The sequence below is a fragment of the Pantherophis guttatus genome, chromosome 2, assembly GCF_059756535.1.
Source record: "Pantherophis guttatus breed Tessera chromosome 2, ASM5975653v1, whole genome shotgun sequence".
In the NCBI taxonomy this organism is placed as follows: Eukaryota; Metazoa; Chordata; class Lepidosauria; order Squamata; family Colubridae; genus Pantherophis; species Pantherophis guttatus.
This window is the reverse complement of record NC_142064.1, coordinates 207,523,846-207,595,934: the sequence shown is the minus strand read 5'-3', so window position 1 is coordinate 207,595,934 and position 72,089 is coordinate 207,523,846. Positions and strand designations below refer to the sequence as shown.

Below are 72,089 nucleotides of genomic sequence, written 5' to 3'. Positions count from 1 at the left end.
ATTTATATCATGTTATTATTGGTTTGATTGAGGTATCTGCCATAGGGGCAATTATCTACCTGAAAGCAGATCTCTTCGGTAGTAGCTTTCTATGGACCCCTGAAGAATGGGGCAGGGAGGGGCAAGGAATGAAATGTGTGTTGCGTTGCTATAATGCAAGCTCCATCTCCCTATCTATAAAGCCACCCTGCATCAGTGGTGAAATCTAAAATTTTTTGCTAACGGTTCTGTAGGTTTGGCTTGGAGGGCGTGGCTTGGTGATGGTCATGTGACTGGGTGGTCATGGCCAACTTTTTTTTATTTTTTAAAGCATTTGTAACTAGTAAAGGAGCAAAGACACATACAGGCTCAGAATGGCAGCGCCCGGATCCGCTCCAGGGTGGTGGGTCCACTCGGGAGAGCCACCTTGGGGGTCACATGGTGTGACGGCCGATTTCCACTGCTCTTAAAGGCCCCGGAGTGGATCCAGGCACTGCCATTCCGAGCCTATTTGTGTGTGTGTCTTTACTCCTGGTCTTTCACAGCAGCCCATGCCCCATGTCCTATCCCAGGCCACTTGTCTTAAAGGCACCTCGCCCCACCCTGTCACCCCAGGAAGGGGAGCAGGCACCTCGGCTGTTCTGGCTGCCTGGGAGACCCTCGACCGGCGCAACAGGTGAGGTGGTGGTTGCCCCTGGCAGGCTCAGAATGCAGTTCGGGCAAACTGGCCCGAACCAGTAGTATTTCACCCCTGCCCTGCATGTATGAATGAACACATGAATGGACATTGCTAGCCATGTGGTGTTGCAATGCCCATTTTGTCCCTCTGGCATTATTATAATTGGTTGTAGATGGTTATATTTACTTAGAAAAGTGTACCTGGCGTTCATTTCTTTTGTTTTAGATTCTCCAAGCCCTTTTAATAATGTCTTAATGCAGCTGTGATATTTGAGACAGCCTGTTTGATGTATTGGTGAAGATGCCGGTCTAGAAACCAGGTGATATTCTCCTTGGACATGAAAGCAGCTGGGTGACTTTGGGCCAGTCATTCTCTTTGCTGTTGGGGGGAAATAAGAGGCAGGAGAATTAGGTATGTTCACTGCCTTGACTTGACTAATACTTATTTATTTATTTATTTATTTATTTATTTATTTATTTATTTATTTATTTATTTATTTATTTTTATTTGTATACTGCCCTTCTCCGACAGGACTCAGGGCGGTGAACAGCCAAAATAAAACAGAACAAACAAAATTTAAAAACAGTTTAAAAAATAATTAAATATTTTTGGCCACAATTTAAAACAACCCAATTAAAATCAATTCAATTTAACCGAAAACAGTGGGATCAAGCCAGCCCAGCTAGGTGAAATAAATAAGTTTTCAGGGCCCGATGAAAAGTCCCGAGGTCTGATATTGTGCATATCTCTGGGGGGAGGTTGTTCCAGAGGGCGGGCGCTGCCACAGAGAAGGCTCTCCCCCTGGGGGTTGCTAGCCGACATTGTCTGGCAGACGGCACCCTGAGGAGGCCCTCTCTGTACGAGCGTACTGGCCGGTGGGAGGCTCTTGGTGGCAGAAGGCGGTCTCATCGATACCCCGGCCCTAAGCCATGGAGCGCTTTAAAGGTGGTCACCAATACCTTGAAGCGCACCCGGAAGACCACTGGGAGCCAGTGCAGCTCGCGCAGGAGAGGTGTCACATGGGAGCGCCCCGTCGCTCCCATAATCCCCCGCACGGCCGCATTCTGGACCAGCTGGAGCCTCCAGGTGCACCCCAGGGGGAGCCCCATGTAGAGAGCATTGCAGTAGTCCAGGCGGGAAGTGACGAGCGCCTGAGTGACTGTGCGTAGGGAGTCCTGATCCAGAAAGGTACGCAACGGGCATATCAGGCGAACCTGATAAAAAGCCCCCCTGGCCACGGCCATCATATGCTCTTCTAAGGACAGCCATGCATCCAGGAGGACGCCCAAGTTGCGAGCCCTCTCCGTGGGGGCCAGTGATTCACCCCCAATAACCAGTGATGGCACCAGCTGGCTATATCGGGATGCCGGAAGCCACAGCCACTCGGTCTTGGAAGTGTTGAGTCAGAGCCTGTTTCTCCCCATCCAGGTCCACATGGCCTCCAGGCACTGGGACATCACTTGGGGTGGCCTGGGGTGGAGATGTACAGCTGGGTGTCATCAGCATACTGATGGAACTCCACCCCAAAGCCATGGATGATCTCACCCAATGGCTTTACATAAATGTTGAACAGAAGGGGCGAGAGGACCGACCCTTGCAGCACCTCACAAACAAGGCGCCTTGGGGTCGACCGCTGCCCCCCTGTCAACACAGATTGTGACTGGTCAGAGAGGTAAGAGGAGGACCACTGCAAAACAGTGCCCCCCACCCCCAACCCCTCCAATTGGCACAACATGATACCATGGTCGATGGTATCAAAAGCCGCTGAGAGATCTAATAGGACCAGGATAGAGGAGCAACCCCTATCCCGAGCCCTCCAGAGATCATCCACCAACGCGACCAGTGCTGTTTCCGTGCTGTGCCCAGGCCTGAAGCCAGGACTGGAGCAGATCTAGATAGACAGCTTCATCCAGGTACTGTGGCAGCTGTATATATGTATATATGTGTGTGATTATGTGTGTAGGGTGAATAAAAATAATGATTTCAAACTTCTTTATTGCAATTTTGTACTTTCTGTTATGGTATCATATTTTTTAAAAACAATCTTGCTTTATTTTGTGCATTTTATGCAGTGCTTTACATGCTTTTATCAATTGTTTTAATCTACCAGTTTGTTTGAATTTAACTATCAAGTACTTGAACTATTTTTTTAATGGGGAGCAGTATAAAAAGACGACCTATACAGGTAGTCTCCAGCTTAGAACCACAATTAAAGTTCAAAATTTCTGTTGCTAAGTGAGTTAGTTTTTTCTCATTTTACAACCTTTCTTGCCACAGTTATTAAATGAATCACTGCAGTTGTTAAGTTAGTAACACAGTTCTTAAGTGAATCTGGTTTCCCCATTGACTTTGCTTGTCACATGGTTGCAAAAGATGATCACATGACCTTGGGACATTGCAACCATGATAAATATGAGTCAGTTGCCAATAATCTAAATTTTGATCACGTGATCTGGAGCAACAGTCATGTGAGAAATGATCATGTCACTTTTTCAGTGCATTTGTAACTTTGGTCACTAAATGAATGGTTGTAAGTCAAAGACTGCCTGCAGTTAAATGAAAAGAGTTGGCTAGTTTCATATATGTTGTTCATGCCAAGCAACTCACATCAGTGGCTCAGTGTAATGTGTAAGCCAGCCACGTTGCTGAGGATTTTGTTTTCGTCTGGGAAAAATCTTTTTTTTTTTTTACTTTGCAAAACTTTAACCTGTCTAATGATTTCTTGTTCCCTCAGCTATTCTAGCAGCAATAACTTTCCCTCCCCCAGTTTTTATTAAATCCATTTTACAAATGCCTGCAGGTTAGATGTGACTCATTCAAAATGATTTGCAAAAAAGTGCCAAGGTCACACAGTGAGCTTCAGAGCCAAGAATAGAGCGTGAATCGCTTGACTTGTCACCACATGTACGTGTTTTTCTGCAGTCCAGATTGGCCTGTGTGCATCCCCCTTTCTCTGTCAAAAGGGTGCAGGGAAGCTGTAACGGATGGGTTTAGACAAGGTCAAGGGTTCAAGACTTGGTGGCCCTCTATCAATGGTAACCTTCTAACTGACAGCTTTACAAGACAAGGTCCTTTCCCTCAGTTAATCCTGAGGGAAATGAAGGATGATGTTTGATTGGTTGCCAAAATCCAGTTTCCAACAACATTCAGGAGTTTGTGTCAGTTGTTTATATTTAGGGCTATGGAAAATCTTGTCAGGCTATTAATGAAAATTCTGGTGAGTTGTGTAAACTTGGAGAAGCAGAATGCCATATTAACACTCTTTTACTGCATGTCAGGGTAAAACAATGGAAAGTCAACCCTGTGAGCCATGTTATCCATCATCTCTCATAAACCAACAGGCAGATTTGGTCTTCCAGCTCCCACATTCACCAGCATTTGCAGCTCTGGCTAATGAAGAATTACCTGAGTTTATTACACCTATTTATATTGACCCACATAACTCTTAGGTGAATATATCATGGAAAGTTATATTTACTTCATGAGTAGCTTTTACATATTTTAAATGTAAACTATATATATAGTTAAACTATATATCCATGATTACACTATTTATAAAAATCTCCATACCTTACTTTGATGAAGGTAAACTTAGCAAAGGAGGGAAAGAACTAGGAAAAAGAAGATTTCAAAACTGGTAGCAAATACAAATCGTAATACACTTGTTAACATCAAGAGAAGACATCTACATAAAATTATTCTCTTTGCCAAATAATACCAAAAACTTCAGAAAATGTCATGTTCCATATTTAAGCAGTATAAACACATTTATATCCTTAGTTACTAATTTTTCCTATAACTATTCAATAACTTAAAACTAAAATAGAAGACTGGGCAAGACTAAATTACGTGAGTCAAAGACCCCTTAAGTTACTTGCAATATCAATGCACATGGATATACACACACACACAATCTAATATCCAACTGTTTAAAAACAAACATTTAAGAAAGCTGATTAACATGAAGCAATATTTTCTGATCAATAACATCATATTTTGCATTCCTTAAAACTTGGAACCATTAATTTTCCAACAATTGATATTTTAATTCCTCATTCCACATTTCATATATATTGCTAATTCTAACCATCCTACTTTTTTAATTCCACATAAAACCAAATGTTTGCCTTTGCTTCAAGGACAATGTTTCTTAAGGATCCTAGAATTCCAGAGGCCCCTGAAGCTGCTAAAGTATCTAGACCATATTATTTTGTCAATATGTGTTTCAGTTCCATATATTGCCAAGCAGTTGCATCTGTAACAGCTCCATAACTGTTGCCAGATTTTTCTCATCCCATTTTCCTATGCTTTTTATAGCATCATAATATAGAAATAATGGTCTGACTACAGAATCAATTACCTGTAGAAGAAGTGATTGGTTTCCCTTCCAGACAGAGCTGGACTGCCATCTGCCAGCGATGCTCTGGTTCAGATTCTGTATTGAATTAGGTCTAAAGGACTCCTTCTAATTTCATGACAAGGCTTATCTCTCTGCCTTGAAATGCCTCACATCTCCAAAACAATCCAACAAAGGGGTGACGGGTGGATTTTTTTGGTCAATTGGCAACTCTAGACATAGCCACTCCCTGAAAGCTTGGAGTGAACTTTGCACTAAATCATAGTTTACTTAACCACATTGTTGAATAAGCCATAATTGGTTGCAGTTTGCATAGCAGTAAGTCATAAACCTGGGTTTAACCATGACAGCTTCACACTGTGCTCTGAGATAAAAGCAAGTCACATTGTCACTAACTGTGAATACTGTCAGTTATTTCTGAAGACTTGCATTCATTCTTTGAGGAATGCAACCTAACCCACCGGCCAGCTAAAATTGCACCTTGTAACCAGCATTTCAAAAGAGCTTCCGTTGTTTTGTCTATTTTTCTGAAGTTTGGAGAAAGGCAAACCCCAGGATTCGTGAGAGCAGCTTCCTAACTGATGTAAGCCATTTCACCAAGGGCATCCAATGGGAGGGGTGTCAAAAAAAGTCAAGATGGCAGCCACAACCAAGCAATTGAAGCACCTACAACACATCCCTTCATAAAGGGATGAGACTTTGGTTGCATGATCAGAGCTGCCATCTTGACTTTTTTGCTTTCTGCAGATGCCCTTGCATTTCATCAGGCCTTTCTTTCCTTCTAAGGCGAAAGTTGAAATTGACAAATCAACTGCTTTCTTTACACAACAACACACTGATCTGTGGTGAATTAAAGCATACTTTAGGCAGCCCCATTTCAGAAAAATATGTTCTGCAAAACCACACCGTTTGCCAATTAATTAAAACAACCACTAAAGTAGATACTTCTCCTGTTTTTTTTTTTTTGTTTTTTTTTTGTTTTTTTTTGCTTGTGGTTTCAGAATCACAGGATCACAATTAGGGATATAATTCCTGTTTCTTCAGTGCAGGAGGTAGTGGGCATTTTTTTTCCATTGTATTGTTCTTAAAAGTTTGCAAATAGTCGGCCACTTTCAGAACATTAATTCAAAAACTTTCCTTTCGGTATGGTTTTAAAAAACCTTTAAAAGAAAAATACTCATTAAATGGGACAAATGCTGTACAATGCCCAGGCCTAATTATCCACAAGGGAATTCATTGGATGCCCTACATAGCCCTAAATAACTGTTCATGAATCTAATATGTATTCTTTTTTTATTTAACTGTGTCTTGATTAACTCCTTCCTAACTGGTGTCCACTTTAACCACTTCATTAGAGGTAGAGCTCTGAGAGGTGATTCAATGCTGCTCTGAACCACTGCTCTGAACTAGCAAAAGCAGTTTAATCACTTTCCCCCCCCCCTTCCTAAGCAAGTAATAGTCTGGAGAAACTTAACTGCTCCCTCATAACATGTGACTTGTAGGATGACTCTTTATTGCTTTGTCTTTTGGTAAGACATCCATGGTACCTGATAATCAATAGGATATCTACTTCCAGCAAATGATTTGTATTCTATCTTTCTAATGCTTTCCCACCACTTTAAGCAAATCCCAATAATTAAAAGCAAGTATAAAATACCTTCGTATTCCATAGAGATATGCACAGAGTTTTTAAAGAAGACATTTTTAGCAAATAAACAAGCATACCCAATGGGAAATTATCTGTTATGATAAAGAAGTGTATCAGGAATGAAAATTGTAATTTGGCTGAATGTAAAACTAATGTAAATCAGAGCTGTCAAACTCAATTTCATCGAGGGCCGCATCAGGGTTGTGTTTAAACTTTGGAGGCCAGGGTAGGCGTGGCCAAGGTGGGCGTGACTAGCTTGATGTCACTCATGTTGGGGGCTCCTGTGGTAGCCCAAGCGCTCTGTCAGCGAAAACAGGCTCCCGAGCTCTGTTTTCAGCAGCGACGGCTTCCTGCAACCCTCTGCCACAGTGGTGGAATTCAAATTTTTTTACTACCAGTTCTGTGGGTGTGGCTTGGTGGGCGTGGCAGGAGAAGGATACTGCAAAATCTCCATTCCCACCCAACTCCTGGGGGAAGGATATTGCAAAATCACCATTCCCAGCCCACCCAGAGGGCCACCCAGAGGTGGTATTTGCCGGTTCTCTGAACTACTCAAAATTTCCGCTACTGGTTCTTCAGAACCTGTTAGAACCTCCTGAATAGCACTGCAGCCCTCCTAAGCTCCATTTTCACTGGCAGAAGCACTGCGGGCCTGTCCTTTGCTGTTTCCAGGGCAGCCCCATGGGCCAAATCTAAGAACCCCGCAGGCTGGATCCTGTCCCTGGGTCTTGAGTTTACACCCCTGATGTAAATCATTTGCTTCAGTTATTCTGGCATAGAGATAGGGAACTCAAAGGTATTTTGGATAGGGAGGTTGCACCAAATCATTTTTCATTGGTCCCACTGACAGAAATTGATGGGATTTAAAATCCAAAACATCTAAAAGCCACCATTATTCACTTCTGCATTAATAAGTGGACAAATTCCATATTTTTAGAGAACATCATTGAGAGTGAAGGTAAAGGTTCATTCTCCAAGCTTATGGCTTGGTTTCTGAATGTTTCGTTACCAGGCTAGGTAACATCGTCAGTGGAATTTAGGGGATGTCAGTATCAGTGTTATGTTTATAAGGGCTTCAGGTATGTCTTGTGATGGGTCAGTTGTGAGCCATCAGTGAGTCTTGTGATGGGTCGGTCTACACTATGGGATGCCTGGTTGCAGGGTCTCCGACATCATTCTCTCTGGGCCCGCTGGGTGCCTCACCTGCTTCTGGCCTTCTCCTTTCACCTACCTCACAGCCTCCCTCACTGTGCACAAGATGGTGGCTCCCATTAAGAGTCTTTGTCCTGCTATTGTTAAGCCATCTTCCATCATTCCTGGGACATGGAGAACCTTTCCACCAGATCTCAAATTGTGTACAAGAGAACGATGGGATATCTCTGACACTTGGAACAATGAGCATCCCTTGATACTGGGCATTCCTTTGGAGGGATATTAAATTATCTGCTTCTCCCATCAATCATCTGGGATCAAGCCATTTTAATTGCTCAGAATCAGTTTATTATAAAATAGGACTATTATGTGTTCAATCAGAAACAGCTGAAGGTTTCTTACTTTCAGCTCCATATACCCTCTGACCTAGCAACTTAAAGGTCAGAATAGTATTGGAAGAAAAATCCGGTCCGTTTCCAAGCCAGGAGAAAGATGCAGGAGCCATGAATTTGGAGGCAAGCTGCAGGAAAGGAGGTCTCCATTTATTTAGGAATCAGACATGAATCAGCATCGGTTCTGGGGAAGCTGACCGCCTAGCATGGGGAGTGGATGATTTTTATATCTTTCTGGACCTGTGAGATTGAGATGCATGGTGGGGTTATTTGATTTGATTAGGTTCTGTATTCTAATTGTTCCTGTTTGGTTTCCTGGGTGGTGACTAGCCTTGGGGAAAGATGCGGAATGTAAATTCTGTGTGGCTTTGTGTTTTCTGACTGAATCCTTAATCCTGTCAATTCAGCCAGTCTCAGTCTTCTAACTGGGGTTACCTGAGGCCATTTTGGCTGGGAGACAGGGATTGCTTTAGCTTCTATGGATGGTTTTTCTTTGCCTTCTCTTTGGGCATGGAAATAAAGAAGGGGGCGGTCTCTTGTGATTCTTCCTACAACAGGTAATGGTGATTTCTCAAAATCAGACATTCCCTTTTATCAAGAGCCAGGCAGACTCCCTTTCATTCCAGCTTCCTCCCTCTCAGGAGTAGCAACAGCCCTTGAAAGATTCATCTGAATCTTAATGCAGGTAACTGCACTGCTTCATTCTTCCCCTACCTGTTGCCACATCCCTTTTTCCCCAGGTTTCATTTTGGGCTGGAGCAAATGCAACTGCAGAAAGTAGAACAAATGCTAACTATGTTGCCTGCTTAGTATGAAGCTTTAGCAAATCGAGTTTAGCTGAGATTGGTACAGTATTGCACGGATTCCAAGCCATATTTACTTTAGACGGTTTATTGTAGGAAACAGAATGCCATGAGCTCTGCCTTTAGGCTGCATGCAAACTCATGCTGACATTTTTATGTCAGTTATTTTTCAGCCAAGGTCAGCTTCAGATCTTTACTTTTGAGCAGAGTCTTGACGGCCTTGTCAGTCATGAAAACTCAAAAGGCTTCTTGATTTAAAGAAAAGCTGTGTGGTAGCAGGGGAATCCCATAGCTGAGAGTGTTTCCAGATGACCAGCTCATACTAATAATCAAATTTTGCAAACACAAGCTTAAATGAAATGCTTTACTGTAGTTTTGGGATATCTGTCTTACTATAATGGCTAGGTCCAAGCACACACTAAGCCATGGCTTATTGAACTAGCCAATTGGCTAAATCAAACAATCCTAAAGTAACAAACAATATTTATATAGCACGCTGAGTCATAGATTAGCTATTCACATTTTAGTATAACATCTTGTACAAAGCCTAACATTCATAATGCTGTATCCTGTCCAGTTCAGTAGCTGGGGAATGGCTAGATTTTTGTTAATCAAGCTGATCAAAGGATTACTTCGCTTGCTAGCTTTGAATTTTTAAGTGGTGACAAATAACAACCACTATTTTTGTTACTGCTACAAAATATGCCAGTGATCGTGTGGCTAAAAATAATCTGCATGCATTATAGTGATTTAAATAATCTAAATGAAGAAGAAAAAGAAACTAATAAAATAAAAAAGAAACTAATAAAAAAATTCATATACAGTAGTAACAATATAAAATTAACATGAAATTTAGTTAATGTTTATTTGAAAACATTACATCATCTTCATAGAGTATAAAACATTTCAAAATTAATAATGAACACATATTTTGAATCAATTTCTTTTTCAATAACTAAATACAAAAAATAAAACAACAATATACAACTTTTTTAAAAAGATGAAAAAAGAGACAAAAATATACAAACGTACAAAGCATATATTTACAGGGTATGCATTCATCGATGAATTGAGGCCATAATTCAGACATTCATGTTTGAACTCTATTAATCAATTCATCAAACTGCTGAAAAGATGGAACCAAATATTTGTGTTTCTCATGCTGAAAAATAAATCTTTTTATTGTCAATCCATTTCCTTTATCCAGAAGTCAAGTCCCATGTGATTGAAATAAAATATATACATTTTAAAATATTGAATCTCAAAGTTGAGTTAGTACATGCATATAACTACCTATTACTGAAATGGAATAATGTGTTTAAATAAATTATTAATTTCAATATAGTTCCAACAACTTGAAAGTAATACGGTCATTTCTAAATACTTCTTGTTTAAAAAGATGTAATCTTAAAATCTATTGAAGTTTTGGTGTTTGCCAAACCTTTTTTGCTTTTTTATTGGTTATGTAAAACATAAAAGAAGAAAGAAGAAAAAGAGTTTATAGACACACATGTATGTATATGAATTTTGAGGGAAAAATATTAAAAATATTTATTAAGGGCCTGGTGGCCCAGCAGACTGATAGCATTGTGATTAACACCAGCTGTCTGAAATTACTGTAAGTTCGAATCTCACCAGGCTCAAGGTTGACTCAGCCTTCCATCCTTTCTAAGGTAGGTAAATTGAGGACCCAGTTTGTGGGGGCAATAAGCTGACTTTGTATAAATATACAAAAGTATGAAGGCTATTGCTTAACACATTGTAAGCCGCCCTGAGTCTCCGGAGAAGGGCGGCATATAAATCAAATTTTTTAAAAAAAATGGTAAAAAGAGCATTCTGGTAACCTCCCTTTCTTTCATTCTCATTCTACCTCCCCCCACGTAGGCACTAATTGCTTCTTGAATGTTGTTATACTTTACTTCGAACATTGTTATTCAATTTAGTTTGAATTATATTTATTTTATTTATGTATGTATTAAATTTATATTACTATTGTTATTACTTTAAAACAGTTTCTCTTTTTCTTAAAAACCAAATGCTTTCTTTTCCTATATATTTTGGATATAAGGGAAACATTCCTGCTTGAATTTGGTTAGACTTCTGATATGAATATATACTGTCAGATTTTCCATTGCTGCATATTTTTCAATTTTTGTCTCCCAGTCCTGTATTGACAGCAAGGTTTCTCTTTTCCAATATTGTGCCAGCTTGATTCTTGCTGCTGTCACAATATATCTTAATAAATTTTGATGCTTTTCCTTGGTTCTCTGGGATCATACCTAATAAAAATATTTGTGGCTATAATTCAAATTTTAGTTTTATAATGTTTTGACTGTTTTAATATATTTCTTTCCAGTACTTTGGGGCTTTTGTTGTTATTTTTTTACATAATCACCACATATGATAAAAACTTGTTTCCTTTTTCATTGTGGTATCTCCAACATTTATTGCTGTATGAGTTATCCATTTTGGTAATTGTTGACAGAGTTATTTATCATCTGAAGAACATTTTGTACCAATTTTCCCTCAGATTGTGGTTTAGTATAAATTTTATTGATTTTTTTTCCCTATAAGTTTTCTCATTGATCCACTGTTATTGCTTATTGCTGAATCAGTTTTATAACCTCAGGAAGACACATCCAAGCTGACCAATCAATTACTGTACTTACTGACTGTCCACAGGTCCTTCCCCCATTGCAGTTGAGTATGGATGAGCAGATTACAGGTCGCCCTTGACTTAAGATCATTCATTTCGTGACTATTCAAAGCCACCACTCTGCTGAAAAAACAATTTATAACTTGTCCTTGCACTTATGTCCCTGAAATCACATGATCACAATCTGGGCATTGGACAACTAGCTTGCACTCACAACAATTGCAGCAATCTACAGTTATCTGATTGCGATTTGTGGCCTTCCCAACAGTTTTCAACAGAGCAAGTCAGTGGGGAAGATGGCAGGAGATTGCAAGTCACAGTCACATGATGTCTCGCTTAATGACTGCAGGTGATTCACTTAACAACCATAGCAAAAAACGGTCACAAAATTGGGTGAGGCACACGATGCCTCATTTAATGATCACACCACTTAAAAGTATCCCAGTTAGAATTAGAATAACAGAGTTGGAAGGGACTTTGGAGGCCTTCTAGGCCAACTCCCTGCTCAGGCAGGAAACCCTATACCATTTCAGACAGATGGTTGTCCAATCTCTTCTTGAAAACTTCCAGTGTTGGAGCATTCACAACTTTCTGGAGGCAAGTTGTTTCACTGATTAATTGTTCTAACTGTCGGGAAATTTCTTCTTAGTTCTAGGTTGTTTCTCTCCTTGAGTTCTAGATTGCTTCTCTCGAGTAATCATAAGTTGTAATCATAAATTCAAGACAATCCGTAATTCCTTTACTTCCATAAAAAGGCAAGAGGAGAACTTGCTAATTATCTGCTTCCTGTTCTGTTTCACTTATTCTCTTTTATGATACAGTTATTTGTCAATTGTGAATGTCTATAAGGACTTTAGAACAAGACAGGTAGTTGAATGAACCCTGGGGGTGGGGGAGGAGCAGAGGATGAATCATGCTCAATTAAAACCCATCCACTACTCAGACATTGCTTCTGTAACTTCATTTGCTAAAGGCTCTCAGAAAACCAAGGGAGTACTCTGTGGTGATCAGGTCAAAAGCCTGAGATAATGCTGCTTGCCAATGGTGCAAGGCCATTTCATCTGCCAGATCGTTGGTGGTTCATCCAGTATCTCTTGGAAACCCTATGGCCAAAGCATACCATTTGAATGAATTTAGTTCTATGGAGAGAGGGAGCAGCAATAAATCACTGACATATGACAAATGATAATGTCCTTCACATCCAGATCATGCAACAGCTCCTCAAAGTTTTTTTTAAAAAAAAAACAGGCTTAACATGTGACATCCACATCATTAGAAACAAGATGGCTTGGGATAAGCTGATGGTTGCCATGGAGTCCATGAATTCCTGAGCTGTACTGAATCAGGGCTGGCAACCAGATCCAATAGTTCAGGGAGGAATCCTAATGAGTAATAGGATAGCCATACTCCAGAGAAACTCTTATCTTATTCCTTCAGTCTAAGTACACATGTGGGCATACAACCCAGCAACCCTCAAGAAGTTATCTTGGCCACAAGACTCAGTTCTCAGTTCTCTGCCCTCTCCCATTTAATATCTATATAAAACCACTAGGTATGCAAATACTAATACTTACTTTTCTCTGCCTATGCCACCCAAGTACTGTCATTAAGGTTCTTTTCCAGGTCTTGGAGGCTGGGAGGGTCTGGATGGAGAAGAACAGGTTTCCACACAATCCCAGACAGACAGAATAACTCTAGGTTTTAGAACTCTCCTGCCTCTGGGGAGGATTTTTTTTTTACTATGGATGGAATTCAGTGGTGGGTTGCTCCCAGTTCAGACCGGTTCGCAAGAACCGGTAGTAAAACTAGCGGAAGGCTCTGCCCACCGACCCAGATGTCATCATAGGTGATCTGCACATGCTCAGAAGCACATGCGCAGAAGCACAAGCACACGCTCCCAATGCGAACGGGTAGTAAAGGTAAGTAGAACCTACCCCTGATGAGATTGTACCCCCTTCTCTCTGACAGAGTTGGTGCAATTTGGGAGCCCTTCTGGGCTCACAGTTTCTGTTCAATAAGCAGGTGGCAGCTGTACCCAGTAAGGCCTTCCTGCCATTTCATCTTGTATACCAATTGTAACTATTCCTGGAAGAAAAGGTGCTACTCTTAGTAACTCATGCCTTAAACATCCTAAGTGAATTCTTGCTATGGGCTCTGCATGAGGCCCAGCCTTGGTAGACTTCCAAAAAGCTTTGAATACCTGGCCTTTTCTTCAGGCACTGAGATGAGATAGAAGAGCCCGATATGTTTAGATTTTAGAGAGCTCAGCTTTATTGTAATGCTTTGTTCTTCTTTGTTTTTATGTTTTGTATTGTGAGCTGCCCAGAGTCACATGAATGAAATACATGGCTGTATAAATGCAGTGAATGAATGAATGAATGAATGAATGAATGAATGAATGAATGAATGAACGAGACATAGTAGCTTGAAGGCTACAATTGGCAGCTGGTGACTCTGCAGCCAATCTGAGCTAAGGCTGCTGCTGGAATGAAACAAAGTGATCGGAACCAAATGCTGTGAAGGGCTTAAGACAATGACAGTCAGAAAACATCAGTCTTTTGCAGGGTGCAGGGTGCTGGGTGCATTTGCAGAGATGTTGGAAGTAGAGGAGGATGATCCTGTATCCTGCAGGCTGTTCATCTTCATCTGTTCCTGCACTCAAGTATGGTGATGTCCTTATTGTCAATGGGCCAAACAAATATTTACCTTAAGCCCTCCTCACACAGTGAGCAATGGATTGTCACTGAATTAGGCAGGGCTCAGAAGGCCCCAATTCAATCTTCAATTTCTTTAGGAAAGCTAAGGAAGAATTTTAGGAAAATTATGGCCTGTCAGCCGAACAGGCAAATATTGAGCTAAATGCCATCGCTTCCTAACTGACGCATTTCCAATCTTTCATGCAATTAAATCTACTGGGACTGCTTGACATATTAAGATGTGCCTGCATGGAGGAAATCCGTACCCAAAAGTATAGCTATTGCTTTAATGGGAGATACTCACTTGGCACAGTATTATCATGCCATGATCCTTTGGTTCCAGCAACCTGATCAACGCTTTCACTCTAGGTTACTACTTACTGTAAAGTTGTAGTTTCCTATACTGATGTAGAGAATTAATAATGTGAAATGGACTTAAAGAAATGGCCTCTTTTAGCTACAGAATTCTGGGTAGGTTGATAAAGTGTGATGAAAAATCTTAACCTTTTGACAACTTAGAGAAGTTTTATATGCCACAAAGTTCAACCCAGTTACTTATTTCCACTGCAAAAGTCCTATGGAACAATGGAATCTTTGGCTTCTTTCCCAGGAATATCTGAAGAGTAGAAGAGCAAATACTCGTCAGTCTTTTGCTTTGAGTAGGAGAGTAATTTTTCTGCAAAGTCTGCAGTCTGAGCCTTCTGTATATGTGTCCACTTAGCAAAACGCCATTCATCTTCTTTCACAGCAAATCTGGACCTCATTACCTCAGTCATCTGAACAATAAAAGCACAGACTTGGGGCTCTCTGACAGTGGCATCAGCATTCATCATGAATGGGCTGAAGACCAGGGAAATTTAACAGACTAGCATAACAAAAGACCCCCGAGAAGAGACTTCAAATAGTGAGCCTACTGTGTCCTTGCTTTGTGAAGAAAGATGGGCGGCAGAGCTGTAGGATCCATTTTACAGGGTGCTCATTAGAGCAGACATGTTTGTTCAGATCCAGGGGCCTGTGGTTGGCAGCACGAGACAGAGAAGGTGAAGAACAAAAAGCAAGAGGGTGCTTAAGGAAAGCATCCAGAATGTCATCTAAGGTACCTGCTAGTCAGATGTGATTCTTTTGGCCCAAATGTGGCCCAAAACACATTTGCAGGCTTCATATGGTTTTAAAAGTATTTGCTGCCACACTGGGAATACTGCATCCATTTTTGGTCACCATGACATAAAATAGATGTTGGGACTCTGGAAAGAGTGCAGAGAAGAGCAACGAAGATGATTAGGGGACTAGAGGCTAAAACATATGGAGAACATATGTTGAATATGTTGGGTATGTCTAGTTTAATAAAAAGTGGGTATGTCTAGTTTAATGAAAAGAAAGACTAGGGGTGATGTGACAGTAGTATTCTGATATCTCAGGAGTTGCCACAAAGAAGAAGGAGTCATGCTATTCTCTAAAACACCTGAAGGCAGGACAAGAAGCAATGGATGGAAATTAATCAAGGAGACAAGCAACCTAGAACTAAGAAGAAATTTCCTGACAATGTGAACAATTAACCAGTTGAAGGGCTTGCCTTCAGAAGTTGTGGGTGATCCATCACTGCAGGTTTTCAAGAAGAGATTAGACAGCCATTTGTCCAGAATAGTATAGGGTCTCCTGTCTGAGCAGGAGTTGGACTAGAAAACTTTCAAAGTGTCTTTCAACTCTGTTATTTTGTTAATTCTGTTAATTATGTTGCTGCACCTTTGCATTAAAAAGCCTAAGATTAAAGAGAGAATAGGGTGGAATAAGTGGAGATATCACAAATGGGAAAGGAGCTGGGATTATCCTTTTTTTAAAAAAAAGTATTTTTGTTTTCAACTTGTTTTAGTGTTTTAGTCCACTGTAAGGGTCAAAGAAAGACTTTATTCTGTCCTTCTGATAACTGAAAACCAGACTACTGATTTTTCAGCAAGAAATTAGAGGTTTGAGGATTATATGCATTCCTGTTTAGCCAACCTGTATGTGTACTTTCTTATTCATCTATGTTTGAGTTGAGATTATCCATGTGATATTATGTTTTTAGCCAGTTGCTTAAAGTATATTACTGTTGAGGTTAGTATATTTGCACAATTTGTTGACCATAACTGAAGGAAGATGAGTTCAGAGAACAAGTTAGGCTACTAATTATAACCTCATTGGCACAACTTCTGAAGCTTGGTTACCATAATTTTAACTTCTTCTTCTTCTTCTTGTGGTTATTGTTGTTTGGAAGCTTAACATGTCCTATAAACCAGTGTTTACCAGCTACCCAACCAGTGGTGGGTAGCTACCAGTTCACCCCAGATTGGGTGAACTGGTAGCAGCGGCGGGAGGCTTCGCCCACGTACCTGGACACTTCAGCGCATGCGCAGAAGCACCGCATGTGCGTATGCCAACGAGCAAACTGTAGCGATGGGATTTGCAACCCACTACTGCTATAAACCCATACAAGTTGCTTAGTTTCTAGTCCAGCATATCTCATGAGATTGGTGCATCTTCCTGGAGACCATATGTGTTCAACTATAACCCACTTCTTGTTAACTATGTACAGAAGTAAAGTGGGATAAGTTAAGTTGGGACAACTTCAATTTCTTTACATCTAGATAAAGCAACAGAAGCATGGGAAAATATTTGACTTCAAAATCACCTACTTTGCTCATTTTCAAATATTATTCTTTAAAGGAAGAAGATCTGATCTATCAGAGGACATATTTTAATTGAACATACAGTATACTAATCAAAATGCCAAGTGATCAGTTAAGACTTTTTCCTGCATTATGTTTGTCAAATCCAGTAGTTCCCTCTCAGTGCAGCTACTCTGCTCCCGACAACAAATATTCACCTGTACAAGTTTGAATGAATATTTCTGCAGAATGTATCTGCCTTCCTTGCAAACCAAAGATCTGAACAAGAGCTTGCTCTAGGGCCTACCCGAAGATTGTTATTGAGTTCTCTTGTGTGTATACCTGTGTGTGTGTATATAAACATCCATGTGCAAAATAAAGGGTAAAACCTCTGCATAGAAAATTAGACTGAAATCACATCATCAAAATCACCCGTTTAGGAGCCAACATTTGACAGCATAATTATATGCCACTTGAAGGAGAAAAATGAAAGTAGTTTTCCTCTCATATGCCTCTTGCTTCTATTTATTCCTCCATCCACCATGAAAAACAGGCTGTAAAAACCTTCTTATAATGTTTCCAAAGTCTTCTCCAACACTTCAGAAGGCTAGGGGCAGAATTAAATCTCCTCACCCTTCAATTGTTGCTGTAGCCCATGCATCTGATGAACTGGGCTATGATCCATTAATGTTTCACTTGATAATATAGTTGTTAGTTTAAGATGCCAGAAACTCTGTTATTTTAATGCAAAAGACAGAGCCACTGTTTACCTGATGACGAAAAGTAAAGATAAAAAGAATTAGATGGAATAATATCACATTTTAAGGCAGTGCAAATTGCAGGGGTGGAGAGTGGGGTAGAGTCTGGCCATAACTTTGAGAAGGGAAAGAAAATTCCCTTTCTTATAGGGAAAAAAAAAACCCACAGGAATGTTTTTCAGACCTAACCTTCAACTAAAGGGCTGACCATGTAGGGCAGGCAGATAAATAGGCAAAACTCTGACATGGGGAGCAGTCAAACATGTAGTCCTTTATCTGCTTAAACAAGATAGTTCTAGAAGAGTTGTATCAGTATAAAGCATGTGTATCAGAATCTGCCATGATGTTATGTGGAACAAACCACTGGAGACATTCTCCCCTGCTTATTTATTTGGTTGGATTATCTGATTAAAGTTAGATCCAGAAGACTAAGTGCATCTAATCTCAACTCTTCTCTTTTTGAACCTGACTGTGCACTCACACAGTCTCTGGCTACTCCCAAATGCATTAGAAAGCTGCTTGCTTTGTGGAAAAGAGATCTATAAATGGCTATTAGACATGATGATTAGATGGAAGATTCACCTGCTGAGCTTCCATATGTGACTCTTAGCCAGGAGTTCACGAAAGAAAAGACTTCAGTCTCCCCAGTTGACAACTTGTACCAGACAAGGGACAAGCACTAGGACATGGTCGGTTATCTAATATTTGCATTATTTTTGCAGCATTATTAATGTGCCTGTGTTATATTAAATGTAATAAGAAAGGAATGTAAGGAGTAAGAAAGAAATATAAGGGATTTACAGATTAAAATTGTTTTGGAATATTAGGGGAAGACAATAGAAGGGAGGCAGTCAATAAAGAATTGTTTTTTTAAATCTTGGGCTTAATGACAATATTGTACTTTCCTCAGCTTGATACTATTTAGGATGGGATTGAAACTCTCACAACTGATTATGCCACCTGGGAACGTTTTCTCTTCTGTGCTCTTATCTTTTCTGTATAACAACTGAAGGAAAATGTACATCCTTATCTGATCATTGCTGGCACCCCAGTAAAAAGAGGGCAACATAGCTAGGAGGCTCCAGAGAGTGTCCTTGAGAAACAAAGAAGATAGAAAAACAGGTTTGAAAGGGGCCTTCGAGGTCTTCTAGTCCAACCCCCCACTCAAACAGGAGACCCTGTATCATTCCAGACAAATGGCTGTCCAATCTCTTAAGAACCTGCAGTGTTGGAGCACCCACAACTTCTGGAGGCAAGTCGTTCCACTGATTCATAGTTCTTGGTGTCAGGAAATTTCTCCTTAGTTATAGGTTGGATCTTTGACAAATATGCTACTACTACATCATTTGAGGGTCTGGAGCCTAGTAATCAGCGTAGTGGCAATACCCATCTCTATATTTGCCTCTCAAGGGTCAAGTACAGGAAGTCCTGAAAATTCAGCAGCCCTCTGGATGGGAGTGAGTCTAAAGGTTGTTAAGGGTACCACATGGGACAGGCTTCGGACATTCGGAGATGATGCTGGATTCAGCACTAATCACAGCAGAACTTGATTATTAACAAGATCCCAGTTCCCGGGCACCAAACAATACTGTAAAAGTTTCTTTCATAATGGCCAACAAGGTGTTTCAGAAGTGCTTGGGGCCAGGAGAAAAAGAACATATCACTCTCCCACCAGTGTTCCCTGCAAACTGGCCATCAACATTTTGCATAGCAATGAATGCCACAAATGCGTTATTACTTCTATTTTTCTTCTATTTTATTTTCTATTTTAAATTTCCCTCTACTAAGCTTCACTGCATGTTTCTGTTCCTAGTGTCATATTTTTATATACCTCAGTTATCTTTCCTTTTACTTCAACATGTTCCCTTTTTTTCAAGCTAAGTGAACTAAGTATGCTTTAGCCTTTTCTAATGGGAAAGTTGTTTGGATGTGCTGATTTTGGTCTTTTTTCTGCACTTTTTCCAGCTCATATTATGTTTTATTCTTGTTTTCTAGTATAGTAACCTGAATTGTACACAGTACATCATAGAATTGTGTAAAGGCATTACAATGTTGACTTTTTAATTTTCAGTCTCTTTGCTAATTATTTGTAGCATGGAATTTGCCTTTTTCACAGTAACCAGATACTGAATCAACATTTTTATTGGGAAATCCGCTATATCCCCAAGATCTTTTCCTGATTAGTTACAGGCAGCTTAGAGACCCTCAGAGTATAGTAAAAGTTTTCTGTCGCAAAAGTGAATCACTAGAAATTTCAGTTTAATTGTATTTATTATTTGGTTGACCATTCACTCAGTTTAAAGAAATAGAAATTTGGTTTCTATTACCCTAAATAATTTTGTATCATCCAGAAACCAGGTCAGCATTTTTCTCACTCCTAAATCAAGATTTTTATGAATAGATGGAAAAGCATTAGTTCCAACATATATCCTTCAGAGATTCCACTTTTTACTTCCTTCCATTAAGGAAATTGTCTATTTATTCCTCCTCTTTGCTTTCTGTTTTTTAATCAGCATGTTTTACGTAAGTACAATGGACAGTAACACACAGTTCTCTTTCAAGATATCAGAGACTGCAATTAATGACAATGCCATTAGTTCTTCTGAGTATTATATAAAAAGAAATTTTCTAGTACAGAGATTTTTGAGAAGATAATGGGTATTCCCTCATTGCCAGAAAACAGAAACCTAATGTTTATGAGTAAATGAAATCTTTTCTGTACAGTAAATGATTTTATGGGACTTTTATGGAAAAACTACAACAAACACACTTTAAATCTTAGCATTAAAGGAAAGTGAATCACTTTGCTGGTTTTTTTTTTTTTGGTTTTTTTTTGAAGAGATCTAGATAAGCACCACATTAAACTCAGCAAGTATACGTTCCAGGTTTTATTTTTAACTAGACTCCTTCTTTTCTTAAAAAAAAATTACTGCATTTAGGCAGGAAATTAACAACGGCAATAAAACCCCACCCCCACACTTTTCTTAACATTTCACTGATTTCATCTTTTTATATTAAAGTGGCACCTGCCACTCAATAATACCCAGCCTCATTATCTTGCAGTAATGTTAGTCCCTTTTTCCAGGCACAAACTGAGATACAATATTGAACGACTTATTTAAAGTAATCCGGGGATCATGTAGTCTGTGTACAGATTATTATTAACAGGAAGATTTAGCTCTTTCGATACTTACAGCTGAAACTGGTTCCATGACTTCCTTGGAGAATGGGAGAAAGAAGCTACAATTCAGGCTGGAGGGTCTGTACAATAAAGATAGGAGAGACATTTGTTTAGCTTGAATTTGAATCTAAATTTATTTCGTATTTTCAGACTGGCACATAAACAAAAATGCAGTTACCACAGGAAAATCATTTTCTCCAAATTTTGCAATATAGTTATCAACAATAATTAATAAACATTTATTAATGTTTTTATTGATGTTGGAATCAAGTGCAGATACCCATGGTTTAAGAGCCCTGGTGGCGCAGTAGTTAGAATGCAGTATTGCAGGCAAACTCTTCCCATAGCCAAGAGTTTGATCCTGATGGGGCTCAAGATTGACTTCCATCCTTCTGAGGTTGGTAAAATGAGGGTCCAGATTGTTGGGGGCAATATGCTGACATTAGAAATCATCCAGAGAGTGCTGTAAAACACTATGGGTTGGTATATAAGTCTAAGTGCTATTGCTACGGTATTTATGTAGATACAGTTGTATTATAGAAATAGGCATAGTGCAAAGTAATCAAATACAGTATTACAGTATTCCTACAAGCTGTTCAATAATCTTCCCCACAAATGGAAAACTTCAGACTGGGGTAACAGTTGTCAAAAATGGCCAGATCCAAATGGAGGCATCCACAGACTCCCCCAAAGCTGCTGGCAACATATCCTCCTGCAGGGTGCTGTTGACAATCTCCTAAATCCAGCCAATGAAACATACTCAACCCAGCTCCACACAGGAGCCAAGAGGGACATGCATCAAGCCCACCAATGGCAGAGGTTACCTTAAGGAGTAACCTGTCCATCAGAAACCATAGGCCAGATACTGTGGCAAATGTGTCCAGGCCTCACATTGGCCATGTTATTTTGCCTACTCCAACAAGGGACAATATTTAGAAAGGACTTGTCAGAAAGTTTTTTTCTAAGCAACTGTCAGACTTTATTGTTTGTATGTTTATTTATTATTTCACATTTTTAGACCACCCATGTCCCTCAAGGAGGGACTCTTGATTTTCCTCCACCTTCAATTTTGGATGTGCTTTATTGATAAATCTGAACTTAACCAGAACAGAAATTCTTCTGAAATGGTTTTTTTAAGCAGTTGGGCATTGGAGGGAGAGCCAGCGAATCTAGCAGTACTTGTGCTGGTGCTGCCACTGTTAAAAACCATGAAGTTAATTCCTTATTAACTCATTAATAAACTGATTATTAATCCCAGGAAGAAAGTAGGTACAATTAAACACTTTAATTAATATTTCATTTCTATTTCCAATTTTTCAAATTTTTCAGTTTGCTGAAAAAATGTCCAGAGAAGATGAAAATTTGCATAGTTGGTTTGTCTACAGGACCATGTGTCTAGGGCTGTATTTCTCAACCATAGCAATTTTCAGAAGTGTGGACTTCAATCCCCAGAATTCCCCATCCAACATGCTGGCTAGGAAATTCTCAAAATTGAAGTCCACACATTTTAAAGTTGCCAAAGTTGAGAAACAATTGTCTAGGAGTTTGTATTAATTGATAGTTCCCATTAGAAAGCAGTGTTACAATAGACTAGGTGGCTCAGTGGCTAAGACACTAAGCTTGTCGATTAGAAAAGTCGGCAGTTCGGTGGTTCGAATCCCTAGTACAGGTCTCCTGCATGAGCAGAGGGCTGGACTAGATGACCTCCAAGGTCGGTTCCAGCTCTGTTACTGTTACTGTCAGATGTTCTTAGGAGTAGAGTAGTATCATAAAGGACATAATTATAATTTTGAGACAAATGACAGGTTGATAGCCGTGTAGCCTAGTAATTAAAGGAATATTCCACAGTGTGTGTGTGCATGCCTTTGAGTCATTGCTGATTCCTGGCAATTGTCTGGACAAGTGCCTGCAGTTTTCTTGACAATATTTTAGAAGTGGTTTACCATTGCCTCCTTTCTAGGATTGAGAGAGAATGACTGGCCCAAGGTCACCTAGTTGGCTTTGTGCGTAAATTGGGACTAGAACTCTCCCATCTCCGTGTTTTAGCCTGGTGCCTTAACCACTATACTAAATTGGCCCCACATTACATTGCTGTAAATGACTTTTTATGTTGGAACTGCTATATGAGCTTCTCATGGAGTGCAAAAAGAAAAGCCAACCACTTTCTCATATTTCTAACAGATGGATAGTGACTTAGCCAAGCAGACACAGTGAAAGGAGATGATGCCACGAATTTCCTGTATAATATTGGCCATTAAACCAATATTGGACCCTGAGATTAGCATGCCAAAAGGCTAATGGGCAATAGCCACTCAATGGTGTTGAAACCCCAGTCCATACCAAAGTAGCTTTCAAGATAACAGCTTTACTGAAAGTTTGGCCATTCGTTGTCCATAAAATAGTGACTCTTTTCAGAAACATTTGCAAAAATGTTCCTGAAGATAGTCTGTGAGTGTATTTTGTAGATACTAATGAACACCATCCCAGATAACTTTCCCATTTTCTCTGCGTCACTTTAAAAGCTCCATGGCAAATTTCTTCAAATAAGGATTTATTTTTTAAAAAAAAATGTAGAAGGCTTGAAATGATGAAATAAAATAAATTGGTGCTAGAAGGTTACCAGGAAGCGGAAACTAGTCTGGTCTAGAGCCGTGATGGTGAACCTATGGCACGCGTGCCACAGGTGGCACACGGAGCCTTACCAGTGGGCACGCGAGCTCAGCTTTGGCTGATTTTCAGGCCTTCTGGGCCCACTGGAAGTCAGGAAACATGCTGTTTCCAGCCTCCAGAGGGCCTTGGGGGGGGAAGCCATTTTCACCCTTCCCAGGCTCCTAGAAAGACTCTGGAGCCTGGGGAGAGCGAAAAACAGGCCTACCAGGCCCACCATGCCATCGTATGCCAAAAGTGGGGGAGTGCGCAGGGGGGTTGCACATGCATCTGTGGGGGGCAGGGTGCATAGAATTATGGGTGGGGGCACGCGTGTACACAACCCCCCCACGCTCCCCCCTCTTTTGACAAGTGATGGCAAAAAGGTTAGCCATCACTGGTCTAGAGGTTAAAATGCTGACTAGAAACCAGGAGACTGAGAGTTCTAGTCTGATTCAGGCATGAAATTCATCTGGGTGACCTCAGGTCAGTCACTCTCACTCAACCCAACTCGCCTCACAGGGTGGTTGGTTGTGAGGAAAACTGGAGAAGGAAAGAATATTAGATGTGTTTGTCACTTTGAGTTATTTATAAAAATAAGAAAGGTGGAAAAGTTAAACAAACAAACAAATAAACATTTGATGAGGTAGTGAGAAGAGGAATAAGCAAAAACCCTGTGTGCTTGGGGAGATATATATATATATATAAAATTCAGACATGGTTTATGTAAACATTTTTTAAACACAGCAAAGTTGATGACCCAGATTTAACATATTTACAAAAATGAGAGAAACTGTTAAGTGTTCCTAATATGAAGAAAGAAACATTGCAGTGGAAATGTATGCTGATTTTAGACATTAAATACAATTACACTCTAAAATGAGCCTGGGTGAAACTTGGATTAGCAGGTCATCCCCTTTAAGAAATTGGAAAACTCACTTCAATTTTCGAGTGAATGCAGTAAGCCATTACATTTGAATCTAATTAGAACTGTTATTGGTATTAGTATTACAACTAATTAGAACTGTAATTAGTATTAACTATGGATTAGGGAACTTGTATAATCATAAAATGTAAATGTTGGAAGATGCCATGTAATCCAATCTCCTGAAAGTGCAGGAATCCACTCCTAGAGCATTCTAACCGGTGGCCAGCCAGCTTCTGTCCAAACATCTCCAGTGAGAGAGAATCTACTATCTCCTGAGGCAATCTCTTCTATTGTTGAACAGTTCTAATTGCCATCTAATTATAATTTTAATGAAACAGGAGTAAAACATGCTAAATACTTAATCAAAATGCTTAATGGATTTAGATTAAACTTTAATTTAAATCTGAAATGAAACCAAACATTTAAGTTTGAGCCTGGTCCTCTTGTGATGGGCCCCCATGCATACGAGGTCAAAATAGATGGCCATTCATGTGTTAAACCATGCAGTCATGAATTTAGTTGAGATGCTTCTCTATTCCAGAGAGACTTTTTTTTCCCCTTTCCGATCTGCTGGTCCTCATCCAGAGGGTGCATCCTTTGCAGATGAACTCCACAGTGGTAGCACTGGCTTCCTCTTAGAAATACTATTTCCTGTAATGCCATTCTGGACATAGAGAGAATTAAATTTACAGTCAACATAAAAGAAACATGTCAGCTTCCTCAATCTCTCACTAAATGACCCCAAGCTTTCTGTAGGCCTATAAAGGAGAAATCTGTCTGGCTTTCCCTCAAAGGCCCTGTAATACAGCTCGTTAGCACAGAGGAAGCGGTAATGAATTTCTTGATGGACATCACCACAGGACTAGCTGAAGCTGAGCCATCAGCTAAGCCATCATGCCAAAAGGATGAGTGACAGTGAGTCAGGGGAGGCCAACAAAGTGATCATGTTCAAAAGTTCCAACAAAGCTCCAATGGGATGTAATTAAAAATGATTAAGCCTCCCTCCCCCTTCAGTGCTGGGTGATGTCACATAAATTCTTTCCTAACAAGTCCCAGGCTACCTTTGCTTGAGCCACACAGTTCACAGTGGCTCCAGGAAGGAATTAAAGACAGGTTTGTGTTCATTTCTTAAGGAGGCAATAAAGTTTCTGCAAAGCCCTCTTGATGGTCAGAGGTCAGCAGCAGAGTATGGATTTTTATTTAAGCTTCTTATTATCAAAGGCAAAAGGTGGGCTATGTTAATCTCTTTGGACTTTTTCTTAAAATGTGTCTTTCTGGCCACAGGAGAATGGAGTCACAAAGCTGACAGGGGAGCCAGACTCAAAACCCCAACTGAGGCATGAAGAATATCTGGGCAGCACTTTCACTTATTTCATAAACATCCTCAGACACCCCGGGGTACCATCTCTCAGAGCTGTCATATGATCTGGATAGCACCTTTCATAACCCCAGCAGTAAAGATCAGGCTCAGAGCAGCCTACTTTACAAGTTAGAGTCACGTCAAAGTTCATCTATTGGAGGAATTGCTTCTTAGGAGATTTAAACGAAGGAGCATTGTTGACTCTTCCTTCTTGTTGTGAGATATTAAGTCTTTGGACAATGCAATTAAATGGCTATATTTGTTGAAAAAGCTAGGCTTGAAGATGAAATATTTGCAAAGTTTCTTTCTGTCACAAAATATGCAGAAAATGTGCAGAAAATTTAGACAATGGTTGTTTCACTTCTAGTCTGTGGTAATGTAATTATAGGAAAGGATACTTTCAGGCTGCTATTATCTGCTAATATACCCTGTTTCCCCCAAAATAAGACATCCCCTGATAATAAGTCCAATCGGACTTTTGAACGCATGGTAATAAGGCCAAGCACTTATTTCAAGGGTTCAAAAAAATATAAGACAGGGTCTTATTTTTGGGAAAACATGGTATTATTACTACTATATACTGTAGCATGTTTGGAAATTATGCTTTCAGAAGGTACTTTTCCTGCCAAGACAATAAAAGTTTTCCCCACCCCCCATACTTCCAATGACTTCTCCAATAATTCTTAAATTCATGCAAACTGGCCTCTCCACAGCCTGGTGGAACTTGTTACATGTGTGAAAACTATGGCTATCAAAGATATGTTTCTGGCAAAGCCAATTAACAGTTTCAACTGTTTAAGTCTGGAAGTTAAGTTCCTTTTGCCAACCTGCCTGCCCTTTGTGTCAAAGCGGTCAAAATATTAATAAACAAATCCTGTACTTGAAGGCATCCGAGACCTTTAACATCATTGACATAGTGCTTATATGAGACACTGAATACATCTGAGAATTAAATGACTGCATCAAATGAAAGCTGGCAATTTTTTCAATCTGAATCACGCAGCCATACATATATGTATTTAGTAAGTTCCCATATTCCCTTCCTGGAGAAAACGTGGTCACTAATAGTCACCACAGAGTTAGTGACACATATTTCATTAATGGCACTTGTTGGAAAGATTCCACCATCTTTTTAAAGTTTTTTGTAGTAGTTGTATTCCTGTGTTCCAACATACATAAACTGAACAAGTCTATTCTGCAAGTTACTATTTTGTTTTGCTGCAAATTTATATTTCATATTTCCTGGGATTCTTAACACTTCCTCCCTCGCACATATACACACAAGGCTAATACTTGCTCTCTAATTGCTGGAATTTGATAGTGCTCTGCAAAGTTATGACATCTCAGTAAATTATGAAATACCACTGCTAGACTTTTGTCTGGCATTATCATTTCAGACAGTAGCTAATTAGCAGAGAATGTCCGCATAAGCTCCAAGATCAGGATAACCACGCATTTACAAATTCAGATGAACCCTGGACTTGGCAGTATTAAGAGGTCAGAGTTCTAAGAAATCAGAATCAGAATTTCTCATTAACTTAGAACGTGCAGATTTAAAAAAAAAACACTTTGCGTAAGCACTTTTAAAGAGCATACATAGAATTATACCATCCTTTGTGGTTGATGACTGGGGCAAAACAGAAGAAAGAATGAGGTTCTCCAACTGTCTTTTTCTTGCCTTCCTTGAAATGCACTTAGTGTTCAATTGACAGGCTGCATCTCCACTTTGTCAAGCAGTACTTGCACAGGCTTAAGAGATGTCTCATACAATCATTTAATCCTAGAATAGCCATTGAGCCCATGTAAATTGATGTGTAGAATAACATTGCCTGAAATCTTGGAAAGCTGCCCTCAGTCAACAACAATGGAAAAGCTAGATGGATCAACGAACTACCTTGATTTAAAGTTTCTTCTATCTTCTTGTTGCTATCACATCCATGTTAAAATAATGCCAGCTAACCCAGACTGGATGATACCATTTGTAGAATTTTTAAGAATTATTTTTGTTACTTTACTGATAGTTTACTCAGTGATCATTTATTTTTCTTACTTTAGTACAATAAATTATATCCTCTTTCTCCTGAGATTCTGTGGTCCGCACAATAAAATCATGTGAATAAATTCTACCTAGCACTACATAATCTTAACTTGATGTTATAGGGAACATGACTATTATCCCTCTTGATCCTTAACTGGAAGTGATCCCACTCTGAGAAAAATCCGAAGCTTCAGTGTTATAAGGCCTTATAGATTTTATGATATTATGATCTATGTTGGATCCATATTCATGGTTGTGATGATGATGATGATGATTTGTCACACAGTCAACCAGATGCTCAGACTTGGCATTTTTGTCTACCTATTGAGTCTTTTCTAAGGACCTGGGTTAGGCGGATGTGGATGTTTGATAGTATTACAGGTGTTATGTGGCAGGTACCTATCTGTTTGAATTCTAAAGTCCCAGAGCAATTAGCTTCTTCATTTTCTATGACTTTCTCTATTTTATGGATAATATAAATACAATACAAATTTTCCAAAATAAGTAGTGATTTTGTCAATTCTGATGGTATTATACTGACAATGATAATCTGATATATTTGAAAAATCGATATTTAAAAAATATTGTTATGTTTTGCTCTAAACTATTTAGACCAATGAAATGGCACAAAAGCATTAATAACAAATGTAATAAAATGTGGCTTGTTAACATAGAATACCTTCTTTCCTACCAAATCCACGGGGCATTTCAAATAGTCAAGGCATTTCATATGCATTATCTTGGTCAGCCTTAAAATAGCTACAAATAAGGCTACCATTACAGCCTAAGATTTGCCTAGGGCCACCTAACAAAATTGGATATGGGCCAAGAACTTGTTAGGCCACTACTCAGATTCTCTAGCTATAATATCTTCCATTTCCAGTTATGCCTGTTCCCTCTTATAAACCTTTTCTGAAGTTATTGTCATGATAAATGATAGACTTAGGTGACAGTAGATGTCATATATCAATGCAAAAAAAAAAAAAAAGTTAACAGCAAGCTCTAGGGATCCAGCTTGGAGAGTATAATAACATCTAGAAAGATTGGCAAACACAATGTATAACTGCAGCAAGTCCTTTTAATAAATATTTCTTAATGTACTGAATAATCTGTCCAGACAACTTTGACACGTAACTGCTTCCTATCACCCCTGACATTAATAATACAGCTACTTGCTTATCTTTGGCATTAATGTGGTCCATTATATTTATGTGAGTCCTGATGGCCTCAATACATGGCCTCTGCATTCAACCTACTCCCTCTAAGCCCCCCCCCCCCGCCCCTTTTTAGACTGACAATGAACCAATTAAGCTCTGGATGCTAACTTACTAATGCAGCCAGACATGGATCCTTGCCACCACTCCTTCCTTCCCCTTCTGCAATTGCAGAGCCCCTCAGCAGCAGGGGCCAGGCTGGCTCATTAGTGCAGAATCTGGGGCTCTGGAAAGCTAAGCGGCTCTGGCCTTCCCTCTGAACTTTGCAGTGCAATTATATGTTGCCATTTCTGGTTCAGCTCATCTGTGTTTATCATGGTCCTTTACAGGTTCCATTAATGATTCAAGGCCAAAGGGCCATGGATAATACAGCCATTACACTGTGCCAGATAGAGCAATTTCAGTTAGCTATTGGAAAACTTTACTGGAATAGAATTCAGCATCAGAGACAAACCATGGCATCAATTGCCTGCCGTCACAAAAATTACCAAATTGCCTTGCTAGGAATAGACTAGAAATTACTCAGGATCAAGAAACATCTTGAGATGTGTCTTGCATTGATCCTTGTCACATCATGGCATAATGATGGAGGAATGGGAAATAACTCCCAACTAGCACAGAGCAACTCTGCCCTCACTGGATTGCACTTCCATCCTACCTTCTTTCTGCTATGCCCCAACCCTTATCAACAAGTACTAAAGGCTACTTGCTTCGAACTGATTTGTGATTCTGAGGGTTAAATGCCTAAACTGAGCATGACTCTTAGTGTACAGTATAAGCAGTGGTAATGCTATGCTCTGCTAAAACAAGCACCCCTTGATTAGGGATAATTGAGTAAGGCAGTTGTCCAGCCTGGAACATGGTGAAAGAGACATTGCTTCAGCAAGGACTAGGTTCCAAATGAGGAGCTTTAGAAAGAAATACGATGTTTGATGACTTCATTGCATCTGCTTAGGAGCATGATTCACAATATGTTTTTTCCTTGTGCACAGGGTTCAGTGACAGCTGTTGTGCTATCCAAACACGGTGCCGGTGCTACCAAGTCTGAATTTTTACATGGGCATCTATAATGTCTTAATTCTCAGAATTCTGAAGGTGAGACCACAATGGAGATACATGACAGTCAAGACAACAGCTGCTACTCCACCAGTACTATAACCTATAAACTAGGCAGTGGTAGGATTCAAATTTTTTTACTACCAGTTCTGTGGGCGTGGCTTGGTGGGCATGGCAGGGGAAGGATACTGTAAAAGCTCCATTCCCTCCCCACTCCAGGGGAAGGTTACTACAAAATCCCCATTTCCTCCCGATCAGCTGGGACTTGGGAGGCAGAGAATAGATGAGGACTACTCAAAATTTCTGCTACCGGTTCTCCAGAACTGGTCAGAACCTGCTGAATACCACCTCTGAAACTAGGACAGATATGTCGAACTCGATTTCATTGAGGGCTGCATCAGCATTGTGTTTGGCCTTGGGGGGGCTGGGGTGGGTGTGGCTAAGGTGGGCATGGCCAGCTCAATGTCACTAGTGTCAGGGGTGCCTGTGGTGGTCCGAGTGCTCTGCTAGTGAAAATGGGCTCCTGAGCTCCAGTTTTGGCTGCAACCCTCTGCCAGTGAAAACGGAGCTCAGAAGTGCCACCCACAGCCCCCATGAGCTCAGTTTTCAGCTGCAACAGCCTCCTGTAACCATCTGCCAGAGAAAATGGAGCTCGGGAGGGCTGCCCACAGCCCTCCTGAGGTCCATTTACACTGGCAGAGGCACTGCAGGCTAGTCCTTCACTGTTTTCAGGGCGGCCCTGCAGGCCAGAGCTAAACACCCCACAGGCCACATCTGGCCCCTGGGCCTTGAGTTTGACACCCCTGAACTAGGACATCTTCTAGGGAGGTGAGCTATCATCAGCTCTTCATTCGTTGGATTGTCCCTAAAACCTGGACTGATAAACGACTCTTCCATTACAGAAAAATATTGGATAGGCTTGTACAACATACTAAATGAAACTAAAAGACAGTTGAATATTTTGGGGTCCAGCATAGTATGGGAAATCAATAATTACAGGTAGCCCTTGACTTACAACCACAATTGGGAGTGGAGTTTGCATTGCTAAGTAATGCATCATCAAGTGGGTCATGCCCAATTTTATAGCCTTTCTTACCAAAGTCATCAAGCAAATCACCACTTATTCAGGGAATCACACCGTCATGAAGCAAATCTGGCTTCTCCTATTAACTTTGTTTGTCTGAGGCCTCTTAGGAAGCTCATAAACGGTGATCACATGACCCTGAGATGCTGCAAACATCATAAGTACCTGCCAGTTGCAAAGCACTTGAATTTTGATCACATGACCACAGGGATACCACAACAATTGTAGGTGTGAGGATCAACAGTCGCTTTTTCAGTGTCATCATAAACTTTGAACAATCATTAAACGAACAGTTATTAAGTTGAGCATGTTCTGGGAATCACATTCAATTATAAGATGGTTTACCTGTTTGAACATTGCTCATGATAGGAACATAATGCTTAGGCTTCAGCATGTTTTATGACCCCAGCCATCTTCTTTTTAAAAATAGTCTTATTGGATGGAAGTCAGAAGATCGAAAATAATGGTGACGAAAGCTAATAGAGTCAGGATACGGATTCTGGATAGTAAAACTCAAACTGGTATTATTTTCTGTGGACTCAAAAATGGTGAGAGTATTAATGATCAAGGTCCCCAATTTTCTCACCTCTACTAATTTTTCAAGGCATGACTTCAATCAATCAGTCTGCATTTCTTGATAAACAAGTAGGGAAATTTGCATTTGAATAATATTTAAGTATGAACATTATTTTTTAAAATGTGAATTAATGCAAAATGGGATAAAAAAAATATTATGACCCTGTATGCAAACATGAAAAATGCATTTTTTTTCGATTGCCATGGGCTGTCCTGGATTACAGCTGCTGGGTAGCTGGCTGATTTCTCCACCCACAAACAAGCTTACACAAACACACACTCTTTATTGGTACTGGAACAAGAAAATAGAAGAGCAAATCTGAATCCGAATAAATATGTATCCTATGAAACATTAAAATTCAGGAAAAATCAAGCTTGCCCTGTGGAAAGGACATCAATGCTTTCTTTTAGGACTCTGAATTAACTCTGCAAATCCCAAAGCTCTGAGCACGTTGGTTGATGTTTAATTCACTCAAGGCAAAACAACTGCTCACTTGCCCTATCCTTGGTTCAAAACCCTTCATTAAGGCTCTGCCTCCAATATCTATTTTGGGAACTGGGCTATATACCAAAAAGGAGTGTTTAAAGAGAAAAAAATATGTATTTGCAGACTTTTGGTATTTGTATTCATGAAATGCCTTCATGGAAAGGGGAAGGAGAAAGAGAGTGTTGGATTAAGTGACTACTGGAACTGCTCTCAAATCAGAATGATCCATGTGATCAGACCAGGGATGAAATCCAGCAGGTTCTAATAGGTTCTGGAGAACCGGTAGCAGAAATTTTGAGTAGTTCGGAGAACCGGCAAATACCACCTCTGGCTGGCCCCAGAGTGGGGTGGGAATGGAGATTTTGCAATATCCTTCCCCCAGGAGTGGGGAGGGAATGGGGATTTTGCAGTATCCTTCCCCTACCACAAGGCACGCCCACCAAGCCAAGCCAAGCCCACCAAGCCAAGCCCACAGAAAAAAATTGAATTCCACCACTGGATCAGACTATCATATTTTGTCCAATCACAGGATCTGGAGGGGAACTTAACAGAGAATCCTTTGTTTCATGCTTCTACTTAAATTTCTCGTTTCTATTTAACTGACTTGAGAACCATGTTTTTGTTTAAGAAAAAAAGAGAGTTAATCTTTTATACGGCTCCCTAACCAACCATCAATTCCACTGCATTTAAGAATGAGCCTTGCCACTATTCCTTCACTCTACCCTGGAACTTGTTAGTCTGTCTGCTTGAAATTTGGCACAGAGATTCGTTTCCATAGGATCCATTTTCAATGCATATTTCATTACCTTAGGTCCAGGGGTGGGTTCTACTTACCTTTACTACCAGTTCGCAGCGGGGCCGCATGCGCAGAAGCATTTTGATGATGTCAGGGTCAGTGGGCGGAGCCTCCCGCCGGTTTTACTACAGGTTCTATAGAACCAGTGCGAACCAGGGGCAACTCACCACTGCTTAGGTCCCAAATAAAGACAAATTTCATTATTCCTTTGTTAAAACTTAATATTTAAAGGAACCATTTAAAAATATTGTTCTAATTTTGTATAAAATTTGGTATGCTTCTTTTTTTACTGGAACTCAAAAGAATGATTCCTGAAAATCTGCCCATTGGGATGAAAATGAAACATTTAAAAGGACTTTTTTAAAAAAGAGATTATATTATGTATAAACTCAAAAGCTCTAGCACTTTCTCTGAACTTTGGCACACAATTATAATGTTCTCATGTTCTTATGAATTGTACTCTATCCTATTAATAGAAGAAAGAAATTAGAGCCACTTGGTTTAATTCATGTTCTAAGATTTAGATGAGTTCCATTTTCAGCACTAAAATTCTTATCACACTCCAGGATTTCTCAGGTGTAATCTGTGGCCTGATGCCAGCCTTCATAAAATAAACACAAATGTATATAATACCCACATTAAAATAATTAATATCCTTTAATTCCTTGAAAATATACAAACAAATTATCATGCTCCATTGCAATCTCAGAAGGAGAAAAGGGTCTTTCTTTCTTTCTTTCTTTCTTTCTTTCTTTCTTTCTTTCTTTCTTTCTTTCTTTCTTTCTTCCTTCCTTCCTTCCTTCCTTCCTTCCTTCCTTCCTTCCTTCCTCTCTCTTTCTTTCTTTGTCTCTTTTTTCTTTCTCTCTCTCTCTCTCTCCTTTTCTTTCTTTCTTGTCTTGGTTTTTTGAAGTCATCAAATAGTTTCAAACAGATGTGCAATAATCAATTTAACATAGATACATACATAAAAACAAAAAGCAGGACTAGAACCCACAGTCTCCTGGTTTCTAGTCTGGTGCCTTAATTGCAAAACCAAACTGGCTCTTGTTATTCACAACAATGTGAACTCACAGCTGTCAGTTCTTTAGCCGGTTTTGCCCTTCATATGCATCAAGTTCTGCCCAAGAATTTAGGATATTATAATGTATCAGTATAATATATATGCAGATCCAAGCTTTGTAACCTTTTGTAATTGATAAGTGGACATTTTTCAATGCACAGATTTTCCAAGTGTGTCCAAGATATTTTGCTACTGTATGGCACCCAGTGTGCCAATAATCACTATGAGATCACTACGGCTGGTTTATGCCATAATCTTTCAATTTCAATTTTCAGATTTTGGTACTTTTATACTATTGGTTTTGAATCTTAGATTATGTAGTATAGTGTAGTGTACTACTATATAGATACTGTATTTTATAGTATCAATACATCTTGATAGCATTATTGTTATTATTACTAATTATTACATGAATTCTGCTCTTCTCCAAATTTTACAGTTATTTATCTAGCATATGGCATACCATACATGGACTAGCAATATATATTAACATTTCAACTAGATTAGTAGAACCCAATAAAATATAAATGTTAAAAAGATCTTTGTTCAAATATTAATGTCTAGGCCATCTAAACATTGAAGTGCAGCATCGTTTGTATTTTTTTAAAAATCAGATACTGGACCGATATATGCCCTCAGTTTACAGCTGGTCATGATGTGATCTACAGTTTGACAGGGGACCTCGCAGTCACACTGAGGGAAAGATACTATGCTCCATATATAAACACAATCCTGGCAGACACCGTGTGAGTGTGAAAACTATTCAGGATTGTCCATTGCTCAAAGCCTGGCACCATTTTTATGGGGTCATTTATATGTCTTCCTATGTCTGGGTGTTCAGCGACCTATTTGGCTTTCCATTGGGAATCAATGTTAAAGTTGTTGGGCAGATGTTGTGCAAGTGCCAAGGAGGCTTCCTGGATTTGAGTCTTCCTGCTGATAAATGAAGAAGGTCGGCATGCACCAGTAGGAGTGAGTTGTTCATAATTTTTCTGCATTCTCTCACTAGTGCATCATGCCTTTGTAAAGCTGGTGGTGCTATATGGTTCAGAAGCCAGCAAGTTGTAGTGGTTTTGATACATCCGCTTATAATCCTCAGGGTGTCGTTGAGTCTGGCATCTAACTTACTAGTATGGCAGTTGTTAAGCCATATAGGGGCACAGTATTCTGCTGCGGAGTAGACCAACCCTATTATTGATGACCTGAGGGTAGCAGCTGAAGCTCCCCATTTAATTCCACATAATTTTTGGAGTGTGTTGTTCTTAGTATTGATTCTTGCCACTGTATTCTCTAAGTGTTTGTTGTAGGAGACAGTCTGATCCAATGTTACTCCAAAGCACTTCGGATGGGGATCATAGGGGAGTAAGTTGCTGTCTAAGTAGACCTTTGGGGCTTCATATACTAGTTTGTTGTTAATTTTGTTAGAAGCATGTAGTTATTGTTTTGCTGGTGCTAGGAGTAAGGCTCCAGACAGAGAATAATTTCCCCAAATATTTTAAGATATTTGAACAGGAGGCTGTCAGCCACCTCCATGTGTTTTTCTTGTACTGCTATGGCCAAATCATCAACAAATCCAAATTTGTATTCCCTTGTCACTGGCATATCTGATATGTATGTTGAATAAGTGGAAGTGCCATTACACAGCCTTGTGGGAGGCTCTGTCATTTTGCAGTAATTTTCAACTACAGACATATAAAATATGCATATGGTGTACAAAAAAATCAGTGTATGCCTACATCAGAAAATGCTCCTAATGGAACATGTGTACATAAAAGTGTATTATCAAATCAATTGGATGTTCTTGTGTATGCGTTTTTAATTATTTTTAAATTTAATTTGCTATTGTGGACATTTGGCAAAATAGGCTTATGACTGAGAACATGCAAAACAGAAACAGATTGGATTTACGCTAATCCGTTCATCCCCAGCTCCATTCTGTGACAACTTATTAAACAGGCTGTTTCTGTGTATTGCCTACAGGATGAGTTGTGGCCGATTATCCTAATCCTGAGTGACTGTGACTGTCAGCATTGCTTGCACGTCTGTATTTTGCCTGTCTTGTTTGCACACGTGCAGGAGATGCGCTCCTTTCCTCCTTCATCACCGCCTTCGCATTGGCTTTGCTTCTAACTCTAATGTCTGTCTTCATGTCTAGTCTACCCTTGGCCTTTAACCTTCTCACTCACTTTTCATCCCCATAAACTGTACAGTGTAGTCTTAACTAATGACTCCTGGGAATTGCCCAGGGAATCTGCTCCAGAAACCAGAGTGGATCACTTCACTGAACAAAAGGCTTTGTGTTTCCAACACTAGCTCTTTCATGCTTCCGAAAGTCCTGGACTTTTAACCCTGTGGATAAGGCTGTTTTCCTAACCCCAACAGGAACTCAGCTCTTCAAATCTTAACACAAGCTTTGCTTTCACCTTTTGACCCGGGCCAGTTTCTGGATTCCTTAATTCTGTCAACATCAGCTCTCTTGTGCTAATACATTGACTGTTCTTTCATGGATTTTGATCCAGATTTCAGGTCTATGCCAAATTCTGATTGCACAAACTTTCTTCTCAACTCATCTGTCTCATTAGCATGAGGCTTAAAATCCCATTTTAATATCCAGTAAGGAAATAATTATCAGATTTGTCAACACCATTATGTATATGGGTATGTGTGTATGGATGATTATATGTGTCTATTATCACAGAAATAATCTTTCCAATTCAACCAAGAGAAATGCTTGCTTGAGAAACTAAGAAAGTTGCTTTAGAGAACAAGCTGGCGAATAAGCTACAATAGCCTGTTTGTAAACCTGATACCTTTGAAAGGGAGGTGACTACTGCATTATTGTAAGGACATTCCTAGGGAGCCATGCTGTTGCTCCAAAGAGCAATGGATAATGGAACTGGGGTTAGAAGCTTACATTTTCAGACCTACAACCTCAATGCTCCTTGCTGCTTCTGTTGCTTTCAGCTGAACAAGTTAAGGAGAAGGAACCTTAACTATTCATCACTGACTACTGGGGGCGAGTTGTTGGCCCCCACAGAGAGGGCTCACAATCTGGGAGTCCTCCTGGATATGAAGCTGTCCTTGGAGGAACATCTGACGGCTGTAACCAGGGGGACCTTTTGTCAGGTTCGCCTGATTCGCCAGTTGTGGCCCTTTCTTGATCGGGATTCCCTGTGCACAGTCACTCATGCCCTCGTCACCTCTCGCCTTGACTACTGCAATGCTCTCTACATGGGGCTCCCCTTGAGGAGCACCCTGAGGCTCCAGCTGGTCCAGAATGCAGCAGCGCAGGTAGTAACGGGAGCAGCATGGCGCTCCCATGTAACACCGCTCCTGCGTGAGCTGCACTGGCTCCCGGTGGTCTTCCGGGAGCGCTTCAAGGTGTTGGTTATCACCTTTAAAGCGCTCCATGGCATAGGGCCTAGCTATCTTCGAGACCGCCTGCTGCTATCGACGATCTCCCATCGACCCGTGCGCTCCCACAGAGAGGGCCTCCTCGGGGTGCCATCAGCCAAGCAATGCAAGCTGGTGACCCCCAGGGGGAGGGCCTTCTCTGTGGGGGCACCTACCCTCTGGAATCAGCTGCCCCCAGAGATAAGGAGAATCCAAGACCTCAGTGCCTTCCGCCGTGCCCTTAAAACCCATTTTTTCAAGCAAGCCGGGCTGGCTTAAGAAGAAATTTTTAAATGTTTTAATTGGTAGTGAGTTTTAATTGGGCCAAATTTATATATCTTTTAATTGTTTTTAATATTTGTACTGCATGTTTTTTTAATTTTGGCTGTACACCGCCCTGAGTCCTCAGGGAGAAGTGCGGTATAGAAATTTAAAAATAAATAAATAAATAAATAAACCTCCCCATTCCTCTCCATCTCCTTCCAAGAAGCCAAAAAGGAAGGAGAGGCAGAGGCAGAGGCAGAAGGGAAGTGAGGGGCAAGCAGCTTCATGCAAAGGCCTTCTGGTGTTATAGGCATGGCTCAGCTCTGGTCTGAATTGCAGTGCTATTGGAAAGTTCTTCCAACAGTGCCTTGGGTACTGATTTAATATGTGTGCTTTCCCAAGCTGCCTTCACAGAGAGAAGGGTTGTTTCAACAGGCCTGCTCCTTTAGCGGGGAACAGCCTTTTCTCCCTGCTCCTCATTGCAGAGTCGGCCTCTCTAGCTGATTGCAGAGGCTCAGTTCTGACAGTGCACAGGCCCCTTTATCTCTCCCATCCCACTTTGCTTGTGGCACAAGGAGGAGTTGGCGTGTTCCTGGAAGGAAAGCGATAAAAAAGAAATTAAAGCAAAGGGAGAGGAGGGCAGGGGGAATTACCTGTCCTGAATTTAAAAAAGCACCCCAGGTTACTGTGGCAACTGAAAGATGCATCATGTTGCCATGACAACTGGGGAAACATCCTCGTTTGCCTAGCCTTGCCACTACACAGACGATCGGAGGAGAAGTCATGGGGAGAAAGTGAGGTAGAATGGGCAGAAACCATTCTGGGGTTTCTTTTCTTCATCTCAAAGGACGTTTGCTGGAAACTACAATCATCCACGTATCCAGGCGGGCCACCATCCACCACCCCACCTTCTCACCTTGTCTCATCATGAAAGAATAAGCCACCTGCTGCCTGCCAGATGTTTTTAACTACATCTCCCATTGGCTGCTAGTATTTATGGTAGTAAATGATAAAAGGAAGCCGCCTTTTCTAAGAACATCTGGAACAGACTAAATTGCCTGACTATGTCAAATTGATTAGAAAGTGCAAGAGGAAGAATTTGGCTAGGATCAGAAACTAACTAAAAATAAAGTATTGGTAGTGTTCCTATTGTAAATTGCTTCAATCCTTGCCGGTGGTTGGTGGTCTATGAAAAGAAGGGGAGGGAGGGATGGAGAAGGAAGGAGGGAAGGAAGGAAGGAAGGAAGGAAGGAAGGAAGGAAGGAAGGAAGGAAGGAAGGAAGGAAGGAAGGAAGGATCTGTGGGCAATCAGGGTTGCTTTATTTACTAAAATACTAATACTACTTTTAGCACCATTGACCAAAGCAACAAATTATATAAATAAGCCTTTTGAAACCTCTGTGTTTTTGTAGCTATAAAATACCTTCTCACGTCAGCTGACAAACCCTCTAACAGTCTCTGCATGACAGAGGGTAAGGTCAATTTCTCTGTGATGTCTAGAATAATCAGCTCAACCATTTTTTTCAACACTTGTAGTGTAGTACTTCCTGCCAGTCTGCAGTTGTGAACATAGTCATGCATGCTAGAAAGTATAATTTACACTATGTAAAAAAAGCTCGTGCTTTAAAAACAAGAGAGGAAGGAAAAAATAATGTGTAATGATCCATGTTAGAGTAATGTCATTGTCATCACTTTGAAAAGAAGGAAAAAGAACTAAAATATTTTTTGCTGTTCCAAAGCACTATAGTACAGGAGAGAAACACAAGTCATTAAAGATTCAGTTTCTATAATATATTTTCCACTGGATTTTTTTAAAAATGTAGAAAATTTTATAACAAGAACAGTATACTATGTGTAGAAGCTTTGTAAACATTTTCACTATCTTTGGACTAGTGAAATTGGCCAAGAACTTTTTAAAATTCAAATCATTCTGCATTTGTTTGTCCTTTGATACATAGAGTTAAAATGTGATTTCTCTGACATACTGCATTTTAGGTCAAAGTTCCACTATTTACATTTGCATAGTATGCCTTCTTTTCAGATGAATACCTGTGGATTTTTGGTCAGTGGAAGATGACTGTTCATGTGGATAATGTTGCAAAGACTCTTAAGAGTCTTTGGTTCAGTTCAGTTCTCACAAAAGTCAAATAGAATTCTTTTATCTCCCCTCACCTGATTTGTTCAGTTACACTTCACTTTCTAGAGACGTGGTGGCACAGTGGTTAGAATGTAGTATTGCAGGCTAATTCTGCCGACTACCAGCAGTTTGATCTTGACCAGCTCAAGGTTGACTCAAACTTTCATCCTTCTGAGATCAGTAAAATGAAGACATAGACTGTTGGAAGCAATATGTTTAGAGAGTGACGTAAAGCACTATGAAGTGGTATATAAGTCTAAGTGTTATTACTATTAGATACATTTAGCTCATCATCCAAAGCCATCATAACTGTAAAGTTCTTCCTGGTAATCCATGTGTGGTGTTATAGTAATAGGCAGATTTATTTATTTTTAATCATTCCCATTGAGTATACTAAAGTAATTAGTTTTTTTCCCAATTAAATAAATACTAATATTGTCTAGGTTTAAACAGAATTGCCCTTGAAATTCAAGATCTGCTTTTGAAAGGAGATTCCACCTCAATGACAATTAGGTGCCTATTTCTTGAAAAGGCTCCTGAGTTCAGCTAAGCCTTACCCACTTCACATTTCACAAGAGCCCAAGAAAATGAAGAGAGCTTTGGAGATAGCAGAGAAACATTTCAATGCCTGCAAAACTCATAAGAAGTTGTGTGAAGGCATGATGGCAATCCTGTGATATCTGGCAACTGCTGCATAATGGTATGAAGAAATATACTGTATATTAATCATTTGTGAATTATTTTGACTTGGAATAAGGTTTATAAATTGGCAACATCAGAAATAACATTCTCATAACAAATAGTCGCCCAAAAGAAATAATAGACATTTTATGGAAAATGTTGCAAAATATACACAACTGGTCATTTCTAAAATTAACTTTTGAAATGTTGCTTCTGGTTAGTTTGTTAGCAAGTTTTCAGGTAGAATGAGGCTTTCTAAACTTGAGGAAAGTAGAACTTCAGTTCTGCATCAGATTCTGGTAAAACTCACCCTCATTTCATTGATTTGCTGTGGGAAATCAGTCAAGATTTGGGCTTCGGTTGTTGAACTTGCTATTTTCAACCATTTCATCAAGAAGGACAGAATCAATAGTCCTTCTCCTGAGTTGCTTCAATGCATACTGCCTGTAGTATGAGATACTAAGAATTGATCACCGGCATAAGATTGTCCAGTCCTGTTTGATAATGTTCCATAGTGGAGTCATCGGTACATGTCATGGCAGCAAATTCCACAATTTACTGTAGCTATATAATGTGTATATAATTACTTTTACTCAATTTCAATTTTTTCAATTTAAGTACCTTCTGACTCGAAACTGACTCTGACTTCAGAGACTCAGTGCTGAATCTCCTCATATTTTATTGTAAAAGATGAGTTCTAACATTATGACGGAAGAAGAAAAATATATTGTTATTCACATTTTCCATAAAATGCAGAATTTAACATCCTTCAATTACTTCTTTGCACCAGGCTAAAAACTTTCCCTTCAAATTGCTCTTTCATCTAATAATTTTGTTTGCCCTTAAATCATAAGAGATTCCAGGAAACTATTTGGATCAACCTGCCTCTTTGAACAGACTTTTATTCATTTGCCATTCCTACAGAAGCTCTAAGTCCTAACAGTCTAACTTCATCTAGTAATAACAATCACAAAAATTTCTTCTGCACCTGGGCCATAACCACTGTTACTGTCTGAATCTCAGATAATGTAACTTTACATACAATATATTTGCAAAAGAAATATTGATCCAGATACTGTATATTTTTAGCCATTTGTTTGGATTGCTGGATTGCAAATTTTATCCAATCTGCAAATTCCCATTTTTCATTAAGTGGACATCTTACAGCCCTTAGACTGAACATGTCGTATAGCGTTTTTGCAGCCCAAAGTGAATACAGAAGTACCCATTTCAAAGTAGGTGAATCCATCATTCATCATGATATCTACTGCTCATATGGAGTAGAGCACCCGTTTTGCATGCCAACGACAGGGCTCAAAAGAATTCCTGTTTGAAGCCATGCAGAACCACTGCTAGTTACTGCAGGCAATACTGAGTAGATGATCACAAACTTAGGGGGAACTGCAAATGGGGCACGTTCCTCCTTATGTGTAATGGAATGTATGAATGACCTTGGGGAAAGAGAAGAGGAGATGCTACCTAGGAAACAATCAGACAAGAGAGCTTAAAGTCACTTAACAGTCAGAGAAAGAGACTTAGGAAAGTCCCACTCTAATGGATCAAGTAATTAAAAGTGTAGGTAGAAAGTTTGTGCCTTCAGACTTGCAAGATAACCTTACATTACTGTGGAATTATTCCATCTTGTGTTTCCTGCCTGGTTTGCCTGGGAGGGCTGAAATCAATTCTCTGAGTAGTTTTTTTTTTTTTAAATCGTTGTTCACCTACAGGCAGAAATCTTGCCAGATAAAAACAACTCTCTGCATAATTATAGATATACTCTCTGAACTGCTAAGGAGGGTCTGTCTTAACCCTCTTCCTGCATATCAGAATTTCCAAGCACCATTGCCTCTTCACCCTCTGGGAAGAAGCCCCTCCCTCCTGGGACTCCAGACTACGTTCCACTACACTGCCCTGTTTTGTGGGATACGCTCCTTCCTGGCAGCTTGCCAGGCCCCCACCCTTTTTCCTTTTGGAAGGCCACTAAGACCTGGCGTTTTACCAAAGTGCTGGGATAGGATCATATAGATAAAAAGTATGAAAGGAGAGCAACTGCAGCTTGTTGTGGGACATCCTAAGGGGGTGACTAAGATGTAAGGTTTTCCTTTTATTATTTTATCGTCTTGCTGTTTTTATAATTATTTTCTAGCCATTGGTTTTACTCAGTGATGAAATCCAATTTTTTTTTACTACCGGTTCTGTGGATGTGGCTTGGTGGGCATGGGGTGGCTAGGTGGGCGTGGCTTGGTGGGCATGGCAGGGGAAGGATACTGCAAAATCCCCATTCCCTCCCCACTCCTGGGGAAAGGATATTGCAAAATCTTCATTCCCACCCCACTCTGGGGCCAGCCAGAGGTGGTATTTGCCGGTTCTCCGAACTGCTTAAAATTTCCGCTACCGGTTCTCCAGAGCCTGTCAGAACCTGCTGGATTTCACCCCTGGTTTTACTGTACTGTTGCGAGCTGTTCAGAGTTGCTTAAAGTGCAGCCATACAAGTCTTTTAAATAAATACATAAATTAATTAATAATTAATAGTAATGGTAAATAAAAATCTGCCCTCTTCTCTGGGCTGCAGATATGGAAATAAGGACATTGGCCTCCAGGCATCGTCCTGACAGTCTGCAAAAGATTTCAGCAGCATGAAATCCACTCATTTAATGGATAGGTACCTTTTCGTAACTCCCCCCCCCTCTGGTTAGTTTTTCCAAGCTCTGTAATTAATCTTGCTCAGCATCTATAATTGAAGAGAACCTGTGCTTAAGTAAATTAGGTAAAGTTCAGCTACACAAGCCCCCAAAGGATTCCCTTCCAAGTCGCACAGAACAGGTTGCTGAAGCGCAGCACCATTTCTCCCCAGTGCTCCGAATCATTTAGCTTATTCAAGTATCTCTGAGCAATCAGCTATGGCTGGAAGAAGCTCGTGCAAAGGCCCCCTCAGGGCTCAAGTCAGATCAGGTGTTTTCCAGAGATACCAGCTCTCCATAGGTATTGGCTCCCTAGTAACAACTTTGACTCACGGAGTTGCGGTGCTTCCATGCCTGAGCCAAGTACAATCTTCTGTGTTAGATCAGCACTCTGCAAATTCCATTTCTCTCCCATTAATCTCAGTCAAGACTGTGTCAGGGAGGAAATACTTTGCCATTCCATATGCGTGAAAGGGGGAGGGAGAAGTTTGACAGAGAATGGCATTTCCTTTGATGCATACCACAAGGGGCACGAGGAAAGGGCTGTACTTTGCTCAACCCAACTCTCCCAGGACTTTTTACCAATACCTCATTAATTAGAAGAGGAAAATGAATAATTCTTTTTTATAACCCATCTTTTCCAGCAGCCTCTGTCTGACTCTGCCAAGCAGAAGCCGGAATCTCCCAGCAGAGCTATTTATAACCTGTGATAGTTTTCAGAGTGCCACTTTGATGTTCTTCCACCAACTCTGGGAAAGAAATAGTCCATCCCCAAATAAACTGATACTGAAGAAAGAAGAAGAGGAGGAGAGAAGAAGGTAGTTAACATTCTATTGTCAACATTATTTCACTAGGGAAATGTTAACGTCAAGAGCAGAATAAAAATCCTCACCTTTACACTATCAAATTCCTTTTGTGTTCCATATCAGTTCAAAATTACTGAACACTCTTCAATCTGAGTCGGTTTACACAAGACGATTTTGTTATATGGAAAACATTTCCTTATAACAAGCCACATGCCTGCAATGCATTTGTGTCAGCAAAATCATGGAAATTATACAACACAAATGTAGAATGACATTGGATTTACTCTGTTTTATCAGCAGAGTAACCATACTCAGTCGGTTTTAAGCACAAATGTGCAACTTGGTAAAAAAAAAAAATCTTGTTCACTTTACAGGAATTTGCAAAGAGCACCAAGTCAATGTTATTCCAATCTAGTGGTATTCCTTTAAAATATAGAACATTCCATAACTCTTTACATTCACGTCTCATAACAGAAAGACAATTTGTCTGCATCTGCCCCTAATTTATATAACTGTTAACATAAACCAACAAAGAATATATTTTTAGAAAAAAATGCACAACACTATGCTTTTTCTCACTGACATGTTAAAATTTTCCTGATGAAGATTTTTAAAATGCAAATCCCTCAATATAAATTATGGTTTTTTAGCAAGTACTGCTATTTCAACACAAGTTGGAGCCTTGGGAAAGGGAGTTTTTGAAAAAAACAAAGCAGCTTTTTGCTGGACTTCATTTGATGCTAGCATTTCCATCGCTGTGATCTGGTGAAAGCTGGAGCTGAAATTAATTCCTAAGTGTTTCAGGGCAACAAATCATGATCTGGAAGAGCACCTTACTCATTTAGCTATCCCTGGGTTCAAAGTCCTGGATAATTTTTGTCCAGTTTTTGCCCATTTTTTTTCTTTTTAAGAAAAGCTCTTATGTGGCCTCATAAATTTGAAATTTCAGTAAATTTAATTTCAATAAACTTTCAAAATGTTTGGATTAGTATCAACTGAAGGGAAAAAATGTGTTTGTTTTGTTTTCCCTTAAACTGTGAGTTTTACACATTCCTATTCCTCATCAACCAAGATCTAGTGATGGGTAGTGATTCACTAAGCTGTCACCCAACAGGATATCCATCATACAAATGCCCCGGTGATGTAATTCCCTCACTTTTCAGAGATGGTTGAGGCTGAACAACTTTCTGTACCATCTGAAGAGATATCCACTCACCCAGCCAATTAGTTAAACCTTCTGAAAATATTTGTTATTGTCCTGTATTTCAGCCTTTAAACCGCTTATGGCTTAAACCTTGTTACTTTAGAGGATTCAACTGGATTGTATATTTTTAAAGCTGTAAATGGCTTCTAACAGTGCTGTTGTTGTGTTTAATGAACAACAGGTTAAAAATTTATACACAATTAAACAAAATGAATGGCTGTCCTAAGAATCTATCAGTTGTTGACAGCAGAAGAGTCTGCTAATTGTCACCATGGAATGTGGTATTCAACCAACTCGCCCGTTATCCTTGCTTTTTTGGAAAGGAGGGGGGGAGGGCCCTGACCTAGGATAGCCCATGTTTTCTTCTATTCACAAAGAGAAATAGAAAGGAAATAGTTTTTCAACTAGCCAAACAGGAACAATCAAATTTCAGGTCTTTGAGTGAATAAGCTGCATGTAACATAGATGCCTCCAAATGGATGTGTCTTCATGTGATCAACCAAAAGATATCAATTCCTTCTTTCCCTTCTTAATATATATATATATTTTTGCCTAATGAAAAATAATGGCTGAAGCAACAGGAATGATGATAAAATGGAAGATAAAATTTCATTTTAACCTCTTGCATAATAATTTTTAACACAATGTGCTTGGTTTATGCCTGGTCCATCTCATTATGTTTTATATATCTTTTGGATAGCTACTGTGATTACCTAGATAAGAGGAAAAAAGAAGAGAATCATAACTATGGATGGGAATAGAGGTCAGCCACAGTAAAAAGTTTCTCCCAGAAGCCTCCTTTATCAGTCTTCAAATACATTCATTCTCTCATTACCTTCCATGAATCTCACTTCTAGGAATTCTAGATATTTTCTTCCTGAAAGTTGGGTCATCAGTGATTAATGGCTCCTCTAAGGGTGAGCCTTTTACAACTTTTGATCTTGATTGGCAACAGGCCATTTGCAAATGATCAAGAAAAAGAATTCATCCTGCTGTGCCACTGAGGGGAAAAAAAAGATGTATTTTAGTTTACTCCAGGAAATTATTGGTTTTGCTATGGGTGAGTCTTGAATACATTATTTTTATGCCAGTTTCATCATCCTTTTGTTGTTGTTGTTGTTGTTGTTGTTGTTGTTGTTGTTGTTGTTGTTATGAAAACCAGGACACTGCAAAGGAGAGGGATTAAACAGGTTATGCCTTCTAAAGATCAAATCTCCCACCTTTTGCTGTTTGCTAATGATAATGGTATCATAATGTCTTTCCATAAGGCTTTGAAGAACCTGCGGCTTTGAAGAACCTGCTTCCTTTTAACCTGCGGTTAAAAGGAAGAAACAGCTGCGATTACACATTGCGCCTGGAAGCATGAAGCCGAGAACACCAGCCTGAAGATGACGAATGAGACTTCGTCGAAACGTCGCCAAGACACTTCCAATTTTACGTGGGAGAAGACCCGAATAACCAAAGACATATATATATATGTAGGGAAAACCTGGCTAGAAGAAAAACACACATAAACCCTACGAAGAATAAGAAAATTGATACTGTACCTTTACAGGGAGGATACATAAGACATGGGTGTGGCCTACTGATGACAGCTAACGAGCTAGAAATGGATCTATTTAGGTCTCCCACCTAGCAGTTAGAGCTTGCTGGTGTCAGAAAGGAAAAAAGCCCAGAACCGAGTAGATGTGATTCTACTGAGCTGGAGCTACAAAAAAAAAAAAAAAAAAAAAACCTTGGCTACGTAGGGAAAACCTGGCTAGAAGAAAAACACACATAAACCCTACGAAGAAGTAAGAAAATTGATACTGTACCTTTACAGGGAGGATACATAAGACATGGGTGTGGCCTACTGATGACAGCTAACGAGCTAGAAATGGATCTATTTAGGTCTCCCACCTAGCAGTTAGAGCTTGCTAGGTGTCAGAAAGGAAAAAAGCCCAGAACCGAGTAGATGTGATTCTACTGAGCTGGAGCTACAAAAAAAAAACAAAAAAAACCCCTTGGCTATGTAGGGAAAACCTGGCTAGAAGAAAAACATATATATATATATGCATATTCTTTCTACCCAGGTTTCTCAGGTTTCTCTTCTCAGGTATCCTCCCTGTAAAGGTACAATGTGTCTTTTTCTTTTTCGTAGGCTTTTATGTGCATAAAAGAAGAGAAGAAGGTGTGGCTCACTGATGACGCCTTACAAGGCAGAAATAGCTATCTGAGTCTCCCAAAAAGCAGCACAGAGTTGCTGTTTGTCACCAGAAACAAAAAGCCCAGAAACTTGTGAATGAGATTTCACAGAACCAGGGCTGTAGAACATCTTAGCTTATGTAGGTAAAACCTGGCTAGAAAGAATATGCACATAGAAGCCTACGAAAAAGAAAAAGACATTATATATGTGTGTGTGTGTGTGTGTGTGTGTACACACACTATCAGCATTGTATATGACATAGGGGCTAACCACTTGCATTTAGGAAGCTTATAGGTAGGATATATTTCATTTATGGCCCACTTATAGCTGATACACAAGGCACATTGCTTTGCATTTTACAATATTCCATGGCCATCAGGTGTAGCCACTAATAATGCTATTCCACAGTACCCTTGTAAACTGGTGTACGTGTGTGTGTGTGTGTGTTTGCTACATCTAGGAAGCACATTTCATAGCCCAATATGCACCCTTGCCTGGAAAAGCTACATATACAGTATGTGCTAGAACATGCATACATTTTTCATACAGGTAGGCTTTACATGTTAAGGGCACAACACAGAATTTTTCATTGATGGCAAGAAATTCTACCAGTAATTTCTCCACAATCATTATTTCAGTGAAATGGTTCTTTGGACTCCCTTCAAAGACATGTACTTAGATATCAAATAAATGAATGGAGATCAAGAACACAAAATGACCCTTGCACATATACTTTCATCCTTACACCTATACTGTACTTTTAGTGTAGTAGTGAATAGAAAAGGCTTTTTAGAGGGAGGGGTGTTAGGGATCATTTCACAGCCTCTTATAGTTTTACATTTTTTAAAAAAAATGCTAATTATAAGGTAACAAAATAAAATGCACTCTATAGGGAGTTGGATTTCTTATACAGACTAAACTGTTGAGGACATCAAATGGCCTAAAGGGCCACAATTCCACAACTTTATAACATTTTTGATAAAGTACTGTTATAATCATAGAATCCTAGGGCTGAAAGGGACCTTGGAGGTCTTCTAGTCTAACCCCTGTCCAAGACAGGAGTCCTTATACCATCTCAGACAAATTAATGTCCAATCTTTTCTTGAAAACTTCCATTGATAAGAGTACCCACAACTCCGAGCACTTTAACAAACTCAGGGGTGTTTGGTTTGCATATCCATTGCCTATCTGTTTTCTAGAATGAAATAAGGGGGGAAATTAAGAGGGAAATTATGTTACAAATACTTTTTTTTTAAGCATGCACTCTGTGTGTGTATGTATATATCATGTATGTATACATGTGTGTGAATGCACAGGCATACACGTAAACACACAGAAAGAGAGATACTTTCTCTGACTTCTTAGCTGCAATAATGAAAGCAAATGTTTAAAGAGATAAGTAATGTGAACAGCAGGACTATATGTTTGGCTCCATTACCATCTGGAATTGATCTGCATTCTTGTTGCCCTTGAATTAGCTTGGCAAAGAAACATCTGCCTTACTACACCAGCTAATCCTACAAATTGGAAATCGAAAAAGATCATGTAAATTGCTCCACAGAGAACCTGCCATCCTGCCTATAGGCTACTTGCTTAAAAACCAGGAGATTAAAGAAATCAATGATAGGAAACAGCTTCAACCGCCAACCTGGAATCACTGTTTGGCAACAAACAGAATCAAGTAATGCTCAAAGAAGCCCTGGAGCAATTAATGCTACACAGAGTAAATGTTCCTTAACAAGAGCTCTTGGGTATTTACAGAGACTAAGGCAGGAGCAACAGAAGATAAATCCTTGGAAGAGCTCCCAATGAGCTGGGACAAATGAACCAAGTTTTTCAACTCTGAGCACTTTAACAATTGTACAAAACCAAGGGCCTTTCCTCTTTCCTAAATGAAACTACTAAAATCAAGAACACTGTAAGGAAAGCAGAAACAGATTTGTGTGTATAAGAGCTCCAGTTCTGGCCATGGAAACCAACTCCTGGTGTGAGCATGGTCTTGTGCAATTCAGGGTCTGCCTTGAGGGCTCGTAATCTGGGCGTCCTCCTGGACGCACGGCTGTCTTTAGAAGAACATATGACGGCCGTGGCCAGGGGGGCTTTTTATCAGGTTCACCTGATTCGCCAGTTGCAGCCCTTTCTGGACCGGGACTCCTTGCGCACGGTCACTCACGCCCTGGTCACCTCCTGGCTGGACTACTGTAATGCTCTCTACATGGGGCTCCCCTTGAAGAGCACTTGGAGGCTCCAACTGGTCCAGAATGCGGCCGCGCGGATGGTTATGGGCGCGACTCGTTGTGCCCACGTGACACCTCTCCTGCGCAAGCTGCACTGGCTCCCAGTGGTCTTCCGGGTGTGATTCAAGGTGTTGGTCACCACCTTTAAAGCACTCCATGGCTTAGGACCCGGGTACCTTTGAGACCGACTTCTGCCACCAGTAGCCTCCCACCGGCCAGTCCGCTCCCACAGAGAGGGGCTCCTCAGGGTGCCATCGGCCAAGGTATGTCAGCTGGCGACACCCAGGAGGAGGGCCTTCTCTGTGGGGGCTCCTGCCCTGTGGAATGAACTGCCCCCAGAATTGCGCAAGATCTCCGACCTCCGTGTATTTCGCTCTGCCCTCAAGACCCTGCTGTTCCGCCAGGCCGGGCTATCAATGTAAATGATTTTAAATTGGGGTTTTAAAATTTTTGGGTTTTAATTCGGGCCGAAATTATTTAATAATTTTAATTATTTGTAATTGATGTCTGTATATTTTTGTCTTTTTAATAGGCTGCACACCGCCCTGAGTGCTTCGGGAGAAGGGCGGTATAGAAATAAAATTATTATTATTATTATTATTATTATTATTATTATTATTATTATTATTATTATTATTATTATTATTATTGTGTGCTTGCTGTAAATACAGGACAAGTGCCAATGAAAGAGCAAAGGGTTCTGCAAACCCAAGATCCATCTAATCTTTGGCTATGGAACTTACCTCCTCTTTCCAGAGAATAAAGGTTGCCATTTCTTCCTTTTATATATATAAAAAGTCTCCACTACTGTCTTTAATAGCAGCCTTGCCTTCTATATTTGGCTTCTAAGCTATATCTTACAAACTGTTGGAACTAAACTAAACTATATCTTATAAACTGTTGGAACTGTATGTACGTATGTATGCGTATGTATGTATGTATGTATGTATGTATGTATGTATGTATGTGGGTAAGTAGATGTTTCCTCTCCAGGTATTTATCTTTTTTTGTTATCTCCCTCTCCTTTTATCCTTTTTTATCCTTTTCTTTAAAACAGTTTGAATTAAAAATAATAGGGTTCCTCTGGAGTACCTACTTAAGCCACAGGATTTTGGTTGCCTCATTCTCCTCCTATAGCCAAGCCAGGTCCTTTCATTTACCTCAATGTACACAGCATTCCTCCAAACTGTTCTCTCTCCATGTCCTCTTCATGCTTAGACTGGCATGGCTTGGAGCAAGAAGCTATGGGAATCTGATATAGTGAGGCCCAGGAAGGGACATGGTTCACCATCTGAGGTTTTGTGTTCACACTTCCTTGATTGTTGAGGTATGATGTAGTCCTAGAAAATGAAAATGTAGCCAAATTGGCTACAGCACCTCCTCTGTAAGGAAGAGAAAAGTACAGTCACATGCTATAATTTTACACATAATTTCCATGATATAGGTTCTATGTAGCTTGGCAGCTCCAGCAGCTCCTCATCCAGCAATCCAGGGTTGCAAATGGTGATTGCCAATCCTGCAGTGGGACGCCCTCACAAGTGGGTCCTTTGACAATGGCTGTAACTGGGGATGGAACTACATTGTGCTGCCTAATCCAATCAGGATGTCCTGCTGATTGTGGCCCGGCATGGATCTGATTCAGGTATCAAATCTCCCTCACTTTGTAGTGCTTGTCACAACATAGAGAAACATATTACCGGAGAGTGATGTTGGTTTTAAAAATGAGTATCGACATGAACTGACCAACAGGTATTTCCTTTAGTTGCACAGATGTCTGTGATTAACATTTGAATGAACAAGTCTGTCTACGCTTCCAGCAATCAGTTTCGAAAAGAGGGAACCTGCAATATGAGTATGACTGAGTTTGGCTGCAAATCAAATCTAAGTGAACCATGGCCAAAATCTGCAGCCCCCCCCACCCCCGCCCAAACAAGCCTTAAAAAGCCAGACAACTATTAGATAGTAGCAAGAGCTACATTTTCTGCATTTCTTTGCTATCATCTAGTGGATTTTGTGAGTTTTGCAACTTCACCGGGATGGGATAACTAGCCTCCCGGAGGATGGAGATGATAGATAGATAGATAGATAGATAGATAGATAGATAGATAGATAGATAGATAGATAGATATGCATGTCATTTAACTTGTCCTTGTCTCTTTTTGGTATACTATCATAGAAAAACTTGCTAACTTGCAAAAGTCTGTTAACTCAGTATGCACACTTGATAATCAACAAAATAATCTGGAAAAGGCACCCATAAAGAGGGAATAAAGTATGCAGATAATCTTCATTTAGCAACCACAATGGGGAGCAGCTACTCATTAAGTGAAGCAGTCACCATGTGAAACCACAACCGTGCTTATTATCTTTCTTCATGTCGTGGCCCTGTCAGAGCCTGGGTCCGAGAAGGAGGATGAGATGGAGCTAGGACCAACGGAGGAATTAGGACGAAGCAGTCCTAAATCCCTCAGGCCTGGGAAGGATCACCAGCAAATGAGAGAGAGTGCAGGATGACCAAGCAAGGGGGGAGAAGAGGGCAGGCAGCAGAGCAGAAGAGTGACAGAGCTCCAGCGACAAGCAATTACTTTTCCCTCCCCCCCATCCCCAGCACAGAGAATGGAGAGGAGGCAGGATCAGTGCAGGGCAACCCAACGACTGGGGAGGAGGGCGTCCCACCCCACTTCACAAAGCTAACCTGGGGAATGAGATTTAAAGAGACACCATTTGGAGGGGCACTTGTCAGGAGCAAGTGTTGCCTTTTTCCAGTCTCATGTGCTGTTACCGATGTCTGGATATTTTGCTTGCCTTGCCCTGCTTGCCTTGCTTACCTGGCCTGGCTATGTGCGAGTTCACAGCAACACAGTTCTGCTCTGGATTGTGCTGCAGTCCCAGTGAACTCTTCCTGTGATTAGGAGTCCTTGGAACCAAATTCCCTGAACTGTGGCTGTTCTCAGAACCATGCTGCTCCTCTGGACTAATAGCAACCAGGAACTATTGGAGGTGCATGTTTAGAGATTGGCTCCTGGACTTGCAGTGAATGGTGGGACTTTTGGGGGAAAGTTGGATAAATAAAGGGGAGTTAAGCCTTTGTTCCAGCTGTGTTGCTTCCGTGCCCAGCCCCTGGTCATCACACTTCAGCTTTCCTTTGCTTAACAGACCTGCAAATATCATAAATGTGAAGATGAGTCAGAAAGTTACTTTTCCATAACCGTTGTAACTGCAAAGAAGGCAGTTGCTAAACAAGGACTGCCTGTACTGGAAAAAGATAAGAGATGGAGACCATAAGGTGAGTCCTCTGATTTAAACTGTGGTCATCTAGGAATTCAGGAATTTTATAATGACCAAGATAAGCAGTTTCCTGTACCTGGTTAGCAGAGAAGTGCTGCCTTGGGACTTGATGTCTACATGTAGCTAACATGACTAATAGACTTTTATAGATCTTTCTCTTATTTATTTGCAATCAGTGTCAATATACCTTATGCACTTTCCATCCTTATTTTAACTATAGTGATTTTAACTTTGATTATGATCGTGTCCCCTCATCCAGCAATGAGAAGAGCAGGAGGAATTCATCTCTGGCCTATACATCTATATTTGATCCATCAATCGTGTGGAACAGGGCAAGGTAAGAACATATGTTGAGCTGAAGGCAGTCTTCAATCTTGTATGCTAAACTAAAAAATGCCCAAAAAGTGTAGGCATGGCTGGAACAAAATAAAACATGAATACGTATTACAGTAATATTAATATGTGATATGCATATTATTAATACGTACTATTAATATTAATATGTGAATAAATGAAGTAAATATTCCGCACTGGCTAGACAAATGCTTCCAGGAGGTTTAGAAGAAAAATGTTTTGGATGGCATCACAGAATATATTTACTGTTAAAATTTTCTGCCTTGAAATGAGAGAGAAACTGCTCTAAACTGATTATACATAATAAGAACACACATATATGTGTACATATAAGTAGGACATTTGAAAAGAAGAAACAGTATTGGCTAACATATTTCCAAATAATGTCAAAATATTTAAAATTTCACCTTATATAAAAAATATAGCATCTTAAGAATATAGCATCATGGATTTTTTTAACCTTACTTTTTCTCCCTCTGTTTTTGAGCCTCCTTCTTTCAGGCAATAGATACCAATTCTCAGAAATTTGTTCTTGGAAGTTGACAGCAAACCACCATGGCAAAATTGTGAACTATGAGCAATAGAATCCAAGCACTATACCAAAACCTTTGCAGGTGGTGAAGCCAGCAATATATACATCCAACTAGAAAGGAACCAATGAATCTCTGTACCCAATGCATCTTCAAGTCAGTGTTTGCTCCTGGTGACTTCCTGGGCAAGTAGCTGCTTTGTTCTTGGCAAGATTTCAGAAGTGGTTTGCCATTGTCTCCTTCCTAGAGCTGAGAGTGATTGGCCCATGGTCACCCAGCTGACATTGTGTCTAAATCTCTTTGTGTCTACACCAAATTGGCTTTTTTTTCTAGAATAGTTATGCTACAAAAAGAAGAAAGGAATTACAAGATAGGGGATAAAAAGATGTATGTGTATTTCTTTATAGCCAGTGTAGTGTGTTCACTAAAATGTTGATCCAATCTGCTCTCAGTTATGAAAGCCTGTTGCCATTCATTCCCTTAGTCTTATCTATTTCACATGGTTGTTGTTGTTGCATGAATAAAATGAAGAGAATTTTCTATGTCATCCACATTGATCTTCTGGTGTGGGGAAGGGAGAGGTATTATATATTGTTATATAACAATTTGCTTGTCCTAAATTATTGTAAGTATAGATGCAAATTTAGAATTGTGATACAGTACAGCTAGGGGATATTGTGCCCAGTAGCTGGCATACCTACTTGATCTACTATCCTAGGCCACTGTGCTCTCTTTTTGCAGTTATTAATCTTTCTACCTGATCTTGACTGGACTGTATCTTAGATCAAAGGAATCTTCAAGAAAAGAGATCTACTAGGTCATATGGATAACTTATAGTTATCTTGGCTGGAAAAGAAAAGAATGGGTAAAAAAAGTCAAACTTTCTTTAAAAAAAATACAAGGTGCTGCAAGATGGCAGATGGAGCCATAAGAAACCTGGGATTTGATACAGCTGTGGTCCTCATCCCCAATGGTGTAAACTCAAAACCAAATTCCTCACAACCAGAGGAATAATAAGGATTCCACCAAGCTAGTAAGAAAGAAGAAGTTATGACTCTTAAGCAGAGTAGCCAATATACTTCTTCCTTGTCTGGCATTGCAGCCAATATTGTTCATCTATAATTATTAATGTGGGAATATGTTTTGACAATTCCACATCCCCAGCACAGTCTTCTGGCACTCTTCCCAACAGACTGGAAAATGTTCTTTAGTTTAGTGCTATTATAGCAAAATCAGCAGCTTCTGGACAAATCTACCTTAGCCGGAATCCAGACTGAGTGGAGATAATAAAGAAATAAACAAACAAATATCCTCCATAGTGCTTGGCCGAAACCTATCAATTCTGGCATTCTGTATTGAGAAGAGGGATCTGGATTCAAGTTGCATATGGCACCGGGCTGCGGCCAGAAACCAGACCACACAAAGAAGCGAAAGCCCCCTCCACCGGATGCAGGCAGCACATGAAACCATGTCCCCTCCAAGAAGATCTCTTTCCATTGAACCAGTCCATTGAACCAGTCCCTCCATTGAACCAGACCATATGCCAGTGGCCCCCTACCTACTGGCATATGGAGTCAAATACCACTGGATAAGAAAAAAAGGGGTGGCTGTGAATATAGGGAGCGTATTTTGTATCCTTTTCCAAACCTGGCAGATATTTTAAGCACCTGTCCATCATCCTCTACACTTTGGCCACAGATGAATAACATTATCATGCCAATGACATTTGGAATTATTCATCAACTCAGAAATGAATAAGTTCCTGCTGATGCATATTTGTCATTCATTCTCCACATCTGTTTGTGAAGTGGAGAGAGAAGCCCTCAAGGCTCAAAGGCCTCTCTATGCTCTGACTCAGTGCATGAAAACATCCATTCAAGTTAAGCCTTGTTTGGCTGATGAAAGGCAGAAGTGCTGGAGTTGGCAGGGAAGTCTTCTGTGTTAATTGCTCATCGCTGAATAAACTCAACCTCCTCGGTCCACATTCATTCAAGACGAAGTGCTTACTGGGCTATGGTGTCCTTCATCAGATGTAAACCGAGGCTGCCCTTTCACCTCCAGCAATCCAGTGCAGTCCAGTACAGTGTGAAGAGTATTGACATCTGCTCAATTAATAACTGAATTCTAATACAGCTTGAGGATGGTCTACCAAAGAAATAACATCACATACAAATTCCTACTCAGAGCATATTCAGCTGGAATAAAGAAAAATTCAAGCCAGGAAGTCAAAACTACACGATCTATGACTGTGGTTTTACGAATGAATGGTATCAATAATTAGACTAGAAAAATTATACTCCCTCTTATTAAGTTTGCAAGCATGGAAGCTCCCACTTCTTTTGATTTGATTTACAACATGAAAGCAAAATGGCAGGAAGAAATCCCCAGAGCGAGTAAAAAAAAGAAAAACCGAATGGCCTATTAAACTCCACACAAACATTATTCCTCACTAGGAATGGATGTATACATCTGTTTTGGTTTCTCTCAATTTTTCTATGAATTTCCATTTGTGGAACTTCAGAATCTTTTAACTTCTGCTTAAATGTTTGGGGGAGTAACAACCACTTTTGAAGTGTGGCCATTAGCATGTCACACAAGTCTCAGTCAAGCTGACAGAACTACACAGTCCTGCCTTACAATACAACATGCTGAGGCACCTCCTAGTGGTAATAGCAGAGTCAATGGTCAGAGCTGCAGTATATTGGGAAATAGTGGTGAATTCCATGATAGCAGAAAATGTTTATAAAATTGACTTGTAAATAGAAGATTGCTGATTCTAATCTCAGCACAAATGTTTCAAAGAGCTAGAGTGGTATAGTGATGATGGGACTTTAAACCAGAGAGGCCCAAATTCAAAACTACCTTCAGCCTCAGAAGGTCACTGGGCAACTTCACTCTCTCAGGGCAATCTACCTCCCAGGGTCATAGTGGAAAGAAGGAGCACTATTTATGCTGCCTTAAGTTATCAAAAGAATGACAGGATATTAATCTAACAAATAAAGAATAAACTTTATGCACAGTAAGGGCAACAGATTTTTTTTTCTTTTTCTTCCTGACCAACTCAGCCATCTAGCCAGGAGAATATATAAAGAAAATGAGGAGCTAAAGTGCAGTTGCCTTTGCACACAATTGCATCATAGCAGAGAAAAGGCAGTATTAATATCTTGTGGGTAAGAAGCGAAGATCTTAGCCAAGGGTGAGAATTCCCTCCTGCTCCAAATTCACAGGCTAGATTTTGAGAGAAATGGGAGAACTCCTTCCTAGCCAGAGTCAACAGAGAACCATGTCCTGAGAAATCTTTCTCAGAAGATGTAAATATTATCTTTACTTATCAAAATAAAAAGAAAATCTTGCATAATGATATTCAAAGGGGGTCAAAAACAATAGAATGCTGATTGCAGGATTTGTCCCATCTGATTTAGGCACAGACCATCTTCCCAAGTTTATGTAGAAAATTCATATACTTGGTATAAGCAAAGGATCTTCCAAAACGTTGCAGAGTATTCCTCTCTTCTACACTCACAAACTCCTCCAGGCCATCCACACTTGATTGGCTCTTGATGGAGCAAGGAGTTTGCAGAGTACCTTTCTCCCACTACTACTAGTGCCAACTTTGCCTTTCTCACCTCCTACATCTCAGTTTCTGAACTGGGTGAGAAGGGAACATTCTTTGTGTTGGGGCAGCAAGACTTGGCAAGGGATGTGTGCATTCTCAGGAGCTCCACTTCTTTCTTAGGAAATGCTGTCCGTCTAGATCCCAACAGCAATATGTGGCTTTTAAGATATTTTTCTCAGAGTGAATCAGGGAAACGCTTTGAGAATTGTGCTCCCCCCTGTGATGTATGGAAAATAGCAGAAGGGAAAAGGGAGAAATATGCTAAGGGAGGGGTGCCAAGTGAGGTCTGCTATTGGAGTTGTTGGATTTGTGACTTGGTTCCTTTGCCACCCACCATGTTAGTCCTGCTCATTTCTTCAGACTAGCAGCTGGGGATTGATATGTTTCCCAGAGGACTGAGTATTATGTGCTCCTGTCACTGCAGCAGCCAAACCTCTTGCTGGACTCACCCCAAAATTATGAATGTAAGTCTCAGTGCCAATTAATTACTGCTGGGTTTTTTTTCCTGAAGAATATGACTTAATCATGGAGACCAACAGACCACATGTGGCCTTTTTCTCTCTCTTGTCTTGCTGGAGCTCCTCTCCTCTATCCTCCTCCCTCTTGGCCTGCAATTGGCTATGCATACATGGAGTCCAGCTCACGTTCCCCACATCTCTCAGGGATTGCCTGGCCTTTGATCATTTGTCTGAAAGATCCTGCTTCTTTTGCCTTTCCACCCACTTACCCCCTTTCCTTCAGCTGCAAAGACAAGTTCTGCATAGGCTGTGTAGCCACTACCATTAATATCCCATCAGTCAAGCTGTGCATAGAAAGCCTCCTGAGGATCACTATCTAGGATGTAAATTGTTCTTCAGCTTTCTCTCCCATTGTGAGCTGTAGGTGTCACTGGGCCTTCTAAATGCACACAGCCCATCCTCCAGAGCTATGGAAAGGGGACCATGTGGGTGGACAAGGGCAGGGTAGGCAATATTGATGGGGCATGACAAATTGTAGCAGTCCTGTTTATTTAGGCATGTCCCATCACTTCTTGATGGAATGGGAAATGTCTTCCTCCCTCCCCCAACATATATATCACTCTTCTTTCTCTACCCAGCAATCCTCTTTTCAGTCATTTTCATTGACAGTGCCTAACTTATCTGCCCCCATTACTCCTTTACTTGGACACATCTGTCTACTTCGTGTCACAATTGTTGGCATTCAAGCACCAGATGGGCAGAACAAGAAAAACTCAGTGTATATCTGAGGATCTGTCATCGACAAGTCTGATTTTTGATTGATTGATTGACTGGCTGACTGATTGGATTGCTCTGCAACTATTCCCAAGAGCCTCAAAGCAGCTTTTTGGATGTTAGGTTTATAGCACAATAAATGCACAGTTGTTAATAATTTGTTGCACAGATTCCAGATGTCTTTCTCTTAAAGATGTGCTTCTGTTGCGGAACAATCACATTTTTCCACACTCAAAACCAGAATATTTGATCATAGGAGAAATACTCTTTTTCTCCAGTTAATAGATTTCATAATGTCACAAGCAACAGTTGGATAGAGCTTAGCACATTTCTAGTGATATACACGAAGTCCTTGCCCAACTGCAATCTCATGAACTTTTGAAACCTGATGCAACCATTTTGAAAATACTGGCCTATGGCTGTGTGTTCTTATACATTAAGAAATCTTCATCCAGCTCTGATTTAAAAAAACAGCATTGTGAATACCTTACACATCTTATCATTATTTCAAAAGCCTTTACTAAATTTTAAAAACAAATCTGGGGTGCTGACTGTGTAAAACCAATGATTAGAAAACAAACAAATACCCAAACTTCAGCTTGGTTCTAGTTTAAATTAATCTAATTTAGAGCACATCTCTTGGAAATCATTATATTTTAGTTAATTTTTAATTCAGGAAATCTCCTCTAACTTTGAGTCCGTCTGAATCAAATTGTCCAATGGCAATGTCCTTCATTGAAGCATGGGAAGCCAGGGAGGGTACAGATTACTGGAGAGATTATTCTACAGAGTAGCACAGGACATTCATAAACATCCTTTAGCCACTTTGTAATTAATTAAGTGCAATGCCCTCCATCCAGGAATATAGCCTAGAAATGTCCTTCCTCTTTGAAAGAATGCCTACAATAAATTCTCTCCCATCTGCATGGTAAACTAAAAGAACTAGAAATTTTCGCTATTCAGTACAAATGAAACTAGCAGCAGAAATCCAACAACGATGTCTGACAGAGGAGACAGTTCTGCCTCACTCCAAAATGTTCTCTGAGGAAATGCTAGGTGAATCTTTCTGGGCGCAACATACCAGGGGTGGGTTCTACTTACCTTTACTACTGGTTCACAATGGGGCCGCGCTTGCTTGCTTCACTGCAGTGCACGCTCTTCTGCATTTGATGACGTCGGGGTCAGTGGGCGGAGCCTCCCACCGGTTTTACTACCAGTTTTACTACCAGTTCCATAGAACCGGTGCGAACCAGGGGCAACATACCACTGCAATGTACCTTTATGAGGTAGCCATTTGTATCACAGCCATCCTTCACCCTTCTACCATCAAAGGTATCCTGGGAAAAGCAAACAGAAATGGAGAACTTTGAAGAAACAGTTTATCGGCAAGAGTGCTTCAGTTCACAACTTCTCAAATGCCTGTCCTTCCCTGATGATCCTTTATCTGTGGATTTCCACATTCCCTAAAGCAGTTCTTGTCCTCCATTGGTTTTTTGAAATGAATGTAATGTAATTGCATTATTTAATTGTTTATATTGAATGAATTTAATTGGATATAATTAGACTAGTCCAAAAGTTAATTCTCTTTACATATGGTCCATTAAAAACAATTGGGTATTTACAGAATAGCAAAGGAGCTGTTCAAATACTTCATTTATGAAAACCTGTCTACCTGCCATATGACAGCAGATTCATTTTTCAGGGCATGAATGATTTGGGCAAAAAACCCTCAAATAACAACACATTCATTCAAACTTTACTCTTTCAAATTTCTTCAGAGATTTTAATAAAAAGCACAATGCAGCAATTGCCTCATATCGCTTTTCCTTTTGTACACATATTTTCCTAGTGTACAAACTTTTACCTTCAGATACATATATTATTATATGCCATTGATATATAATTATCACACACTATTACACAGAACACATTGCTAGTTTTCTTTGTGTGTGAGGTTTTTGAATCCAACTTTCTCAAATATTCATATTTTTGTGTGCAACTTGGAGCCAATAAATATTTCAAGATGTATGTTGACAGACTCTTTGAATTATGTGCCTGTCCATGCTGTGACAGATTGTGTTTCAGGAGATGCTGCCACTGCACTTGAAAAGAAATCCCTCGCGCATTCCTTTTGCATCCCTATCTAGTCCAAGGCTAGAGTGTTACAGTGTCTGTCTAGTCTGCTTTGCGCCAGAATTGTCAGATTTTTATAAATTAACTGGTAGTCTGTTGGGAATTTGCAGGTGATAATAATGAAGATGATGAGGGAATGGGATTAGAGCTCAGTAGAATAATTATGCCAATGCCTGTCACATTAAATCTCAAGCACATCTTCACACATTTTTACATAATGAGGCCACATATATTTCTGTCACTGGTGCTTTTCAGTGAAAAATAAAAGTACAGTCATTTTGCTTCAACATTTGTCTTAAAAATATGTCAAATAGGTTGTTAGCAAAATGTTTGAGCAACCATGATAAAAAACCAACAGCAAAAGAGCATTCCCCACTAGGAGCATTATTTGAAACGGCTATATAATGTTCTATTGTCTTTTAACAGAGTTACTGAAATATAATCTATTTAAAATTTACCTTACCAACCTTGCTGGTGGTATGTTTCTGCTTAAGCATTAAGCCCAATCTAAATACAAAAATGCAGTTTTTCAGTTCTTTAGGAACTATACATGAAATCTGAAGTTACAATAAAGCTACTTACTTCACACAAAGAGCAGATACTATGAATGTGAATTGTTGCACTTCCTCCATATATGTCAGTATGCCAGGGGTGGGTTCTAACCAGCATTACTACCGGTTCTCTTTGTGCATGCGCTTCACACGCGATCGCCATGGGCATGCTCGCTTCCCTCGCATGCGCACCAAACTTGCACTTTGCACAAGCGCGTTGCAAATCTGCCCAGCTGAGGTGTGGCAATCCGCTCTGCCGCACCTCTCAGCTGGCCGAAAAAAGAAGAAATGTAAGGTCGAAATAACGCGGGGGTGGGCAGGAGGGCCCAGCTCCCAAAGAAAGAGAACCGGTTCGTTGATGTAATAGCGTCACCACTACCGGCTCGGCCGAACCGGGCCGAACCAGGAGAAACCTACCACTGCAGTATGCTGCATATGCTTCCTAGTTGGTGGGATACTGGCTTGCGAGATTAGATTAGTGATCCTAACTTGCATAGCTTACATAAAATAGCATGAGCCCAACTGAGCTTTAGTTCCACTTTTGGCATGACCAAAGTGTGCTGGAAATATGCAGTCCCTCTCTCTCTTAGCCCATGGAGAAAGCAAATCAAATTTTGTCTGGGAAACTGTAGGGTGTCAACCCTGAAGCTGACCTGACCGAAGCCATTTTGACTGCTTCAGTGTTGCCACACCAGAGCTGAGGGATAGGGAGGGGGGATTTGAGATAGAGGGGATTCTGTAGCCAAAACAAAATATTTTCTCTTGGGAGCCAAGGACATTCTCACACCTGGTCAGAAGAAGGCAGAGTGATGTTACCCAGTTGCCAGACTGCACTGTGATTGGACCATGTGGCCGATTGTTTTGAGAAAGTAGAAAAACTTTTACTTTTAATTAGGTGAAAACCATGGGAGTCTTCAGAGTCGGTTTTCACCAGATCTGTGCCAATATGATATTTCCAATAAAGCAATTCTTTGCGGAATATGCTGGCCTTGGAGTTTTGCTTGATATGGATTTATTACTTGAAACTCTGACACAGGGACAGGGTCCAGACAGTTGCCAGGAGTCTAACATTGACTTGAAAGATCCCCTCCTCTTTTAGAAAAGGTCAATAAGAAGTCCAGAATGTCAGAATAGCATAGGGTTGTAGGATAATATGGACATGAAGAATCAATCATAATAGAGCTGGGAAGGATCTTGGAGGTCTTTCAGTCCAACCCCTTGCTCAAGCAGGAGACCTATACAGTTTGAGACAAGTGACTGTCCAGTCTCTTCTTAGAACCTCCAGTAATGAAGAACCCACAACTTCTGAAGACAAGCCATTCCACTGGTTAATTGAAAAAGAAGAAGAAAGTGACAGAGGGTGAGTGAAAATAGAATAGCCTCCGGAAGTGAACGTATGGATCTTTTTTAAAAAATCCATTAGTTTCCCAATTGAGTGAGCAGGAGGTAGATGTAAAGAAAGAAGATGTGAAAGCAGCTTGGAACACAATCTAGTGTGTGGAGCTCTGCTGATCAGAAATATGAGAAAGGATTCTGTGTGGATGGTGCAAAAAATGCATGTAAGAAGCTGGTTTTTGTGCTGCAAAAAAATGAGGATGAAAAATATTGTATAATGCGTACAAGAAAAAGATGGTTGCAAATGTACTCAATAAGAGTAAGGACCAATAAAGGATAAGAGAAATTGTACAGCAAGTTTGATAGAAATAAAAATTGTTCCTTCTTTTGGGCGGGATAGCCAATATGAATTATTGATAAGATGCTTTCCATTGTAGCTGGATTGATTTGATTTGATCAGAATAGTATGGTCACCGATGAATTCTGATTGGTTTCCCAGCTTCATGACATTATCCATTTATTATCTGATGCATGAGTGACTGGAATTGTTTGGTAAGTTTATTTGAGGAAGAAAAAAATGAAAGAATAATTTGTATGTAAAAAAAATGTGAATAAAAGCAACAGAATATAGAAGAAACAATTGCAGTAAATGCTACCTTACAAAGTTTAATATTTTATAATTGTTCTTTTGTTTTAAAATGTTTCAATTTACCTCCCATTTAATAAAACTTTCAATCCAAAAAATCCAAAAGAGGGAGGATTTGATATAATCTCAATTTAATAGTACAGCTACACATATTTCTATGAAATATTGCAATGAAATCAAACAAAGCTACGATCAAAAGCTGACATGCTCTAAAAACTCTAATGCTTGTCTTTTCCCCTGCTTGATCATATAAACACAGAATATTGACTGAATACTTCCTGTGATGCTGACCTCTAATGCTATATCCTAAGTGGTTATCCTAATTGGAGATTGACGATGACTGTGGAAATGTTTACCACTTGTGGTATTTCTCTTACCACTGTGGTAAGTGGTCATAGAGAAGCTGATTATAAAGGAAAATAATCCTTCTTAACCACCATAGCACTTGCTTTCTTCAGGCTAACCACAATCATATTTGGCCATCTACATTTCTCAAGAGGATTTATATCACAAAAAGCAAAACAACACTAATGAGTACTTTAATACTTTATTATTTATATTACTATCCTGTATGCATCAATAGTTAGTTCTTTACTAGCTTTTACCTTCTTTCTAGAAAATCAAGTCCTCAAATGTTTCTCTGTATTATTTGTTAGTCATGTGGCCTACTCACATGATTATTTTAGGACATGAAAGATGCTGAATTTTGTTAAGTTTTAATTCCTGTGTACTTTGCTAAGTTTTGATTTTTAAGCTGTTCTGTTCAAGATCCTTGCCCCAGATTCATTCAGTTTTAAATGCCTGGGAGGCATTTATACCTAGGAGGCAGGGGTGGCTTCTACTTACTTTTACTACCGGTTTGCAATGGGAAGCTTCTGCTCATGCGCAGATCACCAATGATGACATTCGGGGCAGTGGGTGGGGCCTCCCGCCGGTTTTACTACTGGTTCTTGCGAACCGGTCCAAACTGGGGGCAACCCACCACTGCTAGGAGGTCATAATACAAGCTGTTGAGCTAATTTTTAAGAAGTTCAGTTAGTAAGATTGTTTTCCTATCCTTCCTTGATTTCATAAATGTTATTGATCATTCTGAGAAAGAAAAGCAAGCCTTTGGATCCCTTCTCCCAAGTTTATGATTTTCTAATTTTCTGACATCTTCCTCAAAGCAGCCTTCACTGACTATATAGCATCCTGTAAATGGAGTAGGCTTTGCCCTTCTATGTTAACAGACTATCATGCATCTCTTAACAATCAACTCAAGAAGATTACAACTTGCTAAATCGAGGAATCTGATCTACTGTAGAGGAATTTTTCTATCAAAAACTAAATTTTTTCCCCACTGTAATATTTCTGAATGTATTCCTCATTTAATCTGCACTGCTTAAATCTTGGTGTCTGGAATAAAGGTAGTTCTGATTGGTGTGCCTGCCACTTCCTGGATTCTGAGTTTAAAATCATAGCTTCAGAGGGATGAAATTATCATTGTCTCTGAACTCCATGAGAAAACATGGAGCCGGCTTTGACCCACAAAAATAGTATTTCAACTGCCTGCTCCTTCATCCATCTTTTTCTCCCTTTGGGTCTTTAGCAAAAACTAAGAGGGAAAGTTTGAAAGACAGCATACTTTTTTCTGAAAGTATTTCGCCTCTTTCAGATTTTTCTAAATGTATTGTGATCTCTGACACAAACATTATCAGAGTTCTAGAATTGATATGGTAAGAACTTCACTGCAATGAGATTTTTATGAAATTCACATAGGGACAACTGGTCCAAACCAGCCCTGATTGCTTATAAAGTACTCACAGAACCAGCCCTAATTGAATTGCTTAAACTTGGGGCTTGTTTTTTTTTTAAACCAACACACAATTGAACAATATGTTTATAATAGAAAAGATGGAACTAAGTTTACTATAATTAGTTCTTTTTCTGTCTTTATGTTACCCACTTAAGCTCTACTAACATTCAGTAGTCAAAATTTACAAAGTCCTAATGGGCATGGATATTTTTCCCCCACAAAATTATAAATGACAAATAATACATTTAATTAAGGAGCAACTTTCAGAAGAAAAAGGGATGTTGTTAAAATTGGTGCAGGCAAATGGAGGAAATTGCTATACTGAGTTCCCCTACCACAATATGCAAATATTGCCACAGGTCCTAACCACTACCATATGTTGGCTTATTTTTGTCCCTGGAAGCAAGCATGATTTCAGATGAGAAGACCCAAGCAAGCCATCTTAACAGCTCTCTAAGTTAATCTTCCCCCAGAGTTCTGGAGCAAAAATATCTAAGAGAGTTCTATTGTCTGGTGGATATATTTTAGTGCATTATTTTGAACCCCTAAATAAATGAAGAGTGTTTCATTTTTATTTTTATTTTTGTATCATGAGTGAAAAGGCAGTGAAGGAAACAGCTGTTTCATATAATCTCCTGAAAAGGCAGATTCCTGAATCATTCACTATTTTATAGTGTACAGCATACTGCAGTTACCATGAATATGAATGATACAGATCTAGGCAATCAGTCTTCTGGGAAATCTTTCATACTTTCAGAGAGCAGTAAATATTTGGATGGTTGCAGCTCTGTTGCAGTCAAGTAATAGTTTGAAGTATACTCATGTGGCAAAGCTAAATATCCTGGGATTCTCACTATGCAAATCTTTATCTGAAGTTTTTCATTAGATGACCTCCTGTAGCAACAACAAAAGGAAAACCTGGCTTCTTAAAATTCTGGGTTAGGGAACAGAACATTGCATTTTTATCTTACAACTATTCAAAGCTAAAAAAAAGTAACCATATAAGAACACCGTAATGTTTATTTGTCAGATGTACTCATTTAAAACTTGAAACCTAGAAATGAAGCAAGTTTGCAGAAATGATGTGGATATATAGAAATCAAAAGCTGAATCTCCTCTGAACAAGATCAGAAGATCAGATGGAAATACTACGCTAACGGAAAAAAAGAATTCACCATAGATAAATTTCTGAACTGATACATATATTTTAAAAATGGAAAAGAGTTTAAACGTGGGCATTTGTAGGATTATTACAATGAAAATAATGTTATATATGGAGTTTTTAAAAAGGGAAAGAGTAAGCCTAAGGCCACTCTTTATTGTTTTTGGCCTGCACACAACTCTATAGAGTAATGGAGTTGTGCAGCTTATGAAGAAATAAGTTCTCATCTGTTTCTTTGAAGTTTAGCAAACTGCACAAAACTCTGTCATGGCAATCAGGGTATTCAAAAAGCAATAATGATAGACAGGCCTATGCAATTGAAGCTCCACTCCCCTTTTTTTTACATGTGTTGAACCATCATGACTTTTGATATGGAAACAAACACACAACCCACAGTCACCCAAAAGGCAATACTTCATCAAAAGAAATACCGCAAGGCATTTATCTAATTCATCACGGTAGAGAACAGAAGTAGATGTCTATGGAGATTCTCAGTCAACCAGGCTATGGTTGCCCCAAAGGTGCTTTTTCAAGAGGCAAGTGGACTTTCTGGTTTTTCTCTGAAGACATTTCGCTTCTCATCGAAATGAAGAAGCTTCTTGGATGAGAAGCAAAAAGTCTTCAAAGAAAAACCAGAAAGTCCACTTGCCTCTTGAAAAAGCACCTTTGGGACATAATGGTAGGTGTGCCTCAAATCAGACTGATACCAATGATCATACCACAGCATTAGATAGTACTGATATCTAATCACAGTATTTGTGTGTGTGGGGGGGCAAAATCCCCTGGAGTTCCACCTCAGGTCTTTTCAATAATCGTTGCCACCTTCTAGAAACATCAAAACCTTTCCTTTTCATCTCTGCTTCTCTTCCTCATTCTGATCCTCTGCAGTGCAATGAATGTTCCCCACCATAGCTATGGCTACAAAATTAATTTTTTCTCACAAAAGAATAAAGTTACTGGTACTTTTATTTATGAAGAAAATGTAACTCAAAGAAACTCTACATTGATTTCTTTGAAATTTAGGCAGCTTCAGCCCTGCATAATTCTACCTCTCTTCATATTGCATCTCATACAAATAAAAATGCAGCTGTTTGTGATTTTTCTTCTGTGCTACATTATGGGAAAATACAGTAACATTTTTTCCTCATATTGTTTTAATGAAAGTTGGACTATACTATCTACATCGCAACCTGAAATGCTTCAGGCCAATGTATTCTAAAACTTGGGTTGTCTTGTATACACTCCAAATGTACTTTGGTGAATTCTTCTGGGCACATTAAATCACCTGTTTTGAGACCAACTATTTGTAAAATTAACTATTGAATACAGAAAATGAACAGACAACTAGGTTGCTCCCTGTAAATGGATCTACCTTACTGTACTACTAGTTTTATCCATCTATATCAAGTATTTATTACAAATTTGCAGGGATTACAGGAATTACCTTCCCGCTCCCCAAGTTGTAATATTGACACAAAGAATAAGGGTGGATTGAAATGTTCAGCTACATTATTGTGTGATATATTAATGGCTTCAAGAAGAAATGCATTGTCTTCATTAACCAAAGCAACATTCCGCAGCAACATTTCAGGATGTGGGACTGAGATCAGTATTACTAAGGCCACCATATATATATAAGGCATCAGATGTTCCCACTGATATGAATACTTAAGGACAGAAACAGATATCTGGATTTATGAATTGGGATGTTCTGGATGTTGTACAGCTGATTGGCATGGAAATTTGATTCCTTGTTTAACCAAAGCAACAAATTTACTTCCCCTCTGTCAAATTATGCTCTTGAAATGGAAGACAATTTGAGAATCACCAGGAGCTGATTCTTGTGTAAAATGGCAGGGGACTCCATTCTTCTCTGGTATACAGAACAAACATCCTGGACCCAGACTTATGGTGTTTTGTTTATTTTTGCAGAGACACTGGTTGATAGATTCTTGAAGTTTGCTAAAACAAATATATAAGCAAATTAGATTCTGCAAGCCTGAAATCTGGGGGCGGAGGGGGGGGGCTGCATATATCTAGTGAGGTCTGGAATAAATCTGAAGCTTCTACCTTTGTGGCACAATGGAGGTTTTCAAAAAGTAACTATATATTTGTAGAACAGTAAATAGAACTTCTGGGAGTAAGGATGAACGGCTGCTCTGTCAAAATATAACAATGTTTGGTTAATCCCTCCTGAGAATGGCTTGGGGGCCAATCTGTAGTTAGAACAATGCAGGGGAATCTAGGCAGTGTGAAAAAAATAAAACTGAACAAAAAAATATTTGCCCCCTTTCAGGTTTTATTAATTTTTACAAATCTTCTCTAGTGAATGTTATTGGAGCTTTATGTAGGTGCTACTGGTACATGAAAGGAACCAATAATAATGTTAGCTTCTTCAGTTATATTAAAAAACAAAAAGTTCTGCATACAATATGTCGATTGTAAAAATCATCAGCCCTCTAATGCAATCCATTCAAATTAAGGATAATAAATTGGTCCAGTTCTGCCTGATATTAAAGCTCACTACAGAGATTCTAGAGACTCAAAAGATAATTTTGAAGACCTTTTAAAAAATAATTGGTATTTCTTGGTCTGGAAAATTTACAAAATGATTACTAAAGCTCTGGAGCTGCACTGGCCACAGAATATTCAACTTTGCCTGCAGTCTTAAACTGTTTTTTTTTTCCCACATACAATCTGATTGCACATGAAGCTGTTTTAAGAAATTCCTATCTGGATTTCAACCTCTTCCTGCATTTCTGCCCCCAGCTTGAACTAGTAAAATATATAATCGTTTTACTTTTACTTTTTGTACCACTTGAGCTGAAAATGGATGGATCAGCTGCCTAGCGTCACTTTGCAGAGTGAGATGGGCTGCATACAAATTTAATAAAATAAAATAAATAAAAAGGCAGATCTATCCTTTCACTCTTTCATCTGTAAACTTGTTTTTTTAAAAAAAAAAAACCCATAAATAAAAATCTCTGCTTTTCACTGGGGAATTTCATTTGAAAAGTGGCTTTGGAGGGCAAGTGACTGAAAGTGCCTAGGAGCCAATTGGAGAAATGATGCTTGCTTACAATTAAATTAAGTGCTGCAGATGAACCAGAAAGCACTGCTTGAGCAGACACAAATTTAAAACCATATGCACAGACACACATAAACCCATTGCTTTTGACAAAAAGCAGAAAAAGACAGACACAATTGCCTTCCTGGTATACTGGGGGTGGATAGAAAACAACTGTTGTGCAATCCAGCCTTTGAGACCTTGTCAAAAAACTCCATACTTGTCTTGTGGCAAGCTAGTCATGCGCATCAGGCCATACTCTTGAAGATTTGAGACAACAGTGAATCTTACCAAGAGTGGCTGCCCTGTCAAAATCATTCCAACAACAGAGCATAAAATGGTCCAGAAAGTCACAAAGAAGCGCAGAACAACATTCAGGGATCTGTAGACTAAAACCAATGTTCATAATGTTACCATCAGAAAAGCACTAGGTAAAAATGGGATTCACAGGAAAACAGCAACCTAGAAATCATTGCTTACTACAAAAAATATGATGCCTGTTTGTAGCTTGCTAAAAAGCACTTAGGTGACTACTGTTCTATGGATAGAAGGTTAAAAAAATGTTGTTGTTATATGCAGTGTTTATATCTAGCAGAAATCAAATATCGTGTTCCTCAATAAGAACTTCATACCAGTTGTCAGATGTGGAGGTAGTAGTGTCACGGTTTGGAGATGCTGTGCTGCTTCAAGAACTGGACAACTTGTTGTCACTAAAGTAAAGAAAACATGAATTCTGGTTTATATCAAGGAATTGTACACAATATTAAGCCATCTGTGTATCCACTGAAGCTGAAGTGGGCAAAGGAGCAAGACCATGATCCCAAGAATACAAACAAGTCACCAGAGAATGGAAGAAGATGTTCAAGGTTCAGAGCCAAAGTCTAAATCTATACCCCCTAGAAAAGTTTTGACAGGACCTGAAATGAACACTTTAGGGCAGAAGGCCTTCAGTTCAAATGATCCCGGAGTGAAACAGCTTGCCATAAAGAAGTGGGCCAAAATTCCCACTCAGCAGTGTGAGTTTATGAAATCTCAGGATAGTTAACTGAAGTGAAAATTATGCTACCTGTTACTGACCCTACAGGGTAATTACTTTTTCAAACTGGCATATCACTGGATGACTTCTTTATAAAATCTATAAATCCAACACTACACTTTGTTTTTATTTGTTTACCTAGACTTCTTGCCTACATCCCTAGAACCCAGTCATAGCTCAAGTTACAAAAGAATTACAAAAAAAAACCCCAACCTAGAAAAATCAAGAGGCAAATGCTTTTAATGGCATGTTAGCATTATAGAAACCCAGTAGCATCTGGTAGTAAGAAGTAAGTGCTTAGAGGTTCCAATGGGTCACTTGCAACAAATTCAATTTAAATATGCATGAGCTTCTAATTGCATTTTCTTCTCATTTCCATAATCTTATCACCAATTACTCTGTGAATTTTATCTATAAAAACTCAGCATTTGAAACACAAACTAATATTCCATTTATAATGCTTCATCCACTTGAACCAATCCTTAACTTGCTTCTTAATCTTTACCTATCTTCTTCCGTAAAGGGGTTAACTTTTAAATACAAAGAGGGAACCAAAGAAATGGACTAAATTTGAGAGAGATCATAGAGACAGAGGGGAAAAGAAAAGGTTGAAGTTCAGGATACTGTCAGTGGCACAGGACTAGGATGAGAAAATAACCATTCCAGAAAAAAAATAGCAATAGCAATAGCACTTAGACTTATATATCACTTCATAGTGCTTTTACAGCCCTCTCTAAGCGGTTTTACAGAGTCAGCATATTGCCCCCAACAATTTGGGTCCTCATTTTATCCACTTCAGAAGGATAGAAGGCTGAGTCAACCTTGAGCGAGTGGGATTTGAACTGCCGAACTGCAGCTAGCACTCAGCTGAAGAAGCCTGCAGTACTGCACTCTAACCACTGCGCCACCTCGGCTCTTATGTTTTGTTTTGTTTTGATGCTCCTCCAATGTGCTTGGCATACGATAGCTACTTGATGGTGCTAAGAAAAAGTAAATGATAAAATCAACACACATGTCCAAAAGGAAAACAGGTTAAAAAAGGATAATGGATAATGATTTGTATTAAGGATAATGATTTGTATTAACTAAACAAACAAACAAACAAACAAACATGAATCTATAGATGTAATTTTAAAATAATTTATAATTTAAATAGTAATACAAACATTTAGCTGTAGGGTGGGAGACAATGATGCTCTGAGAGTCTGCTGACTCTTGCTGTCCATACTGATTAATCATTTATATGGCTACCCATCTCACAGAAACGGATTTAAAAATTGTACCAATTAAAAAGAATAACCCATAATGCCTGAGGCAATAATATGGTCCAGCCCTAAAATCTCATCTATTAAAGAGCTTGCTTAATCTGACCCAAAGGCCAGGAGAAACAGCCAGGTCTTCAGAGCCTCATGAAATGGTAACAAGGTCAGGGTCATCTGGATTTCTAGGGATGGTGTTCCACAAGGCAGGCACTCAGAAATCGACACAGAAATTGACACAACTGGTCAATTTCAAGTTCTGTCTCCTAGTTATTTTCAATGGACTGGATAGGGTGACCTTCTAGA

General features: G+C 39.6%; 3 long non-coding RNA genes across 4 annotated transcripts; 2 read left to right on the top strand and 1 right to left on the bottom strand.

The window, feature by feature from the left end:
• Positions 1–17,755: 17,755 nt before the first annotated feature.
• LOC148115500 (uncharacterized) lies at positions 17,756–44,402 on the bottom strand. Its single transcript, XR_015731960.1, has 3 exons — positions 44,240–44,402; positions 20,960–21,026; positions 17,756–17,777 (listed from the first exon to the last, which is right to left on the bottom strand). It is a non-coding gene; the product is annotated as an uncharacterized LOC148115500 (long non-coding RNA).
• On the top strand, positions 38,360–44,254 carry LOC117660555 (uncharacterized). The gene is made up of 3 exons (XR_004589696.3): positions 38,360–38,647; positions 40,429–40,685; positions 43,992–44,254. It is a non-coding gene; the product is annotated as an uncharacterized LOC117660555 (long non-coding RNA).
• Positions 44,403–51,230: 6,828 nt separating the features above from the next.
• Positions 51,231–54,498, top strand: LOC117660557 (uncharacterized). 2 transcript variants are annotated; one of them, XR_015731959.1, is made up of 3 exons: positions 51,231–51,421; positions 52,936–53,065; positions 53,327–54,498. It is a non-coding gene; the product is annotated as an uncharacterized LOC117660557 (long non-coding RNA). The 2 variants fall into 2 exon arrangements; XR_015731958.1 differs by lacking the exon at positions 51,231–51,421 and having other exon boundaries at positions 52,314–53,065.
• Positions 54,499–72,089: the final 17,591 nt, after the last annotated feature.